The sequence below is a fragment of the Morone saxatilis genome, unplaced genomic scaffold, assembly GCF_004916995.1.
Source record: "Morone saxatilis isolate NCDOM2014 unplaced genomic scaffold, NCSU_SB_2.0 Contig6, whole genome shotgun sequence".
Lineage (NCBI taxonomy): Eukaryota > Metazoa > Chordata > Actinopteri > Moronidae > Morone > Morone saxatilis.
This window is the reverse complement of record NW_023340206.1, coordinates 7,108,115-7,180,203: the sequence shown is the minus strand read 5'-3', so window position 1 is coordinate 7,180,203 and position 72,089 is coordinate 7,108,115. Positions and strand designations below refer to the sequence as shown.

Sequence of the window (72,089 nt, the reverse complement as noted above, 5' to 3'; positions counted from 1 at the left end):
CCATTCAGGAAACTAAACTGAATTGAAAACAAAAATTAAAATTAAAATAGGAATAAAAACTATTGAACAAACCCTAACCTAACTCTGCCAGGTACCTGTTTATTATCTTTTACTGCTCATTACCGAGTGAAACAACCATGTTTTTTTTTAATAGGTTTCACCGGCTTTAGTGTGAATACTAGAGTACTGAATTTATATTATGCATTTATTTTATTGTACATGTTCTTTGAATGTAAAGATGTGAAACGATAATGATTAGTGATCAATCGTAGTATCCAGTTTCACTTAACAAAAGGAAATATGCATTGATTTGCCCAGTGTATTTCCTACCTTTGAAATAAAAATGATTCTGTAATTTGATAAAGAAAATATTTTGTAGACTTTTGTCAGAGAAAATTGTATTAAACTGTACAGGGGCTGAATTTTAATACAACTCTCCTGTTTAGATCATATTAGGGCTTTTCCTCGGTTTCTCCATTTTCTATTCCTGGCTATTGTCATAACAAATGTAAGTGGAGGCCACTGCCTGTCGTCAGTCCAGCTACCCCATGCTGCTGTCACTCTTTGACTTGCCGCTGCTAGATGGCAGAACACACAAACCGGTTGCCGGATTCATGTATAGGGTGACGCGACAGTCCAATTTATTCTACGTATGCATGAAGCTTACATTACAACCCAACTTATTACTGTAGATTGCGTCCTTAAAATTGATCGGTAAAACTCTCTAGGCCTGTAAAACTGTGGAATTTAGTCCACGTCATTGTATGAGAGCCAGGTAGCCAGCTAGGTTTATGTGTGTTTTTAGTGCTTCAAAGCAGCATTTTTTCAGCTCAAGATAAATAATTTATTTGCAATGGATTCTCAAACCATTAAAAAATCCTTGGTGCCGACCAGTTCCTTTAACTGAGCTCCCACTCTCAATTGTGCTTCTAAACTGAGCTCAGTAAGCACCTCAAACACTTGAATGAATCTGAGTTAATTAAGGATGTTTTATGCAAAACTTGGCACCTCACCATTGCGCGCTCTTCGGCGACCTTGCCAAACTTTGTGATGCTTCAAAAGTAAAGACTGACTCCATGATTTTGATTAACTGACATTTTGTTGTCCCATTGATTGCTTTTGTGGAAAATTGAAAGTACTCTAACACTTCTGATAAGAGATGATTTGCACACATGGTAGGTTCCCTGTCACACTTCAGAAGCACGGATAATGACAGGAAGGGAGTCTTCCGCCAGTCCTCTGCACTTTGTCGATACTTGAATTTCAGATTGATCAAAACTGTTGAGCCGACTGCTTGGACTGGTAGAGGATTACATCATATGCAGCAGAGCTGAATGCTGGCCCAAGCTCTTCCTCTCACAGGCTTTGTCTCCTTTCTCTTACGACCTACTGCAATACAATTATTCCTCTGTGCCATTTCTGCCTTATGTCCATTTCTAGTCATTATCTTTTCATTTCTGACCCTCTTTATTTTTATTTCCTAAAATGATTTCCCACTCCATCCTCCCTGGCATCCATCCCCATACTCCAGTTCTCTGCTTTTATGAAAAAGAAAATTGCAAAACCAGAAAGATCTATAGTAGAAGAGACAGTGAACACATCACCCTACGTAACATCTGTCTATGTATGTGATGTCACAGAAGGTGTTGCAGTTTTTCTTGCATCCAGGAGGGTTTCCTGTGCTGCCTGCCCATAGCTCTTTAACCTAAATGTCCCCCGGTCGAGCTCCCTTAACCGGTGCCATTTAGAGCCTCACCGCTACACAACACACACACACACACACAGCATGACGAGGCTTGGCTCACGTGTTTCTGCATGATGCGCAACCTCCCACTCCCCATGCATGTCCACGTCCCCGGCACTAAAAGGGGAATTCTTATTGACAAATGTAAATCAGCATCATCCTGTGACGTGATTTCAATCTCACAGTACCGGCGTTGCTGCATGCACAAGCGCTTCCTGCGCGTCTGTTTGACCGTCACTGACCTGGTTCCTTAGCTTGCCGTCGGTTTCCAGGAAGTCCTCGACTCTCTCCTCCGCATCACACAGTGTTCACCAGCAGCAGCCAAACATCCCCATGTGTCGTGATGATGCAGTGAGAGCTGCCATGATGCCCGCTTTCTCTCTCTCTCTGTCTCTTTTCCAGAGCCTCGGGCAGAATTGGCAGCACTGAACACCTCTGCCTTGTCACATCTTTGCGTTCTCCCTCTGCCGCTCCTATGCTCATCTACTGTCAGACTTCTCACTGTCAGATTCTCTCCTGCTCTGCACCCCCTTCTTTCCTCCCTTCCCTTCTCCTTCTCTCTCTCTCTCTCCTCACAAGGAACTTGTTAGCTCGACGGCTGCTGCGGCTGAGTGCTGAGCTTGAACTGAGGTGAAAGCAAGCCTTTGAGGTCACAGAGAAAGGGGGGGGGGCAGTAGATGTGGGGTGGAAATGATGGGGTGGGGTGGAAAGTGTCAGTTGCTGTGTAAATAGCTCTTTTCCAAGTCATTAGGGAGATTATTGACACAAATTTAAACAAATCTTATTATATACAAAGATAAATAAGTGGACAAAGGAGTTTTCTCCACCCTTTCACACTCAGTGTTTTTCACTCCCTAATCCAGTATTTTTTTCTTACATTTATTACTTTGCAGGGTTTTATAATGCAAAATGTAAAGTTCCTTTTGTTTCCATAAGCTTTTGAATATTAAATCGAAGCGGAGACAAATGATCAGAGGAAACAGAGAAACCTGAGGACAGGCTGCTGGTGGAAATCATCATTATTTCACTGGCTTTACATCAGAAAAATATTTGACGCCATCACTGGGGTAGGGTCATCGACCCACGGGCGGTTGATATGGTAGGGAGGTGGCAAGAGGGTGACTGGACACATTAACGATAGAAAAATATATTCGATTTAATTGCATTTACGTGTATCAATATTTGTGTAGAAGAGCTCCAAACAAGATGAATTTGAACTCAAAAGCTCGATGTATATTGGCACTAGGTAAATCAATTTTAAGAATATCTAAAATTGGTTTTATTTTTTCAAATCTTCAACATCCTTCACAAACATGTTTTTTGTAATAACTTAAGCCTCAAATTGGTCTAAATGTGAACAGATTTTAATTGTATGCTAGCAGTCAACTATCTTTCTCCAGAATAACTAACCCACTTAAAAAAAAGGCTATAACGTAACAGATGGAAAGTTGTAATGCCTTTGTTTATATTCTTTTTACGCTAATCATATTACAAAAACATAGAGGCTATATAAATTAAAAATGCTCACTATTACCAATAAATGTGTTCTTTCAGCTGTTTTGGTCCCTTTTGTTAAGAAAATAATCTTTGTCTATATATGTAGGCCTATATAAAATATTCACATATCCACTATCAAGATAAATAATTATTGTACAATTTAATAATTCATTAAAATAAGCTTAAGTCCATTAATTCCACAAAGAGTCAAGCTGAGATTGGCAGTTGCTGGTTATAGGGACATGAGGCTGAGTGACTGGTTATAGTGGTGACGAGCGATGGCTGTTATCAGTGGGCAGTGATGACTGTGTTATAGTTGGCGAGAGGCTGAGATGGGACTTGTTATAGTTGGGCAGACGAGGCTCGAGTTGGAACTGGTTATAGTGGGACAGAGGCTGGAGTGACGGTTATAGTGGGACAGAGAGGCTGAGTGAACTGTTATAGTGGGACAGAGCTGAGTGGACTGTATATGGACAAGTAGTGGGACGTAGGAGAGGCTGAGTGGACTGGTTATGATTGGGACAGAGAGCTGAGTTGAACTGGTATATAGGTGGGACAGAGCTGAGTGGGACTGGTTATAGTGGGACAGAGAGGCTGAGTTGAAGCTGTGAGAATGAACCAACAGAGAAGTTGAACCTAGAGCAGATTGTGGAGGACGTTTGTGGTGCACAAAGCTCGCAGTGTGTTCCTCAGGTAAGTACAACAACACACTCACTGATAATTGTAACTCTGTACAGAGTCAACGTTGCTAGGCAACGTAATGTCGTGTGCAAGTGTGCACTACAAATTGTGCAAAAAGTGTGCAGCTCTTTGCTGTAACGTGTGTGTGAGTGAGTTTATAGTGTTTATACATGTGTTGTTTGCATTGCAACAACCTGTTCATTCTTTAAAGTGGCAGATTATTAAATGATGTAGCTTCATAATGCTTGTTGCTCTGGCAGTGGGGTCCATAGCTCTTTTTATTTATTGTGGTTTAGTAGTCTTGTGGTTTAGTTTTCTCCTGTTTCCTGGTTAATTATAGTGACACTACACAGAGGAAGGTGGCTGTATATTTATATTTGATAAACAGTTGTATGTACAGCCTGCAAAGTGCCGTCTATAGAAAATGAAATTATATTGGACATACACTAAAGGCTCTGTGGTGTGTTTTGTATACATTGACATGTTTATGCACTTTTCTGTAGCCTTAATGTGTCCTTTAATGTTACCAGCTGTCACAATCAGCACAATACACATTTCACATTACAGCCACAGACACTGCAGTTGTGCCACAGTGGGTGATAAAATGTAACTTTGTTGTCAGCTTAAACCTCTCAGTCAACAGTTTTTAGGCAGAATGAGATGTGCAATTCACTAAAATTAGAAAAAGCAGTTTCTGTTGCCCATGGATGATGACTCACTGCCTCGGTTTATATGTACAGCTCAAAGCTGAACACATGCAGTTTCCAGGTGTTGTACAAAGTACAACAAAAAATGTAGACTGTGTTCAATAGGGAGATTTCATTACAATATTTTGCGTGTCCTTTAACGATAGCAGGATGAACCCTAACAGATTATTTACAGTTCAGTTCTGTTTTTCAATGAAGTGAACCTCAACAGAACATTCATCAGACTGTGTGGTAGCTATGTCTTCTTAAACCTCAAATTAGACTTGGATAAAGTAGATTCAGGGCCAGGATTTTAGAAATACAGTATAGTATAGTTATACTATACAGTCTAGTCTATATAGTCTGTATACTATAGTAATATTCATGTTTCTAATTCTAATTAGTTTGGTTCACTACTAATAACTAATGACAATGACTCATCAGCCTCAGCTGTACTTTTTATTTAATTTAGTGTTAATTAGTCAATTTTAGCATGCTAACACACTAAACTAGGATGGTGCACATAATACACACTAAACCTGTTAAATTTGTTCTAAAAGTTGAAACAATCTTAATTATATGTAATTAATCCAACATGTGTAATGAGTTAATTTACATGACCTCAATGTCTGTGCTGTAGCTAGAGCTCTGAGTAGATTCACACCAAAATAAATAACAATTTGGTCTCCGTCACAGCAGACATCTTGTCTTTCATAGAAGGAAAAGTGTAATTAATAAAATAAACAATAGATCTGTTCAACTCAAGTGTCGCAGTAAACTGTTAGTGTGACAGTGAGCCAGAATAAACAACACCAGGACCTTGAAACTGCAGCAGCTAAATGAAAAACAGCCATCATTCATTTTATATTTTACACCTTTGCTTTTCCCACTGTGACATGTCCAATCAAACCTTCTTGTTACCATAAAGTATATCGTATTCTATATATACCATATAGTGTTTTTAAAGAACATTTCTCTCAAAGATATGTGATTAACCACCCAACACCCACCCACGAGGCCCTAAACATTGTTGCTATAGCAATGCTAGACCCTGAATGTTCTATCTTGCCATTATAGTAGTGCTTGGTTGAAAAATATCAAAATAAAGCTACCAAGAGCCTTGGCCTTGAGTTTCTATGTACTGTACAGAGAGAGAGAGAGTGTGTGTTAAAGTGATTCGGCTTTATCTGTCAGACATTTTATTTTATTTTTTTATTTTTGCTGTGCAGCACAGAGGAAGTGGGAAACAATACGGGCTCAGAAGAAGCACAGTTTTACAGCTTTGTGACCTAAAAATTGTACTTCTAATTGGTTTATTTATGGTAGATACTCATAAAAATATTCATAATCAACTTAGTTATTATGTTGTAATAACAGTTTGGGAAAGAAGCCAAAATATAATTGTTTGAATAAGAATATCTGCCACATCTCTCTGCAGTGAAGAGCTTCAGTTATTAGTTTAAAGGGTAATTAAAAAGTACTGAAGCTTGTGTTCTGTCAGGGTGCTGTTTGGATGGATGTTGGATGAAAGTACCGGTGCGTGGAGGGCAACACACATAACAGGAATACATTTTATGATCATAGGTGTTTTAGAAGTCAGTACTGTTTAAGGAGTGAAAAAGTTACTGCATTATTTTAAACAATGAACACCATTTAAACGGAATGTTCTTTTTAATGATGGGGGGTTTTTTTGTGTGCTGTGCTCTGAATCGCCTTGTTTTCTCCTGGCAAAGATGGAGTGGCAATGTGCTGGAGAGACGGAGTGATCCTTCCAATCAGCTTCCATGGCAACGAGCCACGAGAGGGAGGGAGGGAGGAGGGGAGGAGGGGGGAGAGTTGGAGTCGGAGGAGGAGGCAGCTAGAGGGGTTGAGGGGAGGTGGGGGCTGGGATGTGGCAGCTCCTAACGCTGAAGCATGAGGGGAAAGCTGGAACAGGTCTGCTTTTTCACAGCAAGAGAAAGAACACAGTGTGTGTGCTCGGATATTTGAACAATGGGTACGGTGAAGTAAAATTAGACATTAGAATAACTGTCTGTCAGGCATGTGATTATATTTTGACCAGGGACACACCATCTATATTATTGTGAGATGGAAAACATGAGGTATAAATAACAGCGTAATGGCTGTTCTCTCCTATCCACATATAAGAGTATGTCCTGTATACGTCCTTAAAGTCTGTGCTGATGTGTCACTAGAGGACACAGCAAACCATCTGTACTGTCCTCTGTATAGTACACAGTATAGTACTCTGTGAATGTAGTTAGGGCTTTTAAGACTCTTCACACACAGTATCCTGTAATAAATAATGAACAAAACATACTGAGATCCATTCCCATTGTTGTTATTGTGTTTCATGTCTGCAGGAAAAAGACCTAGATAGTACCAAACAAAGTAATCACTGTAATTATCTTGCATTATTCCCTTCAAGAGACCTGCAGTGTGTCTCTTATAGTGACTAAATGAATTTACAGTGACCTTACTGAACCATCTGCTGCAATGACGACAGCTTTCTTACAATATTACAACATTAGTGAGTTTGTAGTGACATTATTTAGGGGTATTTCTAACAGTGGTGGAAAAGGTACAGATCCTAAAAAAGTAAAAGGAGTACAATACCACAAAGTAAAAATGTTACAGAGGCAAGTTTTTTATTATTATTGATGATTAACATGTAAGCAGCATTTAAATCCTGTAGCTGATCTAGGTGGAGCTGTTTTCAGCTGCTTTATATACACTGCTGGGTAGTTCAATATATATCACTGTGTCATATTTTATAATGAAATCAAATATAAAAATATTTAAAATGTTTGTGGGATCTGATGTGGCATGTTTTTTAGCATATTTTAGCTCATTGCTTTCTGGCTTCATTTCCAGCCACAGCAACTGAACCCACTACACTAACGGTGCAGCACCAGACGATAGACAGAGTCGGCAACTAGCTAGCGAACACAATGGAGCATTTAGCAGCTGAAGGGCCAGGTATTTGTTGTTGAATATTAGACATATATTCAGCAAGAGGCCAGAAGCGTGACTCAACGTTCTATGGTAATATTAGGATATGTTAGTGTTGAATTCACAGGTTGTATTAATTCCAGCTGCATGGTATCACTATAACACTCTAATGTTATCCTGTCACAGCCATTGCCGTGTCCCAGTGTGTCCTCTTGTTTCCATATGATTCAGATTACGTTATTGTCCATTAAATTGACACAAAATGGAGATAGAATGAAAATTATAGTGACTGAATGGCAAGCGACAGTAATAAAACTGATGGCTGGATTCTTCTTCCACTGGCATGTAAGCGTTCATCCTTACCACAACAGTACATAATATGCAGCAGCATTTGATCAATATAATAAATGTATGTGGAAATGGGGGCAGGCAAGTTCAAAGGGGCCAATTTAAAGAGGCTGTCACAGCTGTGTCTCCTGTCTGTGGAGTGGGCGTGGCAACCCTTTGCTGACTCTCCTGGCTCCCTGCTGATTACGCCCACCTGCTGTCCATCAGCAGCTTTGCAGCATTTCAACGCCAGCTTTTCACCCGTTCGGCGCCACATCGTACCCCCGATTACTGTGGTAGTAACGCTCCTCAGGCTTCTCTGTGCAGTAATCCTGAGAACTATTCCTTGCGTTCATTCCCAGTGGTTTTCTCTGCCTGCTTGCCTGCCATTCCCTGCACCTCTCCAGCCAGCCACGCTCACACCCTTGAACCCCGGTCCCCGCCAAGCCACGTTCCGCCATCGCCCATCTGTCCTCGACACCCCTACCAGCCATCATCATCCCCGGTACATGGCAATAAACCTTCATCTCCCGCTCACCTCTGTGTCCGTGTCCTGCACTTGGGTCCACCTTGCAACGCTACAACATACTCCCAGGGGGATTTGTTGTGCCTTTTAAGTTTTTGTCCACTATTCAACCACCATAACGTGTCCAATAGTCCTTTAGCAAGTTATATTTAGTTTATAATGTTGCTTAGGTGTTTGAATATATTTACTACAGGAATACAGGCTTATTATTTTGTAAAAGAACTGAAATGAAGTGATTCTGGGGGCCTACTAATCTCATCTACCATGGTGTCAACGAGCAGCAGGGGGGAGGGGATCTTGGTCAGTGGCACCATCCTTTCACTGTAGGTTTTTGCTTCAACTTGAGTCGTAAGCCCATCATTAATTCCCAGCCCCTGTCCGGCTCTGCTGCCTGGTCGGGTGTAATTGTTTCCCCAGGGATCCAGATAAATGGCTCAGCTGTCTATCTGCTCTGTGACCCACAGACCCGTGTGTGTGTGTGTGTGTGTGTGCGCATGTGTGTCGGTGTGTGTGTAAGAGAGAGAGAGAGAAAAGGATGGGTTTAAGGAGTTTCTTTACCTCAGGGGAGCAATAAATTGTTTGAATTACATCATTTTAAGATAATCAGTTTGTTGCATTTTCCATTTTGACCAGAAACCACTTTCTACAACTGACCTAACATTTTGAACATTATAAATACAGGACTTTTATATAAACAAGTAGTTAACATAAAAATAGAGATTTCTATGATGCCTAACATGCAGTTCAGTCCTTACAAATATATTATCAGGAAGAAATTAAAAATAGCTGCCAAAGCTTTTCTTCTAAATATCTCTTTATTTAAACTGAAAATCTGTCAAATCCACTGACTCTTCTAAGTACATGAAGCAGATTATTTACTTGGCAAGTTTATTGTCCCACCTGTATCCTTCCCTGAGACTTTGTGCAATGCATATTTCCCCTCATGTTATTCCATTCAGCTGTAATTAACACATCAATGATTCATTGTCCTCCTGTTGGCATTACTTGGGGAACATTTTGACACAAAAGCTGGTTGTAAAACCAAACAAAGCTGTGCAAATGTGTCTAGAGGGACGTTTGTGGGATTTACTGTAAACTGTATTAGCTTGCTCTTTTTGGTGTAATTTATTTTTTAAGGTTGTAAACATTATCTCCAAAGGGGGGTATCGTATCTAAGCAAATACAGAAAGCATTGTTTATTTGCTATTATTTGAAATGTATTGCTTTGGCACCATGGTATATCTAAAATATGCTTGGGAAATTAGTTAGTGAAACATCTACATCAATTTATAATCCCATTAGCAACTGGGCTAAAGAGCTAGCTTTGGAGAACATTTTGACATGTCACAGTAAGAAAATATAAGTTTAATCATGGCTGAATGCCATTAAGCTGCTTCATTTTCAGGGTCCTGGTATTGTGCATGCTGACTTACTACACACTGTCATGATTTACTGGGTCATTATTAATTACATCTCTGCTTTTCCTATTATGACATGTCAAAAAAATGACCTATAATGGAGTGAGGGAGATGTAATCAAGCACAAGTCTAATATATATATATATATATATCCCGAGAAGGGATCTAATCAGGCATGATACAGTATCTTAAAGCCCCTGTGTGGGTGGACCAAAGGTCAGCATGGCCTTTAAAACACTAGTTATTTTGTATCCTGGCCCCATACGTCCAGAGTATTACTGGTTTTCTATCACAGCAGCTTATTTAATTAGAACTGCATTCACCTGGAGTAAATCAGACCCTCCTTAAATGGCTGAAATTAACTAAACCTAGGTTTCTGGATTAAATACCAGTGGTCAACAAGCAACACTAAAGCCACTTAGCTCCTAATTACGTTTTTAATTGCTTGTTACCAACAGTGACTCCAGTGCAGTCAGAAATGCCTCAATATTTGACGTTATTTTTTGTCATAAATAAACGCTTAATTAACAAATCTCTATCCATTATCACTTATCAACAGCCTGATTCAATTACTTACATCTTTAATTCCTGAAATTGTAAGATAATCAAACTAATTGGAAACTGGCAGGTGGTTGAGCTCTACATTCAAGATCTTTAGTACACTGCATTTCCTGCAATTATTCACAAATGAGCTTCCATGGAACATTTAAAATGGCATTAAGCAGACATTTTTACTATTTATACCTTCAAACTAAAGTTTAGGCTTTTCTGAAATAATGACATTACCTTTACAGTTATAATGCTGTGGTGTGTTTCCAGGTCGTGAACACCAGAGGGCAGACTTGGCATTGAAAACAAATCACAGGCATTTGATGGTGGAATTAAAACAGGGGAACTCAAGGACCCTTCAAATGTGTAAAGACTCTCATTTCAAGATTAATGCCACAGCTGCATTTAATAATATATTTGATTTTAAATAGTATTAAATGATTCATTGGATAATAATATATGTGGAAATGGGGCAGCAAGACCTACAGCATGATAGATGAATTTACTTCTATTTTATCTGTTTCGCTAGAGACCAACAGGAGTCCATACAGACCCCAAAAGGTGCCCAGACCTTGCTTTTAAAACCCCATAAACGCATCCTGTGCACAAGGCTTTCTTGTTAGATTGAATGGGATATTTTCCTTATAAAACCCCAAGGTAAATGAGATTTTTTTTAAAGCATGTCAACCTAGCGACCCGTTGAAAGACCTGTGCAACCCTGCAGTTTCTCAACTGAGGCTCTACCTTTCCGATACACAGCAGTTCCATCTTTTATCATGTTTTATCGCTCCCTTTAAACCTGGGTATAATGTTGCAGCCAGCTGTGATGAATGTGAAAAAGACGAGACAAGTCATTTTTTCCTCCTCAGAAGAGAAGGAGGAGGAGGTGGCTGAGAACCGGTCAGGAGAGCAGATGGCATCCCGTCTGTTTGGTCTGTTTAAAGAACACTGCAGGCGAGGCCCCAAGTCAAACAAGCCAACTACACGGTCCGGGATGATCTCAGAGCTTCCACTCTTGCTTTCCATACTGAAGACATCAAGATTTAATTCCTTCTCTGAACTCCAAATCGTTGCACAAAGCAGTGCATCCCACTCTAAAGACTTTTCCTGGATTTAACTGATCTGCTGTTTTGATTTTTCTCCCAGTAGAGATAATATTACAGTCCCACAAAAACACATGAAGTGGTTGTTAGCCAGTATACAACCCAGCTGCACTCGTATATGCAAAACCAGGAGATTAAGTGTAGCTATTAACAAGGAATCTAACTTTTTTTTATTTCTGTGCATTTACCACAGCTTCACCTTAAAAGACTCCTGTGCATGCAGTGCTCTGTTTTCACTATTAGTAGATCAGCCTGTTACTACTCTGCATTACTATCCTCTGGCCCTATCAGATGACCTGTTGTGTTATAATGAAGGTGAGGTAGGAAGTAAAACCTCAGTAACTAGAGTACTGTAGCTGCTACCTGATCCTTACTGACTGCTGTGTCTACCTGTGTGCCTAGAAAGTGAGCAGGAAGTATCATAGTCTGTGTAGTAGGAAGTACACTGTAGTAAATTCCAGGAATTCTGTCTGGACGTGTACACAAAATGATTTAGCGCTGAAATGTGGTAAGCTAGTTCAGCTGTTCTGGAGTACGCGTGATTCATCTGCATGTTGTGATATGGCCTAATTGATCAGTTTCTGAGCTTATTTCCTTCCTTATTTCAGCACGATCCTTTTGTAGTCAGTTATGGAGTGCCACAGGGGTCTATTCTTGTTCTATCAGTATTTACATTAGGGCTGCAACAAACTTTTTGTTTTCATTATCAAATGATTATATTACAAAATGTCCGAAAATAGTAAGAAATTCCTTTTCTAATTTTCTTTTTTTTTAATGTTTCTTGTTTTTTCAAAACCAAAACAGATTTAGTTCATGGTTATGCAAGCATAAGAAATCAAGTAAACATTCACATTTGAGAAGCAAGGACCAGTCATTTTTTTCCAGAAGTCTTGCTTTGTGAAATGGACTAGACTTTCTGTATAGAATTAACGGCTGTCTCTTTTTTTTTTACTGTCAAACTGCAGCTCGATCAATTTTTATGTTTGATTACTTGATTGCTTCACAGTTTTATTGCAGTGCATTGCACTTCATCATTAATGTCTTCATCAGTCATCACTGCTCCCTGTATCACAACATTAGTTCCTTATTGACAGGAAGGAATAGTCAGTCCTGTTATTGAATCTTCCAAACGACCTATCTAGTACTTACACTATCACATATGTACACATGTAGTATCTAGTATCAGGTACATGCACCTTTCGAAATGGATAAAAAACATTTTTTTTGAAATAGTGCAACTTATTCAAATGTATGTTACTAAAAATATTATCGCCTCCGCCCCCTCCTTCTCCCCATCCACTGCCATTCTTGTACACAAGCCTTGGTCCACCCTCCCGCATCGACTACTGCAAACTCTCTTCTCTTCGGTCTACCCCACAAATACCTCATTAAAACTTCAACTTGGTTCAGAACTCTGCAGCTCGAATCATCTCCAGAACCCTCCATCCACCACATCACCCTGTTCTGCAGCAACTTTTTGAGCAAACATGTAAACTGGCTCCCGGTTAAACTCCGCATTGACTACAAAATTCTCCTGTTTACGTTCAAGGCATCCATAACCTTTTCCCTCCTTATCTGCCAAAAACTCTCTCCACATTGCCACCTTCCCGTTCCCTCAGATCTGCCTCCTCTGTCCAACCTCTCTGTCCCTCCCTTTCCCGCCTCGGTCACCATGGGGAGCAGGGGCTTTCCAGCTGCCTGCCCCCCGACTCTGGAACTCACTCCCACCGGACCTCAGGAACCTGGACTCTCTCACACTTCTTCAAATCAAAGACTAAAAACTCACCTTTTCAGAATTGCATACCCCACTTAACTGTATAATTGTCTTTTCTTAATCTGTTTCTTGTTTCTTACTGTATTATTTTTTTTTGTGTTGTACGGTGTCCTCGAGTGCCCAGAGAGGCGCCTTTAAATAAAATGTATTATTATTTATTATTATTATAAAAACTTGTTGTCACCCTGTAAGGAGGTCAGAGGTCTGCTACACGGCTTTGTGGCTGCCTCTGTGCCAAAACATGGGACTTGAAACACGGTCCTCTAGAAAATCAATACTAAAACACTTTAAAGACATCCTTGTGTTTCTCTGGGCACATTTAAGTGTCTTTTCTTTTACGTTTGGATAACCTGGGTCAGAGCTCAAAGATCAGAGTTCAAATAGCCAAAAGGGGGCTGCTGGTCAATGATGAGTTATTTTCTAGAACTGTAAACTTTTTGCTTCACTTCAGTTAGAGGTGTGAGTCCATCCTTAATCCTTGATTTGACTCTGTTTGCTATAATGCCATAATAATCATATATGGAGGGTAGAGAAATAAACTCAATCAACTACAGACTTCTCAGAGCTGTAGAAAGGCATTCTGGTAAATGAAGGAAATAAGTGAAGCAGTTGAATTAGAGGATGTGGGCTGAGGATAAATGATTACGCCAGAAAAGCAAATTGCAGCTCCTTATAATAAACATTGTAAGAGTGTCTGTGGGGAGATTTTTCATTTAAGATGATATAATAAGATGAAACTTTATTGATTCCTGCTGAAAAATTAGGTTACGGAAGCATCAAACTAATGGGGAAAAGACAAGACAAATTGGGTAATATAAAAACCCAACAAAGAAAATCATTAACCATTACAATACTGAACAATGAGATAATAAAATATGTTCACAATTACAGGGTGATGTTCACCTGTTATGTGAGTAATTATGTAAGATGTGGTGGAACCATACAAATAATGGATGTACTGTAGCAGGCATATGTACGTGACAACTTCAGAGCTTGTACTGTAAATGCATATTTAACACTAATGTGGAAATGTGCACATTATTCATAGGAATTCACATCGCTCTGAAGTAGGCCCTGCATGTGGAAATAGAGAGTCATATCCTGCAAGCAGCTACCCAATAAAACTAATAACGTAATAATGTTACTGAATGTCGCTTTTGAAAATGTCAGGTCTCCCATGTACCGAGATGGACTGAGAAACACACACATTTTAAATGGACTTTCAGCTCTAGAGGATGGATGTTCTTATTAATTCAGTTACACAAAGTAGCAAATTACAGCACACAAGTTATCAGAGTGTTCTTACCTCTTGTTTTATTTCTGTGATAAAAAACACTGAGATATATATCTGTACCCGCTAGTCGCTAACTTTGCCTGTCGGTCTCTTGGTGCTGGGCAGGTGGCGTACAGTGGGTTTATAAGCTTTAAATACCATTGCAGCTGGCAATGGTATTTGGAAACGGGTCTCATGGAACCCAAAACAGTATAAACCCATAAAATCAAAACAGCTAGCTGAAAGATGCAAATACTACAGGAGATATTTCTGGGAGTTTTGGCGTCCTGTACTGCAAACCAAATCTACCTATGAGTACAAATAAAACCTTGACCTTTTATTTTAGCCAGTGTTTATATAAGAAGATTAATTAGAGGAATTGAAATAAAAACTATGGGTTAAAGCTCAGATGGGAAACTTCAAGAATATAAAAATCTACTAAGAAGAGCTTTGCTTCCAGAGGCCTAACCTTTGGCTGAAAAGATTTCTTCTGAGTATGGCATTCCCTATAATATCAACAAACCAGCAAGAATGAAAAATGTGTGGTGAACTGTGACAGATTTTCCTGGCTAGAGTCTGAACAGTTTTGACAGTGAGATGTTGAAATATGTTTACTGTGTCTCCAGACTTTTTCTTGGGAACTAGAAGGACCTTTTGGCTTTGTAAGTAGATGCCATGTTAAACTATATTAAGTGGGGGGCTATTTAGTGACAGCTTCTCTTCATGGTTTACTGGAACATTTGACATAATGTGAGCGCGCTTCTTTCTGACACTGCAGACCAAACAAAATGAGAATTTTCACTTCCATCTTATCTTATCAGAGGGATCATGTTTCACTCTGTCCTCTAAATAAAGTCGTCTGGAGCCCTTGGCCAAGAATTCAACATGGGAGCAAACACAGAACCTGCAACGTATTTTATTTAATAGAAGCAGACAGTGTTTTTACCCCGGCGAATCTTTACCAGAAAGTCTCTCTGAAGCCCCACTAGGACTGAAATATTGTCTTGTTGTATTAAAGAAAAGCTGCTCTGGAGCTTTGTGTTAGGGGGCATTATGTTTGCTCTCACGTTGAATCCCACTCAGCCCCGCACATAAAACAGTATGTGTGTGTGTGCGTGTGTGTGTGTGTATCTACTTTCACAATGCAACAAATCAAGATGCATATCACAGAAAATCTTTACTACTCCATTAGTCCAGGACAAGTCCTTAACGTCCTATTTTCTCAGAATTGACCTTTTCCAGTTGCTGAAATGAAATAACGTTGGAAAAAAGTTAATAGTAATTCAAAAAGGCATAATTAGATATAAACTTGCATTTGTGTTCTTTTTTTCTTCCTTATCCTTTCCGTATATGTGAGTAACTGCTGTAAGCTGAGTGGCCTGAATGGACACAGGATCCAGCTGAAAGTGACACACTGGCCCTCTCTGAATAATGTATCTGCTGCTGGTATAAACGGAGTAGTGTGTCCTCTGAAGTACTATCAGATGCATATATCATGACCGGCCATTCATTAAGATTGGATTATCTGGATTGCTCTGAACTCCTTTCTCTCTCTTCCTCTGTATTGATGTTCCTATTGTGGCTCTGACTGACTGTTTCAGGCTTGTAACTCTGCTGCCTTTGTCTTCTACCCGATCCTGTAACTAAGCTGTCAATCTCTTTAGACTTCCTCTGTCAGTCCCTCTTACTCTCCTCTCCATCGTTTGACCCCTGCTACCCCTTTCTCAGCTCATGTGAATATAACGGTGTTATATAATAATTCTGACATGGCCCCACTTCGTCCAAGATGCAACAGCCCAATATAGTGATAGTCAGACGTTAAACATGACAGGAGAGAGGAAGAACTGAAATGTGAGTCGCAGGAAGTTGAGTTAATGTGTTAATTTTCCTTTTCTTGCAGGAAAACACTCCCTAGGAAACGTCGGTGTGGCTGGTGAAACATTAACAATATATTTACCATCATGGCTGCAGGGTAGGCCAGCGGGGTGAGTTGTTATGTGCCTTCCTTGATTTGTTTAGGAATAATGAGCCTTCCTACCCACCCCAGTGCTGGTGTTAAAGGCAGGATGGGTGAGGCAAACAGCTGTTAATCTGTTTCCTGAGAGCCCGCAGAGATTCCCTTATGACCACTTGATCATAAAGTAAAACAGATCTGATTATTGCCAGCTCGTAACCACTGTGTTTTTGTTGATGCTGGTTTTACTTCCTTAGTTGTTTTGGTACCACAGTCCACAATGCTGTGTGTAATTGCAAATCCTTGTTTAATACTTCTTTCTTTTCTACTGACCTCATTGAAAAAAAAACAATATGTAAAAAAGTAGTGGTAATGATCCCTTTTGCCATAAACTGGGCTTTCACATTCAATGAAGGTGAAGAAACACAGGAATTACCACAAAGCACTGATATTACACCAAATAAGAAAATATCTTTTTATATGCAGTGTTGGCCGAGGTACTTCTATCACATATTACTCAATAAAAAGTAATTACATTACTTAAATGAACTGCAAAAGTAATATGTCACATAAGCCGTTACATTACTTTTGTTACTTAGTTCTATTAAAGGTGCCCTTTAAATTACTTTAAAGCCTCATAAACATATTCTGTAGGTATTTAACATGGAGAAAAATAAAATTTGGGTTTAATAAGCAGGTGGCCTACAGTTTGTAGGTATTTTTATTAACAGCTATAGCCCTGAAGTATTCATGAAACAAGACATCTGCAGACTTTATGTTTACAAGCATGAGTGATTATAATAAAATTATAAAGAGTAATAAAGTGTTAAGTGTCAATGTTCTGTATGTTTTTGAGCTGTTAAAGAGGACCCAGGCTCTCCAGGAAACAGCATTAGTGTTAAACCTTTCAGAATCAGTTGAACTTTTCTCTCCTCTTTCCTCCTTTTTTCTCTGGCAGCCACTTTCTCCTCCTTTCCTTTGTCGTCACTCCTTTGGCCTACACTCGCAACTCATATCTCAATTTGCTTTTCTGAGCCCACATGTGAGTTTACATAGGCTTCTGTGTACGTATGAGTAATTACAGGGCAGGGGAGAGAGGAAAAAACTCCCCTTGTGAACTTTTTCTTTTCTCCTCCTCTTTGCTCCAGCCACTCGCTGTGCCTGCACAACCCCGAGAGCCTCCCAGACAGAGAGGAAACCCAGCAACTCCTGCATCTCCATCTCTGTCCCTCATAACTCCCTCCGTCTCTCCCTCACTTCCTCACCCCTCCTGATTCACCTCACACAATAGACTTCCCCTCCAAGCACCAGCCTGAAGGGAAGAGGTGGTGGGGGTGGAGGGAAAGATTCGGTTTCTCTACAACAATGGAAATTCAATCAGGAAATGGAGAGGAGGTGGCGAGCGCAGTGTCGGCGACCTCGGGCTTCGTTTCCCGTAGTCCCTCTGGGGCGCAGGTACAGGCTTCAGACGATCCAGTGGGCAGAGAGGACCTGCAGCCTGCTAAGAGGATTGAGAGGTTTGACATCCCACTTGATAGCCTGAAGAGGATGTTTGAGAAACCTGCTGTGGCAGACATAGTAAGTTCTACCTCTGTGCATTTTTATTTGTATTTTTTGATGTGAACTGTACTTTTTTTTTGCAGTCCACTTTTCTCCAGGTAAACTGAGTAGCGTAACTGTCCTGCTTTGCACTTTGTGCTGAATGTGTCAGATAGATGGATGGGTTTGATGCAACCTGCATTTCGACAAATTGAAAAGCTTTAGCGACCTTTAAAGAAACTTGAAAACGTAAAGTTGTGGTGACAGAACTGTGAGGTCATGCCTCAGGCAATACAGATCTAGTTTCTTGTGGTGAAACTGTACACTGCGTAGATTTCACTGTTGCAGGCTGTAGTTTTCTTCTTTATGTAACTGTTGAGGGCAATATTGGTTGAGCCTACTGGTTACTTATTTTTGGATATAATGGTAAGGAATGAAGACAAAACAGGATGTTCCTTATCTCTCCGTTCGCTCCGATATGATTCACACGCCGGTAATTTGGGGTTTTTCCGTCATTTTGTTGACTCTGGCAGGGAGATGTGTACTGTAAGCGTTTCTCACCAGAGAGGAGGGTGGCCTTCTCTCTCTCCCGCTTTGTTTTTCCATCTCAGCTGGCTTCTCTGAGAGGAAAATCTAAGTCTGTTGGAACTGAAGCGGGTCATTATGAGAAAAGCTCCCATTTACCAAATGTCTGACGATGAGACAAAAAGGCCCAGATGACCTACTTTTTGCTCCTCGTGGTTGTGACATCAAATCTCACCCCTCAAAATGTTCCACAGTGACCTCAATGATGCTGCATGGAAACCTCTCTCCTCATAGGATCCAAACTCTTAAAACAAAATCCACAAGAGCCAATGTATTCTGGGGAATGTAGTTCTCAGTATCCCAGTGCCGACTGGTGGCAAAGATACACACCGGCTGCATCTGTGCAGTGCCCCTGGGTCGCTGATATTCGACACCCTGTTATTTAAGACCTATTTCGGGGAGCTTTATGGTTAAGCAGGGTTTTAAAAATAAGCCTGTAATTGGTATGTCGGCTGCTGGAAGCAGCGTGGAGCTTCGCCATCAGGCCATAGACAGAGTAGAGGGAGATGTGGATCTATTAGAATCAAATCACATCTGGCTCCTGAGATGAAAACATTCTACAGATTACTGTGGTTAATGAGCCACATCACTAAAGCCAAAAGTCAATGACAGCATCTTTTGAGGTTTTCTTTTGCTTTTCATTTCAGCTGTTAAGGCTCAGATGTCCTTATTTTTGACATCATGTGTGTTTGGGTTACTGTGGTATGAGCCATAACAGTCTGAAGAGATAAGAACTCCACTTTGGTCTTATTATGGTTGTTTTACATTCTGTTAACCATTAGGTATAATTCTCCTATCTTTGGCTTACCATTAGGAGAACTTTCTCAGCCTTTTGATATACAAAGAGTCAGTGAGCCTTTTGTGTGCTTCAGTCTCTCTTTGTTTATGGTGTTTGACTTGTTCAAGCTGCTGTAGTACATATTTTTATATTAATAATAAATCAAATGACTATGTGTAACAAGAAAGAGGTCATTCGTAGCGATAAACTTACAGATATTTTTCCTAAGACTCAGCTCCTTGGAGCCTTTTAGCCTCATTCAGCTTTTGTTTTGGTTTCTTGGGCACCTTTATTGTTTTGGTTCAGTTTCACTGCTCTCATCAGGGTCATTTCCAGCCACAGCAGGCAGCTGTTTTCAGTGTTCAGCTCTAAAACCCCCACTGTACGCTACCTGCCCAGCAGTATCAGTTAGTGACTAGCTGGTGAACGTAGTGGAGCATTTCATTCGGGACAACAAAAGCTGACTTACAAGAGAGGAAACATTGGACATACATTCTTCATGGCAGGATGGCAAAAATACAGTTTTCTATTCTGACATCACTAGAAGCTGGTAAAGAACGAGGTCTGGGATAAGAACTACCGAACATGACAGAAACCATCTTTGGGAAAGATTTATTTGACCCATGTCCCATCAGCTAACATGGAGGGGGCGAGGTTTATACTGCAGCCAGCCACCAGGGGGCAATCAAGATGTTTTGGCTTCACATTTGAGGAGCTGTCATGTCATCTATCTTTATATACAGTCTATGATAATTACTACGCATTCGCTAAAACAATTGATGCTGTCATTTCTCAATATGTACCATGCTGCTGTTTGTTTCCATTTAATGTCTCTCGTGTCTCAAACTCTTCCTTATATTTAGCACACATCCGTTGGCAGTCGACTGCACATAAACTGTAAATATCAGGACTACTTTAGAGAGCTAGTCTCCTCATTCAAGCATAAACTTTGCTAACATCATCCTTGTGGGGACCCGATTCTTTCTGGAACAATTCACTTTGACCTTTTCCTGTTGACATATAACAGCTTTTGGACTTTACAATCAATTCAACCAGATTCCAGTCTTGCATTTACTTTCTTCTATTTCCAAATTGAACCCTTACTTTTTCACCATGGGGAGAGAAAAAGATCATTTATTTGTATTTTTTTCAAACAAGCTGTACAGCTGGTCATAGTGTATGTTGCATGCTGGCATTGCAACACACGTTGTATCTTGGCATTGTATCATGAGTGCTTATAGTCTGTTCCTATCTTTTTTTTTTTTTTTTAAGAAAAAAAGGCTGTAGTCGGTGTTAATGGAGCGTATGGGCAGTGTTCCCAGATTCCCAGAGTGAGGAGAGGACTAGAGCTCTGCAGCCGGCTGGTTATAAAACATGACCTTGTCTCCAACTCATCTGTAATGTCGAGCTTAATATTTGATGATGCACTGTATTTTTCTTTCTGTGCCCCATTTCATTTATTTAAACGGTGCGATGTCATTGGACGGACAGCCATAACAATGACTGATGGATTCCCAGGTGGTCGCTCAGCTGCGGCCAAAATCCTCAGCGGGGAGAGGACAGTCCACGCTGCCAACAACTGCAGATGTGAGGTGATGCAACAGTTTATCTTGAGTACAAAGAGCGTGTTTTTCCGCTTGTGTGGCTGGCTGATCCTCGAGGGACACTGGCTTGTGTTTACAACATCTGTCTGACCTTCTGGTCACGACTGTGCGCACAGGGGACAGTACACACACGCACACACTGATGTACATGCATGAGACAGATGAGGTGAGGTGATAAAAATCTGAGAAGCACCAATACACACACAGTTCAGTAATTGACCAATGAACACTTTCACTTTCCATTATTGTGTACCAGCTCATTAAAATGTTTGTGCATTAATTAATAGTTGTACAACTTGAACGTTTCTAATACTCATGACCTGACTTGGCATTTATTCTTGCTGTGATGGTCGCTGTTGGCCAGTGGGTGGCAGTGTAGCATCTATGAGACTGAGAGAGTCAGGATATGTTAAAAACAAGTCACTGTGTAAACTAAAGTCTATGCATGATACGCACCTTAATCAGCAGTTTAACACTGAGACAATTACTAATCACCTGGTGTTAATTGGAGTTAATTCTTAACGCCTGAAGGTGTCTTAAAATGGCTTTTCGCTTGTGTCTGAGGCAATCAGATTATCAGGATTTGCATAATTGGAGAAATGATCTAATTCTGACGTGTTGGGTAAATTTAACACCATATAAAAGAATTTCGAGGGATTTCACTCTATTGGGATAAAGCTAGTCACACCTGGGTAACAGGATAACATGGTTTAGTCGGGAGACAGGAACTTTTTTTAGGTGGTGACCTATGAATGAGCTGTCTACTTAAATTCAGTCAGTGGCACTAGAGGTCTGGAATGTTGCCTTGGTTTATTTTCATAACTTGTATCGTCACTGTCACTAACACACGCTCATGTTTTTTTATGTGCCTGCCTGAATGGACTGAAAAGATATTTGTCATTTTCTTCTTTTCTTTTTCTTATAGACTTATTTTTCTGTGTAGAACTTGAATAATAAGCTCTCAACAAATGGAATGTTTTCAAAAAGGCAGCATTCAATTTAAAAGACATTAAATGGAGCAATGCATTAGGCTTTTTAATATAGTTTATTTCTATAGCTTTTTAAAGTCACCTTTCTCCTGCTTTTAAGCAAAGTGTGAATTTTGTCACTCTGCCATGCTGAAAAATCACACTTTGAAGTGTCAAATGACGTGCTGAAAGATGAGAATGAGACAACCTTTTGGCTAATGGTGAGCCATTTCCCCCCCCTCCAAAAACAAATCAATCAATACGCGCCACCGTTCCTAAATGTACTTAATTAAATGTTAAATAAACTAAAAGCCACAATGTGTCTGCAAGAAATTGATCCAGACTTGATGAGGACACCGGCGTCCTCATCAAATCCATTGAGCTCGTAAAAATTCCATTAACTTTTACCAGGCATCTCTTTCGTCTCAGTTTCGCAGATTCAAATCTTTTAATGGAGCTGGCAGCGGACCCGTGTGTGTGTGACGCATTGCTAGTCTGTTGTGTGATGATGACTTGTTGCTCGCCGCCTTGGCTCTGAGAATAGTTGCACTGTTACGTGGTCTGCCAAACACAGCTTTGAAACTCCCCGCTTCATCTGACTCATTCATATAGCTCAGACTCATTTGCCTACCTGCCGTTTGTTTTGTGTCAGGATTTGGCAAATTGAAACGTACATAAAAGCAGCCTTTATTGCTGTCAGTACTTGTTAAGACAGCCCTTTCTTTCCCAGAGGTATTGTGATAGCATGTGCGTATTTACTCCAACGTATGATAATCCATTCTCATAGCTGAGTAATGAATGCATATCTCCGGGCCTTTTTCCATACAGATTGTTGTGTGACTCAGATTGTCTTTTCGCTAGCGCAGTTTGACACCCACAGCTCCATAAGAGCATATGTGTTAAACAATTAGTAAAGGACCCCCAGGCGAAGTTTTTCAATCATTTATTATGGCGCTATGTCATTGTGAGGGCAGCACCACGGCATCTTTCATCTCTGCCATTCATCGTTGCCATAGCAAAAAAGAGGAAGCACTCTTCAGAAAAGGTTTTCAATGCAAATCATTTTGGCTGTGTATCATAAGTGAAAGCTCAATCATTAAACCTCATGACTGGAACAGAGAAAACAGCACAGAAACACAAGTAACAATGAGTTACAGTGTTACCAGTTTAACAACAGCCACATGCTAGTGGCTCTGTGAGGCTAACATGCTGGTGTTTAGCAGGTATAAAGTCTACCATTTTAGTTTTGCCAGCAATTGCTAACTAGATCTATACACAAAGTTGTTTTACAGATATGTTGAAGAAAAGATTGTAGGTTACTTTTAAGTTCCCAATGTTAAACCAGCCCTTTTCTCTAATATCAGATATTTTAGAAAGTGCCTCACTAAGAAGCTGTGTACCTTTTGTCGACCGTCATCTAATGATATAGCACATTAAATAGTAACAGTTTGGCAGTCAGCACTCATTTGCTCTGTATTGTTGGTAGAGATTGGTCCCAGGTGTTTCATTACCTGTTGGAATGACTGGAGGAAAAGTCAGCATGCCATATATATGCTATGTTGCATTAACAGATGAAGCAGCGAACAACAGCTTGTGGGTCTTTAAACCTTTTTGAAGGTTTTATACATCAAACAGGAAGAAAATCATTTGAAGTTGGGCCACTCATCACACTTGAAGCGCAGACGAGTCCAAATTTGATACAGTAGTTGTTACAAGTTTAATGGAAATAGTTTACAGCCATACTAGTGTCGCTGTGGTTGTACTAAGGTTGACCTGAATTCTAATTTCAGCATGCTAACACGTTAACGTGACACACGACAAAGCTAATAAGCTGATGTTTAGCAGGTATAATGTTTTACTTATTTTACAGGTACGTTTCCCAATGATTTTCAAGGAAGTTTCATATATTTTTTTATAAACAGAGACAAAATTCATTTTTATTTTTATTTTTTATTTATTATTGGAAACTTTAGAAGAAAAGTCAGGGGATTACCGAAGTCCGCGGGATTCATCCTCTCGCAAGGTGACACATCCATCAAATAGTTGTTGAGACATTTCAGTCTGGTACAAAGTCATCGTCTGTCCGGGTCACACATGATTTAGTGTAAGAGCTGGTATGCTAAGGTGATGCGAAGTTCGTCAACATGCATGAGCTTGTATTACACATTTGCACAATTATAGATTTAAATCCCCGAAATATCAACTAGGCATGCAGTATGTCAGCCGATGTCAGTTCCATGGTTCGGTGTATATTTGGAGGGGCTGAAAACAGAGCCGTATCCCAAGCCGCTTTAGAGTCGTCATGTATAAATAGTAGTGTCTGGTGATGTTGGCATTGCTCACTGAACATTAAGAGAGCAAGGAGCCTGATGAAAGAGACTGAAATATGATTTACATTCAGTCAGGGCCATATTGTGAAAGAGAGGACTGAGAGAGTGGAAGGGAGGGCCAGGCAGAGAGAAGATGAGGATTGATAGGGACCGATAGAGATTCCGAGTGAATCAGCAGGGGCGTTAAGAGGGAGAAAATCAAAATGAAGAGCCAGTTCATATTTTAGCAGGTAAAGCAGGTCAGAGTCTGATTAACAAATTATATTCATGTTTCAGTAATGATAAGCTTCATCAGGCCCCACTTCAAGGCTGCGCAATCTCGGACACGGACAGCTTTTTTTTTTCTCTTTTCCCACAACTTTCTTTCCCTGGGGACAAGCACATGTCTGTCAGATTTTAAGTCCTGGTTAAGAGCACTGATAATCAGGGGAGAAAGGCCCTGAATACAGAATGAGGAGCTCTGCCACAGGCCGCAAGATACAGAAACTAAATTAATTTGACCGCATGGACCTATACCAGGGGAAGGCACTGTGTGACTAAAGAAAATTAGGAAATTAACATTTTTCAACATTTTTAGTTGTAAATGTTGTAGGCGTAAAGTAATTCTTACATTCTCCAATTGTTAATCTAGCTGAATGAAAAAAAAAATTAACGTTAACTAAAATATGTGTCATACGTTATGTCCGAAACTGAAATAGAGGTGGCTATTAGTCTTCTTGAGTCTCTAGCTAGGCTAGTTATGGATTCCAAATCCCCAAAAAAATGCTCTGAGGAAAGCAGAGAATTTAAAAGTGTGTGCAAAGATTTGTTTGCTTTCACCACCAACGCTATTGGCTTATCAGTAGGCTTTGCCTGACTGACTTAGCAGGCTCAGTTATGTGTTGCGGCTCCAGGCAGATTTAGTTTTCTTCTTCTTTTTTTTGGCCTAAATGACTCTTGGCTGTAAAGGTTGCAGAAGTGGGATCCAGTGTGTTCATATATGTAGTGACCTTTGTATTATTTTTGTTTATTTTACACTATGTTCATAAAAATGTCCATACATATACAGGTTTATATGATTTAAAAACAGCCTGTTGTATATGTAACCACACAAGGCCTGCTAATGTCCCTGGTAGTTTTCAACAGTGAGTACACACAGGGAGTTTCTGTAGCCAAGATTTGAAACTCAAAATCACTGGACGTCTGTCAAGCTTTAATTTATCTGCTGCTCACTAAATCTGGGTCAGATTTGTCATTTGCAAATGGACCCAGTTGGTCAAAGTAAATTACTCTCCTCTCTTTTAACAGCTTCCACCCTGCAGTGTCCCTGGGCAAGGCACTTAACCCTGTACAAATGCTGTGTCAAACACACAAATCCTGGTTAAAAACTGTTGGGAGTTAAGCACCAAATGAATGTCACAGAAATTTCTATTTTTTTTATGGTTGGTGAGGGCCTAGAACAGATCAAATGAAGGATCCTTTTACCTGTAAGTCCTTGTCACACCAGAGAGCTGCACAGCAAAATGAAGCGGCATATTTTTGCACAATAGATAAATCTGGATGGTGACACACTGCTAATGAGCTAGGTTCCACCATTTTGGACGACTCGCCATTCCCTCAAGTCGGCATGCTATTGGTCAATGCCACAAATTTGTGGGTCAGAGTTTACCCAAGTTGAACTAGACATGAAAAATACGATTTACTTCACTCCACACAAGCAAATGGACTAATTGCAGCAATTCTGTTGGAATAAATTGATTTTGCTGCAAAATTACGCTCTTATAAGTGCTGGTAGAGCAGGCAGACCTTAAAAATTACTGGAGCATGGTGTTAGTTCAAGCAGAGTGCTGAAGTCGTGCTTGCATCAGCTGTCGACTCATATTCATGCAGGTGAACTGTGCAGCCATTTTGACCTGACACTCTCACTCCTTATGTGCTACATTTTTTATATTGATTTCACTGAGGTTTTTTGTTTGGTAAGAGGGATTAGTTCTCCCAGCAGAATCCTTGTTGCTGCTTTGAAACTTCGAGAGCACCCTCAAAGAGCAGATGCTTTTCTGCTAAATCTGTACAACTTTGCTATAAACGGTCAACTCCTTGATGTACTGTATGTGTCTCTGACTGAAATTCTCCTCATTGAAAATTGGAAATAAATATCCATGTTGCTACAGGACTGCCCCTGGCTTTAGCAAAGCTGCCACATGAGGAGTGTGAGTAAGCCCAAAAATAGCAGCAGGTTTAGTCATAACCTCCAACTGCTCAAGTGAAGCTGCTCAGTAGCCAGCAGTAAACCGCTGTGGTTGGAAGTTTGACGCTGTGAGGTTCGCTTTTAGATGCCAGTTTTGGGAAATGTTAGTCACATGCAACCAATAGAAGTATTTGAAATCCTACGCATTCGCCACGATTAAGTGTTCAACTGAACTTTGACCTGCAAATTTGTGCTGCTGAGAGAATTCAAAAAGGAGTAAGCTACCATATTATATTAGCAGTGTTGCACTATCCACTTTTATTCATTATCCTGTCTGAGGAATGGTTTGCAGGTAGTTATGAAGCAGGAGTCGATGGTACAAAGAGGTACTTTAAATAAACATCACATTAGCGACGAAGCTGAGCTTACGAGCTAACAAAATCGCTCATTAGCTCGAGGTGTAAACAGAATAGTCAAAAGACAATGGAGACAATCTGTGAGAGATACTGTGATACTGTGACTAGCCTAGATTAACTAGCTATTGATTTAGCGGAAAGCTATCCAGCTACAGCAGTTCACCAACTAGCCCTGCGAGTCCAGTCACTACACCACCAGACTTCTACAACCAAATATTTTGATGCTTGGATTAATCTCGCTGTACCATTTCCCGGTGTGACACAACACCTGCCGCAATCTAAATTCTCCGGAGAAAAAATATTCATTAAAAAAATATTTGATCCATGTTTTTACCTTACTCCATTAAAACAAAGGTTTAAAAGGATTAAAAATAAAGAGCAGCACTGCACTGCTCGTCAAGCATACGCGGGAGGAGGATTTTGACAGGGCAAAACCACAAATACAGCTGAGGGAAAACTCTGACTAAATGTTGCATCATATACCCCCAAAAACACCAGTCTTTTTCACCAGCACGGGATGAGATGAAAATACATCACCCAAGTTTTTATGTTTTCTAAAAACTGCCAGAGAGGAAAATGAAGCACAAGCTGTGACCAGAGCAGCAGTATATGTGCCCTTTCCTCATATATCACGGCAGGTTTTTGGACCGGAGAGCCTCAGTATGAGCATATTCCATCTGTTGCTCTTTCACTATAAATGGGAATCATAAATCCCTATGTGTTCAATACGTGTCTGTCCGTCTTTTCTTCTTTTTGGTTTGTTTGTCTCCACTGCCTGTCTCTCGAGCTCTCTCTGTTTTGCTGCTGCTGCCGCCTTCTAGCTTTTTCCCTGTGACTCTGTTAGCTTGTTTGGCCTTTAGTTAATCCTTTCTGTCCCAGTTGGCCTTAGTAGAAAACTCAAATCACTATAACAAACTGTACTCCACCTCACAGTCGCCTTCTCTACCCCTCAATCACTCTTTTTTCTGTTGTTCATCAAGTTTGTTTTTCCTGTCTGACTTTTTATATACCCTATACAATTGCCATTGGACAATTTTACTTTTTCACTTATTTCTTGGCCTGTGGCTCGTCTCTGTTCTCCCTCTCTGTTTCTGGACTGTGTCTCTTTTGTGCCCATGTTTGCCTATGAGTGCTTGAAATATTGATGTGCCTCTGTGTAGTCATAATGAGGACAGTCAATAGAGGATTGAAAACTCCAAAAAAATAAAAAAATAAATTGCTTTCATATTTTCACTGGATTGCAAAAGGGAACGCTTATGGCACCCGACACAAACAAAAACAGTAGCGAAAAGAAAGCAGCTGCCAAAGAGTAGACGGAGGGAGAGAAAGCGAGAGAGGGAGAGGGAGGGAGGGAGGGAGGGAAGGAGTAGAAGGGAGGATGGCATGAAAGCTGCAATGACCTTCAAATGAACAATGCACACAGTTGCATAACACCAACAAGGAGGAGGTTATAGAAGAACCGATTAACCTTGAGATCCCAATTCAGGCATTATGAGACTTGACTGCAATGCTTTATTTGTGTTGTTACTTGGTGTAGATTCTGTGTATGTTTTTTTTAACAAATGGCATAGAACTGAAAAGTGATATAATATCTATAAATATTCTACATATACATTTTTCAAGAGGTTCAGACTGCTTGTCGTGTACATATTATTCTTGATGAAAATGACTTCACGCATGGTCTTACAATGTGCAGCTGATTCAAGTGCCTCTCGGCTCAAGAATCCTCAGGGAGAATGAAACAAGTGGAGCACACTGACTGATTTTGATCCTTTTATAGTGGAAAAAGCCAGACATCCGTCAGAGTCAGAATGGACAAGGACATCAGGCATTTTATGAGTTAACAGTTTGAGTCCAGCCTAGAGGCGGTATGATGTGCAGCTCTGGTTGGGTCTCTGTTCTTCTTGCGGTTGGTTTGGAAAAGAAACAACCAGCGGCGGTGCTGATACAGCAGATTGCGAGCTGTAGTTTCCCCGGTAAACACACTGACCCCTCTGGCTGTCGCAGTCCGTCCTAACCGGCCTGCAGCTGCTCAAGGTCCTTCCTCCGGTGCCACTCTTTGCTGCTGGAGTCTCTCTGGGCTACGCAGACATTGAGCAGACAGGTCAGGTGTCTGCAGGCAGGCCTGCCGCCGAGTTGCCCCTCCACATGCACTGAGCTTTGAAAAACTGCAGCCAGGACTACTTTCATGAGTGCCAATTTCAGCGGCATCCAGGGTTGCCACCAGCGGGTACCGGTCCAGATCTGGAGCTGGGTCTAGGTCCAGCCCTTGAACCTTGATTTGGTTTTGAAGCGGAAAACAGAACAAACAACATGTAGATTCATGACAAACTCGTTTTTCATTACTGCCTCAGTGTACTGTACTGAAGGGTATGATCAGTGAGTCGACTTTCTGTTCTCCCGAACCTTAGTGAAGCCACAGAGCCATGGTTAGTCTGTGCATAATGACATGCAAAACTGGAATTGCAGCTTTGTGTTCAGATAGGCATCTTTAAAGCCCTTTCTGTTTGTCCAGCATAAACCAGACTACAAGGACGTTTCAGAATAAACACAACATGGGTGCTGCTGCAGAGTTTATGATGTATTTTTAACCATGCTACAAAAGCAGCCTGTCTATTGGTTGGCCAGACGACTGCTTTAGTGGCTACAACAAAAAAAAACGTCCACTTTTTCTTTCTTTTTTTAAGACTCTAAATTGCCCATAGGTGTGAATGTGAAAGGTTGTTTGTCTCTTTATGTATCAGCCCTGTGATGAACTGGCGACCTGTCCGGGGTGTGCCAATGTCAGCTGGGATCGACCCTGCTAAGGATAAGCGGTTATGGATAATGGATGGATGCAGCCAGTGTTAGGTGGTTTTCTTGTGTCTGAATCTGTTACCAGTCATTGAGCTAATATCCTGTAATAGATGGATCACTTTTGAGGACATTGTTTCAGCATAATGCTCTTGTTTTTCCCACCAGAGGGGAATATTCAGTGAAGAATGTTAACTCTGATGAAGACACAGTGACAAAACCGTGAGTTAAAGGCTACAAATCAATCAGCATTCCAGTCTTCTTCTTTTTTACGCCATCTTGAAGTTTATACAGTATTATTCTTAGTTTGTCTGCATGGTATAGTTGGAAGCTTTGGTTTCCTTTTCTGCCACTCACAACTTCTACAATGATCCATCATGGTACACATGGAGCTAAAAATAGAAACGTTTTAATTAAATTAAAATTATTTCATTATGCTCAAATTGAATGTTTTCATTTTCCTCTGCTCATTATGAATTACCTGACACCCAGCAGAAGAAATTAAGTCACAGAGGAAATAATCCCTTTTCATGTCCGTATTTTGATGGGAAATAATGTAGCAGCTGATTTTTAGCTTCACCTGCAACATTTAGATTAAAACAGTTAAAATTCAATAAAAATAATATGGATGGGCTGTAATCGGTAGACGACGCCTGTTAGATCTTTTGTACAAATCAATCTCTTCTCTCACAATAGACGTCTCTTTCAATATGACAGTTACCTCATATAATTAACAAAGCCTTTCACTCAGACACTCTTGCATTAATTCACTCATCTATTTATTCATACAGCCTGAATGATTTAGCCCCTGAGGTTGAGCAATTGCAGTGTCTTTTTGCCAGCTGCAACCACCACAGCTGAATGTTAAAGTGCCTCTGGATGCGGTTCCTCTAAAAGCTGCTGTCAGACCGTTTGAATCGATGCGGCAGAGGATGATATATCCTAACTTTTAGCCCCCAGTATGGGTTAATTTTCCATGCTTCATTTCCCATAATGCAACCAATAGCATGAGCGTGAATTCTTAGAAAAAGAAGTCTGACAACAGCAACAGCATAAGTGGATTAAGGACCTTGAGATAGGATGAAAGCTCTGAAAAAAAGGCTACTAATGAGAAAGAATTTTACCAACACGTATGGGTTTTTCTTAGACCCTCAGGGCTTGATAAATGCCTGTCTCAATCCCTCCTGCCCCTGTTTGTAACAAAGGCTTTCTGTTTTTTCCACTAAACTTTATAGAAAAAGTTGTAGTAAGTGAGCAACCCCTCACATATTTTTATATATTTATATATATATAAATATGCCAGAGGGATGAATCTTATATGTTTTGACATCATTTTGCAAGTACATGCAGCAATACATGGAATGTTTTGACAGACCAGCTCAGGCAAATGTGTCTTCTCACTTGTAAATTTTGAATTATACAATTTTGAAAATAACATACAAATTATGGAAACCAGTAGACAGCAAGAATACTTATCATATTCAGTGAATCCAAAAACTACATTTTGCCAAAATAACCCTAATGATATCATCAGGGAACAAAATCCATCCAAATCAGTAAATTCATGTCTTTCAGGTCTTTTTTCTTTTTGCACACTGTCTTGTTTTCCTCTCTGCTTTGGCAGCTGAATCAGCCTGTCGACTTTGAACTCTTTTAGGCCTTCTCCACTGCAGTAACTCGTAACTTGAGGTGGAGAAAATCAAACAGCAGGATGTGCTTTTTGAAGGTATGGAGCCATGAGAGAGCGAGACCTCGGGCTGCCCATGCGTCCTTCGGGGCAGACGACCTGTCAAAATAAATGCACCTGGCACACGGAGACCCACTTGGTGCCGTCCTTGAGTTCCCTCTTTGTGCTCCCTTCTGCCAACCTTCTACTGCTGGGTGGCGATCTTTTAAATGAATACTGACATTCAAAAGTCATCACATACAAAGACAATGAACCCAAAACCTAGACCTTAGAGTTAGAACAATATCATAATATTTATTCTAGTTATGTGAATATATTGTATATGTTTTACCTTGCTGGATATCTCTTCTTGGAAATCACTGTTTAATCACATGTTAAATACTTTATACTAAATACTTTTTGCAACTAACAATCATTTTCATTATTACTTAACCTGTCGATCAGTCTCGATTAGTTGTTTGGTCCATAAAATGTCTGAAAAGTATGACACATGTTGATCAGTGTTTCCCAAAGCCCAAGGCGACGTCCTCAAATGTCTTGTTTTGTCCACAACCCAAAGAAATTCAGTTTACTGTGAAGGAGTGCTAAAGAAACCAGAAGATATTCACATTAAGGAAGGTAAAATTCAGAAAATGTTGAAATTTTTTCTTAAAAGATTACCTAAAATAATTAATAACAATAATCAATTGTCAAAATAGTTGCCGATTAACTGAATAGAACTGATTAATCAATTCATTATTGGAGCTCTAAAACATTTCACTCACTGATTTTGTTTTGTGTTACCCAGCTACATTAATTCCAAGACAGCCAGATTAAATGGAACTTGCTTTGTGATACAGGCCAGTAACAAACACAAACAGCACAATTTGTGATGCTCCTCCTGGCATAGTAACAGTTCAAAACGACGGCTAAGACCTTTGGTTCACTGCTTTGAATTGTTGGAGAAGGTCAGATGTGTTCAGAGAAATAAGTCCAGAGCAACTGGTTGCCTCGGTCAGCCCAGTGATTTGTTTACTGTTGTACAGTCTCATGAGTCATTTTTGAGAGCAGCCACTTGTGCATTATGCCAGCAAACCCATAAGGCAGCTTTCACAGCCAGCAGCACTCCGTCCAAGAGCTGTCAGAGGGAGTGTGCATGTGGCTGTATGTGTAAATACAGTGTCCACATGGGCGGATTCACTCATGCACCATTTGCCGACAAAGGAATACTGTAATTTAAAATGAAGTACCCAAACAGTGCGTCATTTGAGACTTCTTTTCTTGGCAGGTCCCTTCAGTCACTTCACTTTCACCAGCCAGAACTACAGTGCCACTCCAGAGAAACTGTCATAGGCATTACATTAACTGTTTCATTTGCTAAAAAGGCCAAGAGGACATGTGGTGTACTAATGGGTTCAGAGCAAAGAAATACAAATAAAAAAAGTGGATGGAGAGCATCTCCTCATGATGGCTGAAATGGATGCTTTTATAGATCTTCAGAGCATTGTCCCAGGTGCTCCCAGTTTCACTTTCGCCACAACCAAGCGCATCATTCCCCTGCAAGATAATATGGCCAACAAGCATACTGCAGACACACTTAAGCAGGCCAGGGAGCTGTCTCAACACAAAAAACGAAAGAGAAAGGAAGATAGAAAGACAGAAAGACAGAAGGACGGGGAAGACAGAGAAAGGAAAATAAAAAAAGAGAGATGGAAGGGGATAGGAACAGAGCAATCCAAAAATAAGATTTCAAAAATGTTTAAGAAGTACAACCCGTGAAGGTAGGTGCCCTTTCTCCTCCAAAATGTCACATCTGATATTGGACCGGAGGACCTTATCGATTTGAAATGCTACTGCAGCTTCACCAACTCCAGCTAAAGCACTCTGGGCCATTTCCGAGCTATTTGAGTCCAAAGCAGTCAGGTGCAGGAGAGACGGATAGCAGCTCTTAGTTTTGGCAGTGTGGTTTCTTCATTCAAACTCATCATAACCACTTGCGTTTGCACCGAATTTTATTGATTATAATCCATTTTCCAAATTCCATGTCACTCGCTATATCCTTGAGTGAATGACATGATTGGATGAACCATCATGAGCGATGTTCAGTTAGTTGCAGTCAACAACAGCTTATCCATAGTGTTGCACCCATTTATACATTCAAAAAGTAGCAGAAGTAGTTGTGTGTTAATAATACAAAAGAAAGCTTTGAAGGTTTAAATCCGGTCTACTTTCTCACATCCTCCTTAATTAAGGTTAAAACAATGTCATTCCATGTAAGAAACGGTTACATCCTTACAGCTGACATTATCTCACCCGTTCTCGCACTTGAGTTGAGAGAAAAAAAAAATCTTTGGACTCAGTTCTTGACTAATTGACTTATTAAGACTGACATTTTTTAAACAGACGATGCCACATGAGGGGAGAGGGGGAGGACAGATAGAGAACATTTGAGTAGAGAGAGGCGGACAGCTCTCCGCAGAGACCCTTCGTGGACCACAGCATGTCATTAAAGTCCTACTAGTAGGAGCACCGCTTGTTAGAGGACGAAAATGTCAACAGCTGACATCAGACAATCAGCGTAAAATTGCAAAGTAGAGGCACGTGTGCCAACTCAGAGTTTCCTGGATCGGTCTATGCTCTGGTGATGTCTCCCTCTAATAGGCACCAATGCGAAGGTGGAGGTGTCGTGGTGTCACCTCCCCAGGCTAGCAGTGCGTGTATTACTATTTTTCGTTACCATGGTTTCGCCATCACGGGTCCGACTGGCCTCTTTGTAGGCGTCTGTCACACATGAAATAGTCCCAGATGGCCTGCATTGATTTCTTTAGCTGAGGATCTAGTGATTTTTTTTTTTCTCTCACAGGGATTATCTCTCGCAACAGGCCGACAACATTTCGACAGATTTCCACAAGCACTGTCCCTTATTAACTCTGTCAGTCTGTTGGAGATGCAGAGACAACCCCCCACTGCCACTACCACTACCCCCCTCCCTCTCCTCTTTCTCTGTGGCAGCCTGTGCCAAAGAGAACATATGGCAGGGACTCGAAGCTAGATAGCACTTTGTGACGGTTGCACGAGACATTGAGCTGTGGCACTGCTGCTGTTCATTCAGTTATTATATTCCATAAAATGGATAACTGCGGTCCTCACATCTGATTAGTGGGATCATATCACAAAATACATGGCGAACTCCTTAAAATTGCATCTTTTTAGGGACAGGACCAATCACCGATGTGATGTCTTTAGAATCAACTGACAACCAACTTAATAAGCCAGTGCTTTTCCTCATGTCTGATATTATGTTCAATCTGAGAAATGCAACTGAATTGAAAATGAATACACTGTCCCGTTCTAATGTACTGCAGTTGATGCTGTTTTTTGTTGTACTGTGTTCACTGAAGCTCTCTCTGTGACCTCGACCAGCTTTGTAAAGAGGTTCATTGGTTATTGTCAGCAGAATGGCCACACATTTTCAATGTGTCCTTGTAAACTGGCTGTTTTTCTTTGGCTTTTGAAAATTGCTTTTGTATGGCCTAAATAAGAAAATATCATGAATAACTTGTTTACTCTCAGATTTTACTGGCTTCAATTCTAATTTCAGTCTTTCCTCTGAGACTGCAATTTGTATAGACAATTAGACTCTCCTTATTGTGAGGTGATAATCTCAGGTTAGACACACACTATATATTGACATATAGAATGGGTCGAGGCTACTTGTGGAGTTTATAAAGAGTAAATATTTTGTGGCGTTCCCCAGGGGGCTTTCCTGGGTCCTGTCGTTTTCATTGAATATGCTGCTTTTAAGGTTGAGGTAATGCTCAAAACAAGTTCATATGACTTATCATCCAACCACATCTAAAAGGTGAAAGTGTGTATACCTGTTCCATTGACAGTGACAAGTTTGTCAGTTAGTCTGTCCATTCATTCATTCACTGCATTTCCAAATTCTCACTTTTTTAAGTACTATTTCAGTGCACTGTTTATGTGTAATACAAGAACGTGTTTGACCGGAAGAGCCGCCATTGTTTCCCGCTCTAGATGAGTCGAAACTAAGTGCAGCGCAACTCGCTGCACTTACGTTGCCACTGCTTGCTGCAAAAACCGACATAGCGACGACTATAAGGCCAAACTTGAACTTTAAAATGGTACTCCACAAACCAATGGGTGACATCCTGATAGGTTCACACTTGGCACACAGCCAATTATTCAGTGAGAGTCAATACTGTTCCATCTGCTGTGATGCAACTGAAAACCATCTATTATGGTACACAACAGAGAAAATCTCTCAAAATGTGTTCACACCTACACACCACATGTACTAAATGCATAATTTACTGCTGACCTTGGCTTTAAGTGAAGTATAAACAAACCCATCTGACAACCAACAAGAGATAAATGTTTGAATCCCTTTAATGGCTCTCATTCGTTGACTTTCCCTTCTGCAACCAGCTGTAATGAACTCCACAAAATCACTCGCACACACATTTGTCACACAAAACACCCTTACCACTTGTGCACTTAATCATCCCCTGAGCAAAGTAACACTCCTTTGTAGACAAAATACTCTGTTTAATATCAGCAGTCAAACACAGAGCACTAGGGAGCTGCGGTTAGGAGCCGGTTTAGACCGAGTGCTTTTGCTCCTCGCAGCTCCCTGATTTGAGCTTCATTCGATGTGAGTGCTACTTCAGCAAGAGAGAGAGAATGACAGCGAAGGAAAGGGAGATATTATGTTTACAACCCTGTTTTTCCACAGTTTGTGTGTGTGTGTGTGTGTGTGTGTGTGTAATACTGCAGGGAAGTATGCAAATTACCATGCATGTCTTTCTGGGATTTGCTAAATGGGATTTTTGAGGACAATGTTTCGTACTTCGGTGCATTTCTGAAATTATGGTTGACACCTTCTACAGAGAGAAGCAAGAGAGACCAAGCTAGACAGGTTTGTGTGTTTGTATGTGTGTGTGTGCCACGTGGTAATGCCGTGTGCAGAGTCTGTTGTCACTCCGTGTTGACGCCCGGCAAGAAGCTGTCGCAAAAACGCTATTGGGAATACATTTGATTTGCAAATCAAAAAAACACACCCCCACATTTGACACACACGCCTACACACACACAGACACAGGTGTGTTTGTTCCCCGCGGGGATGATTTGCAACTGAATAGACGTGTTGCACCGGCTGACTTCTAAGTTTTGACAAAATGCTTGAAGGGGAAAAACAAGCCTGTATGCACCAAGGACCTGCCATTTACCAGCGTTGTACCGTTTATCAATAGAAGCCTGTGAAAACACCTTTAGTTACAGCTAGAGTGGCTCTATTAAAATTCAACTAAGTCTGTTTGCACTAACTTTCCAGTCAATGCCTGCTGTTCACATTGTGTTCAAGGTCGTCTCTCTTTACACTCACAGATATATGAGTGAGTGTGTGTGTGTGTGTGTTCATGTGTGCAGACCAGACGACAGCAACAAAGTTTCACTGGAATCCAGAGCTTAAATGTCACCAGACGCTTGACTGTATCATTTTTCATACTTCAGGTATGTGTGGTAGTATGTGTACGCTCTGTTTTTTCTGTGTGTGAGAGGGGTGTGTGTTCGTGTGCATCCATGCCAGGGTGCATACAGGCGATTTGGGCACAGCCAGCTGGTTTTGGTGACCCGTAGCGTCACCTCTCCATCTCCCTGTTGAAAAAGCACAGGTGTTTTCTCTGATAGCTCTCTCTCTCTCTCTCACTCAACCAGGAAGTGACAACTGTCCACACCTCCCCGTCCAAAAGATTGACATCCAGTAGTCTCACACAGGCTGACTCATCAACAGATCAGACCATGGCCTCACCTACAGATGCCGCTCTTTGTGAGTATTTTTTTTTGTTTTGCACTTGGGAATTGTACTTTTAAAGTTAAAACGCTTTGAGGCAACCTCTGATGTGTTGTAACATATGACAGGAGGCCTAGCTCTTTCATCGTGTCATGGTTACAGTACTCAAACACACAACTGAGGCTACGGGATGGTTAATGCAATGTGGTGTCCCATTTGTTCTATAAGATAAACATTTGGTGGAAAGCGGCTTGTGAAAACTAGATTGTTCACGGCCAGATAAGGCTGCCTCCCTGGCAGGTTTTTAATGGGAAGCTGGAAGCTCACTAGATACTGTGCTTCCATTACTGTGATAGCAAAGCCGTGGCAGCTACCTCCAGTTTGTTTTCCACTGACGCTGATAATGGTGTACACACAGATAGAGCTTACAGTGCAAGGTACAGTCCATGTTTTTTAACTCTGTGAGGATCAAACATAAACAAAAGTGAGCAAGTTTTAAAGCACTGACCTCTCAGGTATCGCAGTATGTTGGGTACAGAGTGAATGTTACTTCTGTGGGTAGTGGAAAAAATGAAAGATTCAGAAATTGGGATTAAACACTTCAAAGTACAACTGTAAAACTTTACATGTAGAGCAAAACATTGCCCTTACATGTCCTAATTAAAACAAGAGCAAGAGTCTACGGGCGTATAAGCAGCGAGGCTGTACTAGCTTTCGTGCACAAACACACTAAGATGTGTCTCTAGAAATGTCACTTTTCTATGGTAGGACACACTTGGCGAAATGGAACAGAGCCTTAAGTAGTATAATTCGTACACCTGTGTTTACCCTACTATTTCATGTCAAAATGACTGTTGTGAAAAAGGCCCAGTGTCCTCTTTGTCCTCCATATAACACATCTTCATATTGCATGCCAGTGCAAATGGAAAATTGAAAAAAAAAACCCAAAGAGGTGGTGATTTTAAAGAGTGAGAATCTAAAGTGGTGACAAGTCTCAAACTGGTATCAAGGTGTTAAACACACGCATGCACACACGTGTGAACTCAATCATGCATGCTCACACTCAACATATTCACACACGCAGACTGAGAGCCTCTCCATCTCTACCTGAGATCAGTCAGGCTTTCGTGTCACCCTGCGAGTCTCTAAATCTCCGCGCTGTGTCTAAAATTGGAGCTTCTCGTCGATCCTCTGCGTTCCTGTTGTCCTGACTGAGCGACGGCTTTTGTCTTTGCTGACAAGCTGACACGCAAACACCGCATAATCTGCCAGGTCAAATGACTGACAGCGGTGGCAGGGGGCCTACAGGAGCTGTTCTCTGCAAAGCCGCAACGTTTAAATAAAGCAGCAGCGTCGGAGTAACTGCGCTTTAAACAGATGCAAAGCTCACCTCTAAATCTCCTTGCTGCTGCTCTTTCTAAAAAGGCATCCTTGTTTACTTATTTCCTCTCGTATTACACCAGAATCACCACCATGAAACAGTGACTGGCTTTGTGACACAAACAATAGTGGGACTTAAATAGGAATGCTTTTTATTATTTATTTGAAAGTTGTGTGTGTATATATTTATATTAATTCTTGGCTGATTAAACTTGTCAGACACACTCGGCCCAAGACAATTTTTCAAAGTGTGGAAATGCTGCCAGTTGGAACTGGATTTTCCAAAAGACTGTTTTTGTTTTAATTAATCTCCTCCCAGATTTGCATGCCAAATGATGATGTCTTTATAATATTATCCTCAGGAAAAACAAAGATTATTTTTTTCATTTTATCAATTTCAGATGTCCCCTCAGTAATTATTATGGGACACAAATTATCCCTGAGGGCATGATTGATGTTTGGAAATTGAAAATTGAGATTTGACTATATTGTGTATTGATTGGTTCCTCCAGGTGAATCAATATATTTCCATACATACTAGTTACTAGTTTAGTATGCATGGAAATGTGTAAGGTGGTTGTGCTCTGAAATCCTTGACATTTAAAAATAGAGTTTCTTAACCTTGCAGAGCAAATAAATTCTTATAATCTTGAGTGTTTTATTATGAATAATATCCTTGGTTTCACATTGACTGTTTATCCAAGATAATTGTAATGATATTTATTCTGTTTATTGTGTCTTTTATGCTATATTTAATCTTTAAAGTTAGAGATTTGAAAAGAGGAGCAAACTTAGTCCCCCTGTCAAAGTAGAAAATTGGAATATATGAGCAATAAAACACACCCTTACTCAATTTAACACACTCAGGGGTTTGGCTGCTTCACTTTTAGTCGGTCTGGTATGAGCAAGAGCTTGTGATAGCTAATGTTAGTTAGCTTTAGTTAGCAGACTTTAGATAGATGTTCCTGCTGTGTATCTGACATTGCAAAGACTTTACGACTTGTATGACTGTCACAAACAAGTATTTCAATGGTGATATCACAATAATAAAAAGAGAATTGAACACAACATAGCTCGCCAGGAGACATGCTTGTTTTTTATGCTTGTGGTCCCATTCATGGTCTAATTATGTTGTCTTTTTGTTTTAAAGCCTGTATTTTTCAGATAATATGCAGTAGAGAGCTAACAGGAAATAAGGGGAGAGAGATATTGGGCATGACATGCAACAAGGTCCCCAGCCGGACTCCAAACAGGAACCTTGCAATTATTCAGAAATCCTTTGTCGCCAGGATGTACCGTTGTTGTCTTTAAAGCAAATGACTCGAGAAAATCTTGGGAAATTAAGGGAAATATGCCTTTATCTCACAATATCTGCTTGTGGCTAAATTGGCCGCTGTTCAGAAAAAGTTATACATGGGGAAGTGGCTAGCGGGGCTCTGTCCAAAGTTAAAAAGCTCAATTAACACATTTTGTCTAATTGTTTATCAGTATAAAAACTGTTTGTCTAAACTCCTACTGCTGATCCAGCTATCTAAGGGGAAGTTCCTTTCTGTGAGGACCTGTGAAAGATCATTGTTCCTTGTTTTTTTACCCCTTATCTTCCTTGTTCTCCTTTAAAGTTGAAAGGTTCAGTGTCAGTTATTGTTTAAAAAGTAGCCTTTGTGAATGTTTTAATGACTCTAGCCATACAAGGCCAAACCACCTTCTGCCAAAGGGCACATTTATGCAGCTTCAGTATATTTTCAATATAAGCTAATATGCTTTGTTTTCACTTATCAGGAAGCAAGACACAAGTTGTAAGCCGATTTAAACTGTGTTTCCTAAAGACTTTAAGGGCTGACTAACTATAAATGGACATAAAGAAACTTCCTAGCTTAGCAATATTAATGCTACAAACACCCATCATGCAACACTCTTAATGCAACATCACATAGGGACCGGCACTTACTCCATTTCAAGAGAATGTCTGCAGTTGCAAATAGTATATACATTTTTGTAAAAAAGTAAGAAAAAAATATATATATATGAACATATATATTCGCTTTACTTTTTTAAGAGAACATTTAACTGGTTTGTTAGAAAAAGAGAAACAGAGAGAGAAAAAAGAGAAACATGTGTAACCTTGTCTACTTAGAGATAGCACCATTCTCCAACACTGACTAGCTAAAAATAAAATCGTTTGATTGGGAACATCTTGACATTGTGTTCTCACAGACAGAAACACCCAGTGAAATACTTCTTGAGTCATTAACATTGATTAGCACATCCCTATCTAACCCAGTTACAGTATATTAGACTTACTATTATACAACATGGAACAGTAAATCTCTTTATTGACAAATTTAAAGTGTTAATCGCATGCAGCACTTTATATTCTGAATATTATTTTAGTTTAAAACCCACTTAAATGTTGACTCACTCTGGATTTCAGATTGGGGATATTCTCAGGCCCCTTCATTAGGTATTCTACAGGAGTATGTTTATTTTCCACTTTAGGAACAGGAAATCCATGTGCAATTTCAGTGGGATTATCAGCAGAGTGCAGCTTCTCCACAAGGCTGATAACCATGCTTTTCTCTAGTCGATGTGCTGCCAACGGCACCTCATGGGTGGGCTCCCAGTCAACATCTAGTGTTTTCTATATGAGTTTGCTAAACAGTCATGATCACAGCAAATAACATTGAGAGAATAGACATAAATGATTCCAGGGTTATATAAGCTAGAGTCTCTCTATTGTCAAGAAGGAAGTAGGTTGAATAAGAATGAATGAAAGGGCCCCGGGCTGATGAGAGACACACATAAGGTCACAGGTTTAAAAGAGGACCTTTGCCATTGCTTCAGGGTGATGTATGTTCAAGAAAGAAGGAAAAAGACAGAAACATACAGAAAGAAAGGATAATAATATGATTTCCTATTGTCCACTGATTACCTACTTGAGTGTGCCTTAATCGTTAAACGTTCCTAGCTCAATTCTCTTGGGCCTCTGCACAGCAGGCACTGAAGTCTCCCACTTTGCGTTGGTTGAAATGCCTCGCTGTCCATCTGAGGAGCTGTCTTTGAAAAAAGTTCAAAGGCATCTTGATGGCAGGCGTAAAGTGTACAAGATGGGTTTTTAGATGAACCAAAGGTTTCACTGAAAAAGGTACACTCAAGTCCTCTTGGCAGAATGTCTTAAATCATTCACTACGTTGAAAAAATCCAAAGTTGAGCAGCTTTTACAGGAAATATTTAACTGGAAGGGGGCATAACAAGCATGTATCTCAGTTCTATAAAACAGCTGATTTTTTAACACATTGCACATGCTATCAATGTTTCTCTGGGGAAAATACTGTCTGAGAGAAAACATTGATTTAGAAATAGTGTAAATATAACCATTCCCTGATAAGTTATGTTGAGCACATGAATCAATAATGCACATATGCAGGCATTAGTATGACCTGGACATGTCAATTTCATTACCAGCCATCTATTTTAAAAGACTAGTTGACATTTTGGAAAACATGTTCATTCATTTTTCTGTCGTGAGTTAGATGAGAAGATCAATATTACTATCATGTCTGTATGCTAAACATGGAGCTAAAACCAGCAGCCCATTAGCTTAGCTTAGCCTAAAGACTGCAAGTAGGGGGAAACAGCTAGCGTGGCTCATTCCAAAGTTAAAAAACATGCCTGTCAGCACCTCTGAAGCTCAGAAAAGTTCTAGTTTTTGGTGAACAACGGGACTACTGGTGGGCAAGAAATAGTTCCAGCACATTACTTTTTCTGTAAAACTACAGCTTGTTGTTTTTACATGTCTGTTTGTGTACTGATTGAATAAATAAGATATAATTTGTTTTGTGAGCTTCAGGGTTTGGGTATATCTTTTGCACATTTGACAAAGACAGACTTGTGGCTTTCCAGTCTTTATGCTAAGCTTGGCTAATCCTGTCCTGGCTCTATCTCTATATTTAGCATACAAACATGAAGGTAGTATCAATCTTCTCATCTATCTCTCAGAAAGAACGAAAATAACCTATTTCCTAAAACGTATGATATATAACTATCTTCAAGGACAATCTGTGGATCATATGACTTTTGTTTTGTTGTCGGGTACATGAACAGAATATGCCCTCTCACTTCCCCAGTGTTTGGCTGTAGTTGTGTTTGTGTAAGTTGTCTATGAAGCAGTGTGTATGAATGCTATCTCCACTGCGCATGCTGAATCATGAAATGCCATGATATTTACCATGCTAACAAGCAGTGATTTCAAATGCCAAGCGTCTCACTGCTCTCTGCCGCTTAAATGAAGGATATACTTAGTGTCTGTTTTTTAACTCACACTGTGGGGACGTCTGTGTCTATAAGACTACTGTGACATAAGGTTAGGGGCATGTTGGGTACCTCGACACTCGATACTGAAAAAAGCCAACCCACATCCACCTACCCTCTCCCCCAAGTCCATCCTATTTTTTACCAAGGGGGACTTCTAAAATAAAATCAGCTGTCACTGGATGCCTGGGCCTCACTGAGCTTTGGAGCACACTGCTGGAGCTGGTCTCCAAGCCTCACTGTCTCTTTCTGCCCGGGATTTGCTTTCTCTGTTGGGTTAAGGCTGGGCAACTAAGCCCGTTTGATTTCCCGGAGATCCAAGGGCCTTTTCTATTCTGTTGGATTCTATTGCGTATTGACGTACAGAGCAACCTACACACTCAAAGAAGGTAAGAGATGTACGCATTTCAGGGCAGACTCGTGTATCAACATAAGTTGAACCGCCAGCACAGCTCTTTTAAAGTGATTTTCCACCGAAGCACAAGTGGAAGGAGCCAGATTGGAAACGCTAGATGACATTTTAGCCGTTAATGAATTGGTTTGATGTGCCTGGGCTTCGCTGACATGAGGAATCTTTGCTGTAAAATTGGAAATAAGATGAAATGAAGCTGTATTGTGTTGGAACATCCGATGCCGTGGCTTCATAAAGAATGAGACGTGATCGCAATAGGTTTCTGTGATTCCACTAGGATTTGTGCATCATCATAAAACATGCATGAGCCCTTCCTGTTTCCTTCCACCAGACGTAACCAGCAGCAATCTGATCTGGGGTATTCTGAAAGCTTAGCAAATCGGAGACAAAGTGCTTAGCCTAGCATAAGGAAGCACCGGAGGGCAATCCAGTCTCCACGTAAAGAAGTTATTTTGATAGATTTGACAGCTCAATTATTGTGCCTGTTTTGCTTTCGTTGGTAAGGAAGAAATCGCCCTCCATGGCTGACATTTCAATTAGTGTAGCTCGATTTGGCTCTCCTGTCAAACCTCGCCAGCCAAAAGCTTTGGTCAGTAAGTAATGAACAGAAAATTGGGTTGCTTAAGGCTTCTGTTGTGAAGAGAGGGCAGAAAAGGGGGTGACACATCTGTGATTAGCGGACGGCCTCTGCTTGACACAGATCTATGGGCCTTGATTTAGCTTTGAGCCACGGAGCCATGCTGCCTTCTCTCGCACCCTTCCCCCGAAAATTACTCTCTTGTTCTTTTCCCTCTCTCTTTCCTGGACACATTCTCCTCTCTCTTCTCTTGCCCCGGCACCCCATGCCGCCCTTCACCTCCTCACTTCCCCGCTAGCCGGAGGTGCAGCACCTCACCTCTGATCGCTTTAGCGCAGGCAGCAGCGTGGAGCCAGTGACAGGGAGGTCAATGGCCCTCGGCTCGACTCGATATAGCCGCTGAGTCGTGCGTACCGGCAGCAGCATAGCCTTCCCTGTTGACTTTTCCCGGCCTCTCCCACTTCCATTACCGCCCCCTCCCCCCTTGCCCGGCGCCATCACTTGTGCTGCCGCTGTGGCATTGAAGAGATAAGAAGCTAATACTCTGAGAGGAAGAAAATAATAGTCTGTGTGGTGGTAAATATGCCTCTAAGCAGTCCAATAGGCGCTCCGTCAAAAGTACAAATGACACAGGTTACAAGTGTAAGGATTTGAAAAAGTTTCTTCCTACACTGGAAACAGAGTCTTGGCCCTCATTATGTTTGAGCATCTTGTTTGAAAGCTATTATTATTGCTAATTAAACATCCGTTGGTGCCAGTACTAATTAGCAGCGGCATAGGGAGATGGTGAAACAACTTTCAAATCTTTGAAAGTATTCTATCTTATTAGAAGTTCTTCAGTTTTGCCTCTACTTTGTTTTATTTCTTTCCTTTTATTTCTTTCTCACATACACTTCCACTCCATAAATCTCCCTGTCACGGGGGAACATGACGCTGCAGACAGAGCCGGTTTATAAAAAGGATGGGCTTATTTTTTTCCTCCAGTCAGCCCCCACCCCCACTTCCCAGGACCCCGGTTACCTCACCTCCATGCTATGTCAGCTTTGTATACGGCATACCCTTCCCAGAAGCCAGAGATATCTGAAGCACTGTTGTCACCGCTCTCAGGCATCAAAACCCCCATGTCGCTGCTTCTCTGACAGCTCTAGACTATGACTTCAACAGTTATCTCGGGTGATAAATGAGAGCATTATCCTTGTGTTTCTGTCATCAAGCCAGTATTAGGTTACACTGCAGCCTCAGGTGTAGGATTTCTGACCCATATTTATAGGATGCTGCGGGTAAAACACCATGTTTATTTTCAGATGCTGCTGTCTCCGGCAGCCTATTTCTCTCCCTGACAAGTTATTGGTTACACTAACATGCCGGACGTAGCAGAAAGCTAAATTTGGTGGGATGAGAAGGGGAGCATGTTCTTGTCATATGGCATCTGTATTAAGGCCTGCGCACACCAGTACGTGGCACACGTGGCACCGTGGATTGTTATGAAATATTTGGTTAAGGGGGCTTGGTGACTTGCTAGTTGGTAAACAGCCATAGCTGGGGAGCTAATGGCAAACACACTCTCCACCCAGGAACATAATACACAATAGCACAACTCACAATAGCTCCCCAAGCTTAAATTTATTTCCTCTGCACTTGTGCCGTTTACCCACTTGGCATTTATTTCTCAGGATTTTACTTCATCATTTCATTCCATTTAGAGTTATTGAAGAAGGAAAAGAAAACTCTCACAAGCAGCTAATGAGATTGCTAACTGACAGTTAACAAGATCGTTAGCTTGGTCGCTAATGGGCCAATAAATCCACAAGTTGTATTTGTACAATCAGCTTCTGTGTCGTAACTGTCTGCAATCCATTCCTCTTTTAGTGGATAAGTTTATACTACGACAGATGATGCAACACAACTAATAAGCAACAATTATCATAGCATTTTAGACTGTCCAGCTCTTTGTTTCCTGAAAGGTCAGCTATCAAGACAGGATCAACAAACGTTCTCAATTTTTCAGGGCAGAAGTTAAGCACCCCAAGCTAAAATTCTGTTATGTGTGCTGCTAATAGCGGAGAGATGCCAATGAGTATGGATTTACAATTTGCATCTTTAATAAATTCACTTTTGTTCAAAAAGTGATTCAAAAATGTAACAACAAAACTGCCACAGCTCTGATTCATGGAGATAATTCCACAGCAATCGTAGCTTGGGGCTAATAAGCCGTCCACCATGTCAAACAACATGAAAAACATTATTTCTTTTCAACTGGCAGCCCAAATTTAAACCTCCCATAATCTGGGAGAGTCTCTTTTTCTATTTGTTGAGATAAAATTTAAATAGGAATACGGAAGGGGCAAAACACTCTTATTACACAACACTATTAACAAATAGTGTTGTGTGAACAGCACAAAACATTTGTGCAGATTTGCTCTCATGTGATTCAGTCAATGCTGGTGTGACTGGGCCCCCATTTTAAGACCCTTGGATTTATGAGGGGAAACCAATGTGGTTTTACCCACCAGATACAGAGGTCAAACCAGTGGGTGTTTGATTTCTTCATTTTGATGATGTAGATACCATCAGTGGGCTTTATCAAGCCAGTGCAGTCATAGATACACTATAAGTAGGCTGAGGGGAGTGCAAAGATAGCTCAATTTGTACAACAAAGCATGAACGGTATGTACTATACCACTAAGCACTGTCACTAATCTCTTTTCTACTATAGCACCAAGGACACCTTCACAGCATCCATAAGCAACTGCTATAAGGCTTTTCAAATAAACATTATTGAAGCAGATCTTACACTGACTTCTAATCTGAGCCAAAGTAATACTAGTACACATGCATGGATGCAGAAAAAAATATGCTAGCGTCAAGTGTGAAATCACATTTCAAAATGTCAAAAGGTTACAGCGTGAGCGCATAATGAGAGAGAATAATTTCTATTTAGGGTCCTCCTTCTTCCCACAGTATTGTTGCCCGGAGAGAGAGAACATGCCAAGTGCTAAAAGGTCCAGTGTGGGTGTATGCTGAGTCTTAATGGAGCCTTCTCTGTTTCCTAATGATGCTTTGTAGCACAGAAAAGTCAAATGTAAAATGAGTGGTCTTCTCTAATTGGCTGTCTGCAGGGATGTGCTGAGCAATATGAAGTATAAAGTAGTGCTTTGTGATTAATGAGTATTGCACTTTGGTTTTGTGTCGATATTTGTTAGGGATTGCTTGCCTCTGGACATTTCTTGGTGAAAATATCCACAGTGTCTATTTCGCTATGTTTATCAAGGATTCTAAGTAGTTATGATTAGAAAAAGGTTGAAAATTTCATATTTTAAACATCAAAGACACCACCTGGCTATATGTATGTGTTTATTTCCTTTTATTTCACTCCTGTTTAATTGAGGAAACCACTGTGATTATGTTATATTTTGGTAACAGTGCTGTTCTCTCTGAAAATAGAAAATCCATTCCATTGATTCTGGTTGAGACAGTCACCTCAGCTTGTTCCAGATACCTCAAATATACTGTCCCTTAGTCCAATTACTAACGAGCAAGCTCTGTCTGACAATTGCATGAAGTGGGGGATTCACATCTTAGAGGGTTATTTTTTTGTTTTTGTTTTTTGTGTGTAGCTGCAGGCAGCCCAGGTAGATCGAGGTCAGGACATCCCCAGGACTGGGCCCCGGGCGCAGAGGACCAGGAGACCGAGCCGGTGTCGGTGAAAGAGCGGCTGGCGATGTATCAGGCCGCCGTGTCGAAGAAAGAAACCAGCAGTTCCTCCTCGGCTGCGGTAAGACGATACTTCCACATGGATGTAACGAGAGATGGCAGTCAGGAAACGCAGGCAGCCTGGAGGACGGCAGATTGAGAAGTGTTTGGCGGAAACTGTTAAATTAACAATGTGACTTTGCTGATTTTTATGACCAAATTTCTCTCATTTAATTCTTCCCAAAATATAAATCTGCTGTTACTGAGCACTGTCCTGCTTGCAGGCTACTTTATTGAAGACAGGAACGAGGGGGGTGGCTGCCAGAGGGCTCTGGTGGGATGGTAGGATTATTCGTCACAAGTGTCATACGGCTCAGTGCTGGATGGGAAAAGCAAACCCCTAGAGCGTGAATGGGAGTCAGGAGGAGATATCTAACAGTCATATAGGGCTGCTGTTTCAGCACAACATACCATTCATTTCATCATTTATAAAGACAGGTCCAATGCTGAAGCTTTTACCAGTGCTGGAAAGTAACTAATTACACTTACTCATGCGCTGTACTCAAGTACGACTTTGAGTTACATATACTTTACTTCAGTAGTTCCATTTCATGCTACTTTTTTGTGAGATCTGTTTTTTTTTTTACTACCACTTTGATGTTTAAACTGGTCTGTCAGTATTGACGTTTCAGATGTCTGTGAGTTGTTAGCAGCTCTGCCAAACAGACATTTCCCCAATAAGCTCTAGCTTTAGGCTCACAGGAGTAAAATGATCCAATATTTCACTAAAAAAACTGAAAAAAGGAATATACATTTGGGTAGCAGAACTTTGTCTTCTTTTCACTCCCATGAATCATCTCACAGCTGCTTGGATTTGTCTGAGGACCCTTTGGAGGGGGCCCTGAGCCCTAGGTTGCAACCATATCATATCATCAGAGGTCTGCAGAATCAGGAATAATAAAATTGCTGGTAGTACTTCTGCAGTATTTTACACAAGTAGGATTTTGAGTGCAGGACTTTGTTGTATTGGTTCTTTTATTAAAGTAAAGAGAAGACATTCATTTATCCTTACACAACACAAGGTTGTATAATGAAATGCAAGTATCCAGTTCCTTCATGCTACACACAGAATAAGATGATTGAATTCATAGAATAACAGAAAATAAATCAAACCATATATACAGTTACGTAAACTATACACCCATTGATTTAGTGTCTGGGGGAATGTAACAGTGTCCATCCACTTTGACTGCATCTCGTCCTGTGATCTGTCGGCTCGGTCCACCCATCGAGGATGTTGATGGAGCAGGTCTCTGTAAAGATCTGGGCACAGCAGCCTCTGATATCCCATTTTGTCTAAAAACCCGACATTAGCCAGGAGCAGCCTTAAGTCCAAGCTGGGCCAGCGTGGAACCTGTCAGCCTCCCTTCCCTCTCCTCCTGGGGCGACCACAGCACCACCACTGGTCTTTATCTGTTCACTTAAACACACTTCCTTTTAGTCCACATACATCTTGAACACACATTATGAGAAATTCTACCAACCGATATGTAGGTATACATCATTACTGGACGTAAAGGCCACTGTAAATCCAACAGTATACTATTGATTCATGTAATTCCAACATTAACTGTAAAAAGTAGTTTTAATTTAACCAGATGACCTGTATATAAATGATGCTTCAGACAGTTAATTATATCGTACATGCTGATATTTTCAGTCAGAGTGATGAAGTGAAAATGTTCACATTGTTCAGTCCTAACAGGCACAACAACACACAGGCAGGAAAAGCTACACACACACACATATCTTGTTACAAAGACTTAGCACACAAAACCACCAATAACCACGACAGAGTAATTTTAACTGCATCTGCAGAGAAAAATATGTGTATTTTGCAGCAAATTCAAATGAACCCACACAGGCAGCAAACAAGCAGACCTGCACACATCATTCCTGCTTTGATTAAACACAAAAAACATTTCTGAATATATTTCTGAGTCATTAGTCATTACCAAGGACCAAAAAGCCTCAGTGGCTTTGAACAGCCTGCATGCACTTTATAAACCCAGTAATTCAACTGTGTGAGCAGTTAGTCAGCCAAAGTCATTACAGTAAGTCAGCTCCATATCTAAAATAAAGCCCATCTACTGGAAAATGCCTTCTTTCCTTGTTAACTCTGGTCTACAACTACTGTACACGACTTAATGGAAATATCGCTTACAAGCGTAGATCTGTTTTAGAGTGAAAGAGAAGAGAGGCAGCGATGTATCTGATTGGCAAACTGATCAAACAAGGACAAGAGGCATTGTTGCAGTTTTAGGTTCTTTAAACCATCATCAGGAGCAGGCAGAGGTGTCAGGAAACAACAGCTAACCAATGCCAGGTGTGACAGGCCTGAAATGGAGGCAGGTTTATATCTGCTCGTGGTAGCTGCTTTTGTAAGTAGTAGGATGTCTCAGTAGTTACTTTGATCAGTTGTTTTTGTGTATTGTATTGTTGGCCCTTCTATAGGCCCATAACACTTTGTTATCCTAATTTATTAACGGACCACACAGAGGTTTTTGTGCAGGTAAATTGGGAAAAAAGCGTGTTCTGGCCTCTTGTAATGTGTATTTTTAAGGCGCTTCTGTTCATAAGTGGAAAATATGGGAGGAAATATGACTCGCCACTGTGGCAGAGGATACAGAGAGAAACACAAATCAAAGATGCATTATTAAGTTACTTTACCAGAGTTCTCCGCTCACCACATGAAGACTAAAGAGCGGAAACAACCTATTTTTCATAACTTCACCTTTTTGTTTTTTAAAGTGGCCTTTTGCATTAATAGGTGTTTTTTCTGACTTTAATGGCCGATAGTAGCTCCAGTCCTGTGTGATATGATTGAAGGAGCCAGTAATAAGTACTTATTAAGTAAGCCTAAATCTGTTTACAGAAATAATCTTGTGAAAGGAGTTTAAAGGTGGGGTGCGCCAGTAGCTCACTGTATAGAGCGTGTACCATGTATCAAGTCCTTACTGCAGTGAGTCAGGTTCTAATCAGGCTCAGTTCTTTTGCTGCAAGCAATCCCCACCTCTACTGTCACTCTACCGTCACTCTACTCTCACTATCCAAAATGAAAAAAGGGGGAAAAAATGTTTATATATTAGTGGACCCACTGGTTTTTGAGCAAACTTCAATAACTATAGCGTTAGGGTTAAATACAGCAATCCAAGTGGATCTGTTGGTCTGTTAGGTGATAAATAACTGTCCAGCATGTCATTCATCAGGCCACACTGTGGTATGTTTATAGAGCGCGACCTGCCACCTTCTGGAGTCTTGGTACATGACGAGACAGAACAGTTGCATAAAAAGTGTGTAATAAGGCACAAGAGTCTGTGTATTACAGTGAATATAAAACAGTGGTGATAAAAAAAAACAATAACTCAAACAGAATTAAAATAAATTAAAAAATCTGAAGATAAATAATTAAAAAAAAGTGTCATCCAGCAGTATTGAATTTTCCCAGTGAGTGCATTAACAGGCGACAGGTCTGCATAGCAACAAGCCACTCTTGGCTTGAACAAGTTTTACAGCCATTTCAGACCAGATGAATGGTGATTGCTTTTCTAGCTGCGCTAACATCATTGTCTCAAGCAGCTTGTAGCATTTTAGAAATGACTGTAACACATAATTATCCTTCAGTCATGGGACGAATTCAGACGAATCTTTTATATTCTTTTATAGACGGTTACATAATTCCCCGAAACAACAGAAAATCATAACAGCAGCTCCAAACATGACTCACTGAATGATCCACTTGAATGATCGCCGGTGTGGCAGCAACCGCCCCAGCCTCGATTCTCAGTGGCAAGCCTCATGTGGTGGCTACTGACAGCTGAATGTTTGTGTGTAGGTGTGTGTGTGTGTGTCTTAGGAAGGGGGTTGTAGTGCTGGGAAGGCTAGTTGCCAGAGGGAATCAGCATAGGAATCTTGTTTTTCCCCTGTACCTTTGCAGCTGTTGTCTGCATGTCCACACACAAGTGACAAGGTGTTTAAAGATAGCAGGAGTCTTGATGGACACCGTTCAGTCCAGTCTATCGTCCTTCAACCCCGTCTCTTACACAATACTCTACATATACTGCTACTTTGCAACAGCAGAGGCATATTGTACAAAATGTAATGCCACCCTGGAGAGAAAACGTTTGAAAAGTCACAAAATGTTGATCTTACAATGCAGTATTCATAAGTAAGGTAGTAAGACAGGACATGTTTACCTTATTAACATTTAATTTAACATTTAATTTTTTTATCTTTACTTTCTGCTAAAAGGCAAATAAGCGTATTTCCCAAAATCAGCCTTTATAATATAAGTGCTATTGTTGCCTAACGTGTGACTAAGGATATCTCCATCTTTCCTCTCAAAACAAATCAAATGAGTAATATATAATTTTTGTGAGAAATGGTCTATTCTAAACAATGAAGAAGGTAAGATCAAGAGAAGATATTGTATTGCGCACAAATGAAAAGGAGACACTAGATTCCCTCGTGTTTTAACCCGCCTGAATGCATGCTCAAGTGGAAATTCTGCCTACAACAGTCATTTTAAGTGATGCTGATTTCATGTCATATCAATGGAGCTACTGTACCCTCAAGTAGTAAAATATTGATAACACAGTGCCCTGCTATAAAATGTCACTGGCCTAAACTCCTCTGCAATAACTTGAATATTGCATTGTAACCCTCATTTGCATGAAAAGGAAAGGTGATGGATACGCTCACACACACATCAACTAACACACTTGGCAGCAAGCTTCTCACACATATATTACAGTTTCAAAGAAGCGATATATGCAATAGCATACATATAAATGTTTTATTAGGAAAGTAATTGACAATCCCAAACAGAGATTATTGTATCAAATAGTCAGTGTGCATTCTTGCCAAGATCTCGTAGGATGAGGACTGCATTCTCCATACTGATGAGATTTAGGAAGTCTTCTTCTCCCCTCCTCCTCCTCCTCCTCTTTGAAAAGAACCCAGGCTTCTGTATTTTCCAGCTTTAAGGAATAATGCCTTCCGTAGCTCAGTAAAAAGTATTGAAAAGCTTGTTTGTTCCATTAAACTGACTAATCTGAAAGACTACATTTTCTATTGATGTTTCGCTCTCTGTTGCGGGATAGATGTGGGAAAAATGAATCCATTTAAATTGGTTGCCTGCCATCTTTGCTATTTTGGAAACTTCTGCCAGAAAAAAAGCACAACAAAATGACTCATATGCTTTAATGTAGGTTTTTATTCCTTTTCAGCTAGTTGCATCAGAAAGATTTATTATGTCCTGTTTGACTTGACATTTTGTGTCTTAGTCTTATTTAGGATTTTACGTACTGTACATGACCATGACCTGCCTTTTATACCATCTAGGGGATTGTAAAGGAACCATCTTTTCTATATTTGTCAAATTACAGCCTTTATGCCATGTTTAATACCAATGCCAACACTGCTGGTGCTTCTCAAAACGTAACATTCCCTTCTTACATTAGCATAAGTGAATGTATAACATATTCACAATCAATGAGAGCAGGTTGGTTCACCAAGGTCAAATCCAATCTCATGTAAACTGTAGATTTAGTGTGATTAATGTATAATATGTACCCAGGTGGATTTCCAGGTGTATTACATGTTATCGGTTTTCTGTTGATAGATGCTGGACGAGTCAGAGGCTTGTTCGCTGCCGGGAGGCCTGGCCAGTGTGAAGAGACAGTTTGAGAACCAGGAGTTTGCCTCTTCGTCCTCCCAGTCCAGCGTTACTCAGTTTCATTTCGAGCAGAGATCTGTCCAGGTGAGAATTTAATCATGGTTTCGAAAACCTGCTGCAGCATGAAGTGATGAATATTTCAGTAGCATACTGAGTACTGAGAACTATTGTTATTATTGTACAACAAATGTGGAAATCCATGAAAAATATTTGAATAATAGATATTTCTATTGACAACAGCTGTAATGATATTTCTACATTTGAATCACATGAAAAGGGGGGAACTTTTAAAGGAATAGTTCGACATTTTGGGAAACATGCTTTATTTGTGTTCTTGCCAGACCGTAAAAAAAGGCTCTTGCTCTCCCCTTTCCATGTTGGAGAGAATTCTGCAGAAGATAATAGCAAAAATGTAACATGATTTGGCTATAAAGACTGTAAGCAAAAGGAAACAGCTTGCCAAGCTCTGTTCAAAGATACCAAACCAGCAACTCTAAAGCTCACTAATTAACACATCATATGTCGTCCGCTTAATGTACAAAGCAACAAGTTGTGTTTAACAGGAAGTTATGTTCTGGAGGTATTTCTCTCTGGCGCACTAACTTCCTGGTAAATATAGGTTTTAGTACAGACTGAACAAACAAGGTACAATGTCAATCAATGCAATGTGTTTATTATTGAGTTTTGGAGGTGCTGATTTGTGGATTTTTAACTAGCTAGTTAGCCTTAGTCTTTGTGTTAAGCTAAGCTAATATTTACTGTAGAGTGGTATGAATCTTCTTCAACAAGAAAGCAAATCAGTGTATTTTCCAATATATCAAACTACTCCTTTATGGCTTAAGGTTGTGTTAAGGTTACATGTAATTATAATGTAAGCTTTGGTCATTGTTAAATAAGGACACCTTAACCTAAAATCTGAACTTTAACAGATAGAAATGCACACATCCATTGAACAACTTTCTCATAAAGCCAGAGTATGGAAAGAACTGAGGCTCCAGTATGTATGTGATAATATAATCAGGTACTGAATATGCATCGTCTGCACAGACAATGAATTGTTAAAGATAGTGAAGATAGCAGACGAAAGGAGTATTTTTCTTCCTCCTATTTAAAGTCAACAGAACTTGGAAGACAGAGTAGTCCTGTCCTTTCTGTTCACCAGCTCCGTGTGAAGTGAGAAACATATGAATACCACTGAGTGATTTACATTCTACTGTAGCTCTTTATTGGAAAAACTTGGCTGCGCCTCTGAGCTGTTCTTGGGGGTCAAATCAAAGAGGGCACCTTGAACTTTGCTCATCTATGTGGCACTGTCATCCAGTGCGTGAGGAAAATGCCAGAACACGTTAGCAGTCTGAAACGGGGCCGGATCTCAGCGAAGTAAGGTCAATTCTGCTCCTCTATGCATTCTCCCCCATCTGCTCATTCAGGCGGAAGGCAGAGTGGATTCATCGAGCGCACAAGGACCTGGCTGAATGCTAAATTTTACATAGGGGTTCGTGAGGGCCGGGGACATGCCTGTTTGATCGAGTTATTGCCTCTGTGCTGCAGCTGCAAACCACACAGTTTTCTTTGCAGGTGTAATATCCGAGACCTGTTTTAAAACTGGTTGTACATCAGGAAAGATATTATTATTCTGGCATAAGTGGTTTCAGAAGTACCCCCATCCTCCATGTATCTTTCATGTTAACAGCGGATGATACAAGCTTAAATATTATATTTCTCTTTCATCTTTTTCAAATTGCATGAATCTCACTGGAGGAAATGGCTGATGCAGTTTTGTACAGTTTTTGTAATCTATTGCTTTTTCTCTCCAACACTGAAATCCTCCTTTTGTGGAATTTAAACTTAGTATTTCCCAAGGAAGCAGCTCTATAATGGGAAAGCATTTCTTACTGGCCACAGAGGGGTTTTATTAAGTTTCACGATATAAAAATTAGTTACTCTCCCGCTGTTTCTTACAGCTCACAGTCATGAGGTGATAAAACCGTGACATGTGTGTGTCTGTCTTTGTGTGTGCGGCCATTTGTGCGCTGTATGTCCATTCCTGTGCATGTGTTGTCAATGTTAGAGGGATTCAGTGTGTCCGCATTCTCATTTCTCTGTGTTTGACAGGAGATGTCAAGCTCCTCAGAGGTGACAGTGAAAAGCAGTGCCAGAGAGGTCGTCCCCACCACAACCCTCTTTCAGAATCAACAAGAGGTACTGGCTGTTACACTCACCATTTGTCACCAGCTGTATGGTAGCACCTTACCTCTGACAGGCTGCTAATAAACCCAGTCTGAGTTCTTGGGTTATTTCAGAAGTTTTTGTTGCACTTTATGTGCCCTATATAGAAAATTAGCCTCATGCTAAGCCTTTAAGTTCTCACTGATTAAAAACAGTTGGAGGCTACAGTGCCATTGCAAGTATACTAATGATTTGCAACCATCTTTTCACAGGTGATCCATGATGAAAGAGTCCACCATAACAATGTGGCAGCCAGTTATGGGAACCATTACAATGAAACAGGTTATTCTGCTCATGTCTTTTATATTGTAATTTGCACGTTTTTATCACAGCACTGCTTGTGTCCTGTATATTAATGATTGTTCCTACAACTACTGAATAAGGGATGAGCTATGAAAATGACTGCAGATGATTTTCCATTCAGTGCATAGCAGCAAATCTAATCAGGGCAAAGTCAGGAAGGTAAAATATTGGAAAGTGGAAATTGGGCAATCACCGCTGCATGGTTTCAGAAAATGAAAACTACTCAGGTTTTTAATGAAATGATTTATTTCTCTTTCCAATCCCCCTGAGCTCCCTCACTGCGAATGACTTAATGAGGCAACCTTCTTCTTGTGTCTAATTCAGTTATGCTCGTCGGAGGAGAAGACCTACCAAAGGTTTCCACTCAGGCTTTGAAGCAGCAGTATGAAAAAACGATTGAGGAAGCTGCACCAGCCAAGGAAATTAAGGTAATGATGCTGTCTGTTTATCTAAATAGATGTTAGTTTGGGATTTTTATGCGTTATCGGTAGGAAGATGAGGCCACATCATGAAACCATCAAAAAGAAATTCTGCCATCAGTTGAAGGAGAATAAATATGATTGGATAAAATACCTCATGTCATTACAAAGCCAGTCTGAAACTTGTCAGTGTTAAAAGGAAAATCCAGACAAAAACAATAAATCACATTACTGTCTTAAGTTAATGTGATCCTAAATGAATATTTCAATTGAGTCAGTAATTAGGAATGTGCAGCACTGAATATGTCTAGGTTTGACAGACTCTAGACTTCTGTATTTGTGCATTTATATAGGTTTGTTATGTGGTGCTTTTGCTTTTAGCTTTGGAAAATAAATTTTACTCAGCTGAACAAATCAAATGTATGATTATTGTTTTAGGTTGAAACACTCACTGTCCTTCTCTCCTTAAATGAAACTACTTACGAACCATAGGTTGATGTGGATTTCAACCAGTTTCAGTGGACACCAGTAAACCAGTCCTCCAAAGCCTCAGCCATGACAAGCTATGACACCTCCTCCACTGTCAAGACGGCTACTGCCTCATCAGTAGCGTCTGCCTCATCAGTGGCTTATGAGATGACAGACCATTTCCCTCCGCCACCGTCAAACCTGAAGCAGGAAATCCCTGAGTATGTATCTTCCCAGTCTCAGGAGCTAGCTTCCCAACATAAGCAGATTGTTAACAAGGAGCAGTATCATAAACACAAGAGCATGGCTGAACTAAAGCGCCTCTACAAGCACATTCATCCAGAGGTCCGCAAAAACCTTGAAGCGGAGATCTTGAGTCAGCTCACCGAAGCAGAAATCAACGACTTGCAAAGGGAGGAAATGGTGGGAGAGGTCCAGCAGGCATGCTATATGTTTGAAAATGACGGCAACAGTAAATGTTCAAGCCCTGACAGAGAGTCCGTGGAATGGGATGAGATCCTTAAAGGTGAAGTGCAGTCCGTGCGCTGGATGTTTGAAAACAAGCCACTAGATACGATCAAAGATGAAACCCCAGATGAGAACGAGGTGAGGAATATTGCCCAGCAAGAAATCATTGCTGGCAAAGATGTCAGATACACAGCTTGGATGTTTGAGACTCAGCCCATGGATGCTCTGGGAACAGAAACTCTTGATTCAACTGAGCAGTCACAAAAAGCAGCTGAACTGGCGAGAGGAGATGTCCGCACTGCTACGTGGCTTTTTGAGACGCAGCCACTCGATTGTCTAAATAAGATCTACCAGGAAAACGAGCAGGAGACAGATGTTGTGGTCAACAAAGACATCGCCGGCGGAGATGTGAAAACCGCTAGATATCTCTTTGAGACCCAGCATCTGGATTCCCTGGGTAAAACAGAAACCATTGAGGAGAGCCACTTCCTAAACCTTAAGTCTGAGCTGGAAGAGATCAAAGGGGATGTGAAGACAACCACTCGCAGGTTTGAGACCCAGCCCATGTGTGTGATAAGAGGGGATTCAGGAGAGATGCTGGAGATCACCACCATCCGCAGGGAGGAGACTGAGAAAGGAGACGTCAAGACATCACGCTGGATGTTTGAGACCCAGCCCCTGGATATGATAAACAAAGACCCTGCGATGGTAAAGCTTATATGTGGTATTTCCATGGAGGACAACATTCAGTGTGGTGTGAACAAAGGTAGATGGCTTTTTGAGACAAAGACTCTTGACACCATTAAGGATGAGGAATGGGAGAGTACCAGAATGCAAAAGGAAGAAATAATTGGTGCTGATGTGAGGAAGCACTGTCTGGTTTTTGAGACTCAGCCTATGGATACTCTGAAAGACAACACCAATGCCAGACCTTTACCTTCAGAAGAGATTGTAGGAGGTGATGTTCAATCAGCAAAACATCTGTTTGAAACAGTACCGATGGAAAATCTGAAAGAACTGCTTGAAGTGGGAAAACTTCAGAAAATGATTGCATCTGAGGAAGAAAAGGTTGACGTGAGGCATCAAAAGTGGGTCTTTGAAAGCCAGCCACTGGAGAATATAAGGGAGGAGAAGAAGGAGATTACAAGGACTGTGAATGTTGAAGCTCTTGACAAAGGAGATGTGACAAACTATAAAGAAAGGTTTGAAAGCATGGATTTAAGTAAGTGTGAAGGAACACAAAAAATTCAAGTTGAAGGTGTCACAAGTGGATCCGTCAAATCCAACAGAGTTCTTTTTGAGTCTACCCCTATGTATGCTATGCAAGACAGCTCTGGCCATTACCATGAGGTAAAGACCGTGAGGCGTGAGGAGATTGTGAAGGGAGATGTGCGCAGCTGCAGATGGATGTTTGAAACACGTCCCATTGATGAGTTTGACGAAAGCATCAATAAGTTTCAGATCATAAAAGGTATATCCAAACAGGAGATCGAGTCAGGGGATGTCAAAACAGCCAAGTGGTTGTTTGAAACTCAACAGCTTGATGCCATCAAATCTTTTAATAATTCTGAGGATGAAGAACATAAAACTAAGGAAGATATTGAGATTGAGAAAGGGGACGTTAAGACTTGTAGGTGGTTATTTGAGACTCAACCAATGGATGTTCTGTATGAAAAGGTGGAAAAGAGCGATACTGATGTAGAAGAAGTGCAAAAAGGTGACGTCAAAACGTGCACTTGGCTCTTTGAGACCCAGACACTTGACAATATACGCGATCATACAGAGTCTGAGTCTGAGACCATTCTGAAAACCTGCACTGTGAATCAAGAGGACATCCAAGGAAAAGATGTGCGCCTGGCCCGCTTCCTTTTTGAAACCGAGAACCTCGAAAATATCACAGGTGAGGACAGCAGTTCTTTCAGAAGGGTTACAGAAATCAACATCGAGTCAGGCGATGTTTCCAGGATGAAGTACATCTTTGAGAATCGCTCTTCTGACATTATGACCTCCACCTCGGAGGAAACAATGCAAAGGTTGAAGACACAGCAGGCTGAGGACATCCAGAGGGGAAACGTGGTTAACTGTACCTGGATGTTTGAGAATCAGCCGATTGATGCCATCCGTGATGAGGCGAGGGAAATTCGCACTGTGACTGATGTTCAGGGGGGCAACGTTGACAAAGGCCGCTTCACTTTCGAGACATACTCTCTGGATAAAATTAAAGAGGAGTCAACTGAGACCAATATTTCTAAACTCACTAGTATCTTTAGAGATGAAATAGAGAAGGGAGATGTGAAAAATTACACCATGATGTTTGAAAGTCAGCCGCTGTATGCCATCCGTGACAAAGAGGGCCATTACCATGAAGTAACTACAGTTACCAAGGAAGAAATTATGAGAGGAGATGTGGTGGGGGCCCGATGGCTGTTTGAGACGAAGCCACTGGATTCAATCAGAGATTCAGAGGAGGTCTATGTCATTAAAGCTGTGACTGAGGAAGGCATCAATAAAGGAGATGTTAGCTCTGCTCGGTGGAAGTTTGAAACGCAACCTCTGGATGAAATTACAGAGGAAATAAAAGTTAGGTCGAAAACAGTTGCAGATATCCAAGGTGGTGATGTGAAGACAAACAAGCAGCGATTTGAGACTGATGAGATGTCTCAAAAGTATATCAGAACTGTTAGCGTGAGCGAAATCCAAAAAGGAGATGTCAGATCTGCCACATGGATGTTTGAAACGCGTACAATTGATGAGATCCACGGCGAAGGCGCTGAGTATGATGGCATGGAGAGAGTGACAAAAGAAGAAGTAATGAAAGGGGATGTCAAACAGTCTGTGTGGCTCTTTGAGAAGCAGCCCCTTGACAGTATCAAAGAGACTGATGGCACAGAGCTTGTTGTTACGAAGGAGGAAATCCCACAGGCTGATGTGAAGACGACAACATGGCTATTTGAAACCACTCCATTCCATGATTTTAATGAGAGCAGAATGGAAAAGACAGAAATAATAGGTAAAAGCATCAAAGAGACACTTGAGGAGCTTTACTGTCAGAAAATGGTGGACTCACAAGGTATTCTTATTGAGGCAGATGAGATAGGCGATGTCCGGATGGCAAAGTACAAACTCATGAGCCAAGAGGCTCCACAAATCCAAAAAGAAGAGATTATCAAAGGGGATCTGAGCAACATAATGATGAACCTCTTGAACCGCAGGGAGACCACTGAAAGGGGGATAACTATTGACAAGGAGGAGCGGGGGAACATCAACACCACAGTGAAGCAGCTATTCAACCAGGAAAAGGAAATCAATTTTGAGAAAGAGGAAATTATCCGCGGTGACATTCAAGAGGCCATAAACAGTCTGCTCAAGAACGAGGGCTCCTCCAAGCGTGGCATTCTGATTCAAGAGGATGAGAAAGGAGACGTGAGGATGACTATCTATTCCCTCCTAAATAAAGGGGAGAGGGCTAGCATGGAGAAAGAGGATATTGTTCATGGTAACGTAAGCAGAACCCTTCACCGTCTTCTCTCCAACTCAGGAGGAGAAGACTCCAAAAAGATAAGGATTGGAGACATGGAAAGGGGAAATGTGAGCTTTTACTCCACATGCATTGAGTCGGGAGCCTTGGATTACCTGAAGCAGCTTCAGTACGAACCAGATGAAGCCCAGGAAAAGGTGGAAAAGGAGCATATCATAGGTGGTGATATTGTAGAGACCAAAATCTTGCTGCGGAACAATCAGCAGCAGATAGGTCGCACAGTGGCAGAGGACGATATAGTCCCTGGTGACGTACACAGCTCTGTTAAAGTCTTTATGACTGAGCCTACTACTACCTACAGAAACCTAGAGAAACAGGACATTGTTAAAGGTGACCTTAGCGCAGCCCTGGATTCACTGACCCAAGCCATCAATCAGAAAGTGGTAATCGAGAAAGAGGAGGTGGTGAAGGGAGACATACCCACTACTTTGAAGTCTCTGGAGGAGGCCCAGCATCAAGCCAAAGAAATGGAAAAACCCGAAATCGTCAGGGGAGACATCAGAGGTGCTCTTGAGTCACTGGAGAAATCTGCAACCACCAATACAGAAGCAACTGTTGAAGATTTAGTACCAGGTGATATTAAAGGGACTCTGAAGTCCCTGGAGGAGGCCAAGCAAGCTGTGAAAGAGTTTGAAAAAGAGGAGATTGTGAAAGGAGACATTCACACTGCAATGCAAAGTTTACATGAGGCATCGAGCGACAAAAAGACTTACCAGCATCAAGTGAGCGAACAAGGGGACGTTAGAGGCACTATCCAGCTCTTGCTGGAGCCAACAAGTTCTTCAAGAATGCAGCGCAGGGGGAGCATTGAAGGAGATGTAAAAACATCCATAAAATCTCTCTATGAAGGACAGGAGACAACACAGGTGGAAAAAGAGGAGGTAGTAAAAGGGGATGTTCAGGGGGCAATAAAGTGTCTCATGCAAAGAAAACAGTATTCAAATACAAAACGTATGTATCCCTCCAAGAAAGCAAAAGTGCCAGTGAAAAATCCAGTAACTGTAAAGCAAGTGGAGCATGAATGCGTACATGAAGCTAAGACTGAGAGTATAGCAGTCAATCCTGCCCCCGCTGTGAAAAACCTTTCTAAGAGCGTTGAGTCACAGAAGCACACACAGAGGCACAACGAAAGCAAATCGGTGAAAACACAGGTAATAACCCAAGAGGACCACTCTGTTACTGTAGCCAAAACAGACAATACGACTGGGGCTTCTCAACAGAAAAGCATAAAAGAACAGAAACAGAAAGCACTGCCCCCACAGAAAATACAAGCTCCTAAGCCTATTACGATAAAGAATAAACAAATGACAAATAATGATCAAACAGAGACCAAAACAGCTGATGTGAATGTGATGAAAGAGGTGCAAAACACATCACAGACAAATATTTCAAACAAGCAAATATGTGAAACAAAGACAATCAAACAGGTGCAGACCACAGTGATGGAGAAAACTGTCATGAATAAGCAAAATCTAACAGTATCAGAAGTGTCAACGTCTCAAAAGCAAACAGAGAATAAGGTTCTCACACAAAAGCAGAACATCAAAAATATAAAGAGTGATTACCGTAGCCTTGACATGAGAGGGAAAGGTGTAATCAAAAAGGCGAAGGCAGAGATTCACTTCCCCCCTCCTCCCTCCTCACCACCGCCACCCTCAGAGTCTGAGCTCTCCCTCCCCCCACCACCATCGCCAGTCTTGGAGAGCCCGGCATCCGCCACATCCCGACCTTCTATCATGACGCAGGACAGCGACCTCCCACCTCCACCACCTCCGCCTCCCATGGAATGCATGAAGTCTGACCCTGAATTTTTTCCTCCTCCTCCACCTCCTCCACCTCCGCCCTCTGTGGGAGGACAAGATTTTCTCCCTCCGCCTCCCTCACAGCAAGAGCTTAATGCATTGCCTCAGCCTCCCCCTGCAAAGCTGGTGAAACCAATTGGCAAGCCTTTATTTAAAGTGCCCAAGCAACCAGAAACACAGAAGCAGCCCATACAGGTTAAACCCAAATGGCAGAAAAAGCAGCCAACTCCTCCGCCACCTCCACCTCCACCTCAGCTCCCTCCTGATCAAGAAACAATAGTGTCAACAGACCGTAAAGAAGAAGCTAAAGTTCAGGAAGTGAAAAAGGAAACAACCCAACAGATTGAAACAAGAAAGCACATTCAGTCTGAATCAACCGGAGTGTCGACAACAAAAATACCAAGTATCCCAGCCGTAAAGCCAATGCAAAAAGAAAGCCCACAGCCTCCTAAAAAAGCATTTGTCCCGCCGATTAAACTGCCTCCACCTCCTGAACCTGCCCCAGCACCAAAGCCTAGACCTTATGCTCGCAAATTTAAAACCCCTCTCATGCTTGCAGAAGAAAGGTTTCGACAACAAAGGATGGAGAAAGAGGAAACTGAGAGGAGTAATGTCACAACTCCCACTTCTCCACCAATTAATAAACTTTCCTCTGCTGCCAGTGCTGAGCTTTCTGCAGCACAGAACATTGAGAAAGAAGTGGCCACAGAAGTGACAAAAGCAAAGACAGAAGAAACTAAGACCATTTCCAGAGAAGGAATATCAGCACAAGACTTACCTGCCAAGAAAACCCCATCCCAGATCCCTTTGAGCAAGCCCTTGATCTCAGTGGTAAATAAGAAATCAGCCTCTGGATCCTCAACAGTGTCCTCAGATAAAAAGCATATTTCCAGCGAGCACTCCTCAGAAAAAATACTTACTTCCACTGATGTTGTTAAAAAGAGCCAAACTGCACCCAAGACTGTTTCTGTTTCTCAGTCTCATTGCGAGGCCAAAAATATCAATGTCCAGTCATGCTCGAATGTGGTCACTTCTTCGGTCACGGAGCAACAGCAGTTTATTAAGAAATCCAGTACCAAGTCTATCACTGCCACACAGAGTGCTGTCCAGGAAAATGTAAATCATCAAAGCCAGACTGCGGTCACATTGAAAGCTGAAGATGTAAAGAATATTAATGTGCCTCTGACACAGGAGGGAAAAATGAATCCCTCTCAACCCACTAAAATTCCAAAGGTAACTCCAAGTTTCAAGGTGAAAACCTTTAAGATGCCAACAGAGAAGAAAGAGGATAAATGTGAAAGTCTGGTACAAAAGGAATCAATGAAAAGTGAAATGCATTTACAGCAAGAGAAATGTAATGTGTCACAGAAAAGTGAAACAAAAGTGAATCAGGAAAGCAACCAGATGACCTCAGAAAGAACTGAGATTAAAGCAGATATGAAATTAAAGGAGAAGAAAAGTCAGATGACCCTACCTATAAAGGAAGCTGAAGTGGAAGTTCACATGAAAAAGGGAAAGCAGGTGCAAAAGAATGAGACTGAAGTAAAGCCGTCACCATCAGTTACTGTTTTAATGCCTAAGACGGCTAAGATAACATCTGCAGCAAGTCATCAAGGACAAGGCCATGTATCTGTCTCCCACACTCAGCAGAGCATAAAGACGGAGCAAATTCAAAGACATGAGGAGGTGGTTGTGACTGAGAGCGTGGTACAGCAAAGCCATCAGAGGCAAGAGGCGGTTCAGATGCAAACACAGCAAATAAAGCTACAAGCAGGAGAAACAAATAAAATGCAGATAAAGGCAGCAAAGTCCAGAGTTGAGCCTAAGGATGTGTCTGTGAAAGGGATAGGGAAAATGGCCCTTAAAGAGGATGCTAATTCAGAAGAAATCACAGATTTAGAGAAATGTAGTATAATGCAGAAGCTGATCGTTCAAATAAAAGAGCTTGAGGGCACACCAAGCAAAATAGACTCCAACGCTGTCAGGATGATTATAAGCGAATTTCCTGACTGGGTGATGGGCTTGGATGAGAAAAAGAATTTAAGTGAAATTGCTAAAAAGCAAAGTAAGAAAAAGTTGAAGGAGATGATGTTCTATGTGAAAAATATTGTTCAGACAAAGCTCACATTTCTGGGGGAAAGCTTGACAGCCGTGGAAAAGCAGGAGAAAGAAAAGGAAGAACCACTGGTGCCACTGCCGGTGCCTCCAAAACCAGATAAGAACGTTTTCAGTGCAGCGACTACAAAGATATCAAAGATCAGTATCGGGTCGTCCAAAACTGAAAAGAAGGTGATGGAGGAGAAAAAGTCACTTCAAGAGAAAAAAGTGCATCAGGAGCTGAGTGATGTGGTGGATCAGAGAGTGTCCTCCCCGTTAGCGAGCATCCGCACTCCATCACCCACTTTTATCAGTATCGAGTCAAGGAGAGTAGACTCGCCGCTCAGAGTGACTCCTTCTCCTCCGCCCTACAAATCAGTCGGGACACCTCCGCCTCCTCCCCGCAAGTCATACACGCCCACGTCTACCTTCAGCAGGGCTACACCGTCTCCCACCCTGAGCCGCTCGGAGAAGCTGATGAAACTGAGGGATACCACCTCGAAGCTGTCTCGTGGCATGACCCCTCCACCTCCCATGCCGGTGCCAGAGTTTTTGGCAGCTGAAAGAGAGCACTCATCCCCGCTGGGAGACAGGGGGACTCCCATAGAGAGAAACGAGCAAGGATTGGTCGATGTCGCAGAAATGGGGGACTCCATGACCACTGTGAAGGACAAAAAGTATTTCTTTGAGGAGGCGCAGAGGTCTGAAGTGAGCAGGGCGTACATACGGAAGGATCCCATCGATATCCCCGAACGCTTGGGACCCGATGCTGAGGAAGGCACAGAGGCCGTGACTATAGACATTCTGAAAGAGGATCTCCCACGAGTTGACCTTTCTAAGCTGGTAAACAAATTTGAATCTCCACAACCAAAAGTCTACGCCAGAAAGGAGCCTATTGTCATCACTGAGAGGTTGGGGAGCGATACAGAGGATCCAGAGGCTGACCCACATACCCCAAGAGCCGAAGAAATCCCAACATTCAACGTTAAAGCAATAAAGAATGTGTTTGAGACAGGAGAGCACAGTTCTCAGGCCGCACGGGAGCTCAGAGAGCAAATAGAAAGAAGAGAACCTGAATCAGCTTATTCCGAACCGGCGGGTCACTCTGAAATGACAGCAGTCACCGAGCAATTCTGCAGTATTGATGACTTCGGAAACATTACAGAAGAGACTAGAAGTGAGATGCGTTCTGGGAGCTCCCTGACCCGTGGTAGCCCTCCGTCCTACGCCGACGTGGTGAGAGGCAGCGTTCCAACAGTTGCCGTGCCCCCCGAGGCCTCCACTGAGGAACTGCTGAGAAACTTCCAGCAGTCGTGGGCCGAGAGCCAAGGAGTTTTCCAGAACCTGGGTTTCAGTGTCACGGAGCAGAGGACCTCGCAGTTTGTAACGCGCCAGCAGGAGACTGTCGTGACTGGTAAACCGAGCTGTGCAGCATGAGGATACTAAACCGGCGTGACGGTGTGTTTAACATGCTTTGTGTGTGAACCGTTTAAGGCATCAACTGCACTGTGTGGAAACAGAAAAAACATTAACATTGCTTTGTTATTTATATCACGTGATTTCCTTTGATGTGTTTTTCATTTCAAATGTTCATACTAAAGCTTAGAGCAGTTTCGCACATTTTAATATTCACAGGTTACACTTTGTCCTGTTTATTCATACCTCTGATGTGTGAAGCTGGCAGTGATGCGAACATATTGAGCTAATATTTCTGGTTGTGTGTGGATGCTGTTTTCATTGTGAGACAGCAGAGAACTGCTTCAAATGTCTCCAGCAAGAAGAAAACAATACTTCTAATTCATTTTCATTCTTCAGTTGAAGGTTTCACCTTTTGTTCCATGTTTATGAAATTAATTCTAAAATAGAAAATCAAATCTTTTAATACTGATACAAATTACAGTATAGTGCATTTTTATACAGTGCTTTGTCTAACACCTATAAGGATCACCATTGTGTTGATACACTCAGTTACTGCACTTTTATTTTGCTTGCTGTTATAACTCAGTTAAATTAAGGTTTGTTGGTAATATTTTTTAACAATTTTCTGGAAAGTTTCCTGGAGAGAGCTATGGCATTTGATGGTAATTATAGATAAAATGTCTCTACAAGTAGATTTAGTAATTTATAATTCATTTATTATTTAAACTTTGCAATTATAATTTTCAAGAATTTACTTTACTTTGCAGATAGAAAAAGTTTCATATTTTCTGTGAGACTATGTCATTTTTGGAAAGAATAAATGACACACTCTCCTCTTCCTAATGAAAGGAGCAGCCCTGCTAAGTTTCACACACTCTAGTTCTGCAGATATAGTTCAGCCTCACTTGGTCTGCTATGATCAGTAGCTTATAGTGGCTAATGTTAGCTAAACTTTAAAGGATGGATGCCTTTTGGCCCTTTTGTGCTTGTTCTACTCTTGTTTACTACGTGTAAGCATGTCACAGATAAACAGGTAAAAAAAATTTGAATATAAAGGGAAATTCAGTTGGCCGCTGTTTAGCAAAAGTTACATAGTCTCACTTTAAAGATTCTTGGTCAGTGGTTCCCACCCCGCAGGACGTGACCCCCCGAGTGGTCCCAAGATAAATCTAAGGGGTCATAATATAATTGAAGGGATAAGAAAGGTAGATGAAGTATTTGTTGTTGTTTTTCTTGTGAAATGGATACTTCCACCTCTTCAGGCCCGTAAGAATCTTTAAAATAATCCAATCTATGAAGGAAAACTCCACACTAAGACCATAACATCAAAAACATTAGGGAAACACCTCTCAAGGTTACACTCGCAACTGAAAATCTTTATTTTGTGTATAATTTGTTCTATATTACATGGCTCTTTCCAGGAAATTTCCTAGGCAATTAAAAAAAAATTACGAACCTGTAAATTAAAGTGTTATTTTGTTTCCTTTTCAGAAAATTCGAGTTCCAGAGTCCGAACTGTGCAAGGTGTGTCGGAAGAGGGTGTACCCCATGGAATCGCTGATTGCAGACAAACAAAACTTCCATAAAAGCTGCTTTCGCTGTGAACACTGCAGAGGCAAACTAAGGTGAAAATATTTCACAGAGAAAAAGCATTCATACAGTTTTCCTTTGCACCACCTTAACGTGTGTTGTTTTCTTCCTTTTTTTTCTTTTTTTTAAACAGTCTTGGCAACTATGCCTCTCTCCATGGACGAATGTACTGCAAGCCACACTACAAGCAACTGTTCAAGTCCAAAGGAAATTACGATGAGGGATTTGGACAGAAACCACACAAAGAACTGTGGAATAATAAGAACCCAGAGAATGCAGCCGAAAACACAAAAATCAAATCGCCATCACCTGAAAAGAAAGTCATGGATCCCAGATATTCCACTGCTCAGAGCACATTAGTTACTCAGGATAATGGCACAAACCAATCAGTGGATGAAAACAAAAAGCTCTCCAGTAAGATTTCTGTAGTGTGGCCTCCTCAATCAGATTCTCCGAAGAAATCTTTCACTATCGAGGAGGAGTTGAAGTTGGTTAAGCCATCATGGCCCCCTCAGGAGGACTCTGCTCAGGAAAATGAACACCTAAATCAACCTGTGAAGCCTTCATTAAATGAGACTGATATCCCCGCAGCTAAAGTACAAAATGGGCCCCAGGAAAATGACAAGGTGCCGGAGCGTGCCTGTTCAACAGAGAGAAAGGCTGAACAGACTCCAGCAGAGTCTGAAGCGCCGGCCTCCCCTGTAGCAGCCGCTGAGGAACCAGTGAGTGTTACTAACACTCAAGAAACCAAAGAGTCAAACAGTGGCTCTGAGGCTGTGACACGAGTGGGTGCTGAAATGGACTCTGAAGTGCACCCTGGAGTGGCGGAGAAAAAACAGGACGAAGGGAATGATGGTGGAGCTCTGGAAAGCATGAAGGTGCCGAAGAAAGATGAAGAGGAAAGTGTGGAAAGGGGGGAGAAAGGGAAAGTAAATGGACATGACGGGCAGATAGAAAGTGCAGCAGGTGAGAAGGGAAGCCAGGAGGAGATACATAAAGGAAATAATGACGGCATGAACAATGGGGAGGCGGTAAAGGTCACCTTAATAGATGAGGAGGCGAAGGAAGGACAGGCTCAGAATGCTAACTCCAACAATAATAATAATAATGGCCAGATGCTGCTTGACAATGAAATCCTGTTAGAGGGGCTTACTGAGGATGAGGGAGAGAAAAATCAGTCACTCTTTTTGACAGATACAACTAGAGCAACAGATTTCTTCCAAGCCGATCACTGTGAAGAATCAAAATGGATGCCAAGTGAAGTGCTGCAATTGGCACAGAGGGAGGATGCTTTTGTGCCAGTGGGTGCCAAATGTACTGAAGCCACAGACTGCTATTCAGACACAAATTTCTTGACGGAGACAGCCGAGGGAGCGTTCGCTTTCAAAAACGAGGCCACCGAGCCAAGGATTAGCACATCAAGCTTCCTCGAGGACATTTTTGCTGGCCTTAGTACTAGCAGCTCCAGCCTGCTATCTGATTTCAAGTCCGACATCTTCAGTCAATCTGCCGGGGAGAAGCCTCTGGTGTCTGCGCTGGATGACCTTTTGGATTTCGGGATGGAGGCGAGAGACAGCGCAGATAAAGCGGGCGGTGTGACGGGAGGGGACGAGAGCGGTGACAGCTTCGCCACGAACTACAGCGCGGGCCGGGATGGCACCTCTCTGTGGGCCGACGAGGACGACGGCCTGACGGTGGAGGAGCAGATCAAGAGGAACAGATGCTACGACGACGATGACGGCGACAACTCTTGAAATCAACCCATTCAGCTAATGATCAGGCAGCGGCGATCACCACATGTAATTTCACATCTATGTCCATGGAGAGATGAACTGCTCTGATTTAATCTAGTGTTTTTGTACTGAGTTTTCAAAATTATACTTTTACAGCTCTTTTATTCAATATCTAGCTTCGTTTGATGCTGATTGAATGCACCTGGTGTGCAGAGAAATAGAAAGTGGATCTTTGTTCTTGTATGTTACCCAGTAAGCATATCTGACTTATCGAAACAGGGCTATATTTTCAAAATTTGCAATATGTGCTTTGATTACAAACTATATTTTTCTTTGCTTAAATGGCTGCCAGCTTTCTTTTGTGTCTAAATAAGGAGGTTTTCCTTTTTTTTTCATTTCTGTTATATCTTCTGGTTGAAATAAAGCTTCATAAACTTTACAATATGACTTTGTAATCAGTACGCGCACAGGCACCGGAGCAGTAATGGTACTTAGCTGTATCCCCTTTTGTGTGGCTTGCTAGTTTGATCTATGGCTTACCTAGATAACACAGTCCGGCTGAGATCTCTTCGGCGAAAGGCGTATTGATTTTCACTGATAGAGCAGGCCTGCTGTAGGAGTTACAGATTTTTCCATTAGGTGGCTTTTGTCACCTCTGACAGATTTTTTTCCCCTTTCTCACTTATAGCTTGAACACGTGGGGTAATTGGCTGCAAAGAGAATATACTGCAATGTTAATTACACCAGCAAAAAAAAAAAAAAAACTATACTTTAGTGTCAGAAAAGTGATGGCTTTACAAATTCGGTGTGGGTCATGCTACATTGTGCTGACACTTCCTTTAAGTTGGGGGAGCATTGTTCACTGTTACTGGTTTAATCATTCAGAATCCTTTCCTGAAATGCTGTTTGGCATCTTTTTAATTGGGCAATTTTTTTCTCCTGTAACGTTTTCATTGACAATCCAAAGTAGATGCCATTTTGTGCGCTTTTAATCGTTTTAACCCCCCCCGTCCCCCGCCTGCCAAGCAATTATACACCCAGACAACTGCCCATTCAAACAGACAGGGTAGGCAACACATAATAAAACGTGGTACAGCTGTTGACGATACCCAGAATAGTGTTACATTTTTAAACAGAATTGCAGATTTATCCAGAAGCCAACCAGCAGGTTCTGGACCTAGACCAACTAAAACTTAAAGGGCAGGTTCATATTTTTTCAAGTTAGTCCTAAAATACTAATTAAATGTCCATATGTATGTTAAAACAACTGTTGGTGGCTGCAGATGTTCCTGAGGAGATACCTTCCTAACATCATTCCAGTGTAAAAGATGGGGGACAAAATCCACAGTTAAAATGCTTTCTTACAGGGAAATTCCCCATCAGAGGAAAAATGGGGAGTACTGCATGTGACCAAAGTTGTCTTTCGTGTCTCCATGGGGAGCTGTGTGAAGATAAATGTCCTCAAGTGATGTCACTTGAGTCAGTGAAGACCTACAAGTGTGAAGAACCTGGAGGTGTGGAGTTCAGACCTCTGTAGCACGCTCCTCACCTCTGCTAGAGGCTCCAGGCTATACATTAGCAGCTGCTAGCATACCACACCTGGATCTCCAACCAGAACTGAAGCCAGTTGAGTTGCATCGTGGGTAATACAGGTTTAATACAAGGAATACTATAAAAGTTGCTATTTGTCACAGAAGTTCCTCAGTTTTCTGCATAATGGGCAGAGGGTAAAGTCCTGTGCTGACTGCGTGTATTTTATATTAATACTTCTGCAGAGTCTCACATCACACTATTTTCTGTTCAGTGCTCGTGGGAAGCCATTTTATTGGGATTGAGCTGAAATAGGAGCGTTTCCAGACGGTCTGAGGCAATAGTTTGATAGTACCGTTTACCATGATATTTTTGTCTGTTTGCTAATGAAGCGCAGTGCAACCCGCCACCTTTATTGCATGTCATTCCCCATCTCTCCTACCCCGCGTTCCCTGTCAGCTCTCTAATAAAGCCATAAAATGACTCCAAAATATTTCAAATAAAGACATTTCCTGTTTAGTGTTGCTGTCCCTACATTGCAGATAAGCAAGATAACGTTATTTTGGGTAAACAGGAGAACGTTTTGTACAAAGCAGACTAACTGTGGAAGAGAAGAACCTAATTTGAGAGGAGAGGATCTTTTCACAGCAGGTATGAAGGGAGGTAGAGGAGGAGTGATTTAGGGCTGAAACTAATTATTATTTTCATTATCAATTAATCAGACAAGTATGTTTCCAATTAACCAATTCATTGTTTATAACAGATTGAAAATAGCTCATAGTCATAATTTCCTAAAGCCCAAGGTGACATCTAAAGATATTTACTTTGCTGTTTTAAAAGACAAAATTGATCAACTAATGGTTTCATCTGTTGTATGAACTTCTGGGTAGTTTAATTTATAATAAAACATCATATTTTATAAGTTCTGCATGTGAAATTCTTAATTTAAAGTAACTAAAGGTGTTGTAGATAAACACAAAGTACAATATTTGCCTCTGAAAGGAAGATTGTTGTTAAGTACAGTATTTGAATAAATGTAATCAGTTACATTCCACCTCTTAGAAAAACTAACTGTAATGATCAATTGATTAATCAAATTAGATAAATGTTTTTCGCCACCCCAGTTTCTCCTACACGCTTGGAAGGGAAGGGTAAAGCAAAGGAGCTGCAATCTTCAACTACACCTCTAGATGCCATAAAATTATTAAAATTAAAGTATTTTAACTTTATTATATGTTTTTAAA

At 41.1% G+C, this 72,089-nt stretch overlaps 1 protein-coding gene across 2 annotated transcripts; it reads left to right on the top strand.

The window, feature by feature from the left end:
• Positions 1-17,744: 17,744 nt before the first annotated feature.
• On the top strand, positions 17,745-67,861 carry xirp2a (xin actin binding repeat containing 2a). 2 transcript variants are annotated; one of them, XM_035677460.1, is made up of 10 exons: positions 17,745-18,062; positions 37,067-37,178; positions 47,437-47,594; positions 53,196-53,333; positions 55,365-55,451; positions 55,691-55,760; positions 56,106-56,209; positions 56,693-65,987; positions 67,484-67,617; positions 67,716-67,861. In XM_035677460.1, the coding sequence occupies exons 1-9, from the start codon at positions 17,850-17,852 to the stop codon at positions 67,576-67,578; spliced, it is 10,272 nt and encodes a 3,423-aa protein (XP_035533353.1). In that variant the 5' UTR covers positions 17,745-17,849; the 3' UTR covers positions 67,579-67,617; positions 67,716-67,861. The 2 variants fall into 2 exon arrangements, with proteins under 2 accessions (XP_035533353.1, XP_035533354.1); XM_035677461.1 differs by lacking the exons at positions 17,745-18,062; positions 37,067-37,178 and adding an exon at positions 43,002-43,219.
• Positions 67,862-72,089: the final 4,228 nt, after the last annotated feature.

Coding starts and splice junctions, on each gene's coding strand:
- xirp2a (XM_035677460.1), top strand. CDS start 17,850: ATGGAAATTCAATCAGGAAATGGAGAGGAGGTGGCGAGCGCAGTGTCG. Junction 18,063..37,066: donor AACCTGCTGTGGCAGACATA/GTAAGTTCTACC, acceptor TCACTCAACCAG/GAAGTGACAACTGTCCACAC. Junction 65,988..67,483: donor GCAGGAGACTGTCGTGACTG/GTAAACCGAGCT, acceptor TTTCCTTTTCAG/AAAATTCGAGTTCCAGAGTC.